Source organism: Helianthus annuus, chromosome 17, assembly GCF_002127325.2.
Source record: "Helianthus annuus cultivar XRQ/B chromosome 17, HanXRQr2.0-SUNRISE, whole genome shotgun sequence".
Lineage (NCBI taxonomy): Eukaryota > Viridiplantae > Streptophyta > Magnoliopsida > Asterales > Asteraceae > Helianthus > Helianthus annuus.
Window position 1 is genome coordinate 161802971 of NC_035449.2, and position 72089 is coordinate 161875059.

The following is a 72089-nucleotide window of genomic DNA, read 5'->3' on the forward strand; positions in this document are numbered from 1 at the left end:
GCCGCCACCCCAACAAGAGTCAAGCCCACTGGATAACTATAGGGATATGTTTGAGGCCCTTACTGGTTATCCGTACCAGCCAAACCCGCCAGTGAACCCTAATGAGAGATATCAGCGGTAGAGGCGAGGTACGTTTTTGTTGTTGTTGTTGTATATTATTAGTTTATTTTCGTTTTTTTCTCATTTTGATTATTTGAATTATTGCCTAGTTAAATGAACTTTGTGGGTGTGTTCCCTATATAACCCTCACGAGACCTCTCGTCCTCCCAAGCTATTGGGAGGTTTAAAAGGGCTTGTTGCATAAGCTAAATGCAACCGTGATTCCTACGAAAGTGAGTTAGGCTTGTTGTTGTTGTAAAATATTTTCCACATAAAATCGAAGTGAGATAATGCATGGTTTGGTAATGTGTTCATAAAAAAATGGTAGAACTAAGTAACTAACAAATTTTGATGGTTGTGAGAAGCATGCTTCTACACAAGGATTAGAATTTGTAGGTATAAAGGGTTCGCGGGACAACCATTTTTATGAAGAGACGAAGGATATGAGCATCAAGCGATAAAAATCAGGTGCATGCGTTTCTTTTTACTTTGATTGGTAGTTTAGAATAAGTGGATTGTAATGTGTATTTTAATTTCCGGGGTGAAAAGTTAGGAAGGTTAGTCGTGTTACATCCCTTGTGCATTTCTAAAACTCTAGTTCCTACACATTGAGGACAATATGTACTTCAAGTGTGGGGATGGGGGAGTAGTAAAAATTTTTTTTTGATTTTGACCCGTTCATTTAAACACTACACATTGAGGACAATGTTTACCTCAAGTGTGGGGATGGGGGAAAATTTCAAAAATTTTTCAAAAATGTCTTGTTTTCAAAGCAATCTCAAAAGCACAAGTAACCAAGTCAACGAGGGATGTCACAACCCATTTGGTCTTTTGTCATGGTCAAGTTCAAATTAATAAGCATAACGGGTATTTAGCGGGTGGTTATTTAGGAATAATTCGCCCTAGGAGCTAGCAATGTATGCATATCACATATCATACCCTTGTACGTGAGGTTTGAGCCACCTATATATCATAGATTCACATTTACATGTTTCTTTGTTTGAGTGGGCCATTAGTCGCGTATTGTAGAACTTGCAACTTTTGATACGTTTGAGACTATAGACCAAATACAAGCACGAGAATGATTAAGGCATTAGGTAAACCTTTTTCTCTTTTAACCATTTTTATATCCTTACCCGAACAAACTCCTTAGTTGCCCATTTTGAGCCTAAACCTTTCGTTTGACCACCCTATAGCCCATAAACCTTAAACCTTTTCGTTTTAAACCCGTGTGATGAAAATTCGATTGTAGGTCTATTTATTTGTATAGTTGTGCTTTACATTTTGCAAAAAAAAATAAAAAAAAAGAAGCGTTAGTAGTTATCGAATAAAAGGGCGAAAGATTATTGCCCATAGTGGATGTTTATAGTTTACTTTTGTTTAGGATAGTCTTTTGTAATAAAAAGTCGAATTTTCATCACTTTAGCCACTTTAATAAAATATCCTATTTCCTACCCTTCGCCTAGCCCCGTTACAACCCCTCAAAGACCTTTTGACTTGTGCTTAGTATTTGTGTTCGATAGTGGAGAATGATTGAGTTGCAAGCCTATGCGGGTACGTGTTCTAATCGGTTTTGAGCGATTAATTGTTGAAATGCTAATCCATTATACATGTTAGCAAATTTTAAGCCGAGTGGAGAGCACATTGTGAGGGATATGCATGAGTTGTTAGTTTTACGGGCGGGTTAATCTTGGGTAACCATTTGTGTATCTAAAAGCATTTTACCGTTAAATACATCGAATATTGTAAAGAGTTTGAACTTTAGCATGACATTAGACCTTAACCTTTGTCTCGGGAATGGGATGTATATTCGTTGTTCGACCCACGTGAAAGTGAAAAACAGATTTGCTTGAGGGCAAGCAAAAGGCAAGTGTGGGGATGTGATACGTGGTTGAAAACCGGTGCTTGTAATTGTTTAATTTGATGTTTTTACCCAAGTTTTAGTTTCGAATTGCCTACTCTTGATTAGATTTGTGTTTTGCAGGTCTGCTGGAGTTTAAGGAGCTTTTTGGGAGCTCTACAGGTCATCGGGTCGAAAACCGGAGCACCGGGATGCGTTACGGGTCAACCGGGCTCAAGAAACACGGAAAACAGGAAGATAGGATTCTAAGCACCATCGCCGACGCCCAAAGGGGCCGTCGCCGACGGTTGATGGAAAGTATCGTGGCCAGAAATTGTCCGTAGACAGCTACTTTAGCCGTCGGCCAAAAACAAGAAACTACATACCGTCGCCGACGGTGATGAAGTCCGTCGGCGACGGCCTTTGGATATTGCTGCGGGGCTGTTACATGAATTGGGTCAAATAAACGAATGAAAGGGGGTTGTTGATCATCAATTCGGGGGTTACACCTTCTTTTGAGTTTTGAACTTCATCTTGGAGCCTTATTCACCAACTATTCCATCTTGAACTCCATCCACCATTCCATCATCAATCCGAATCAAGAACAATCAATCATCCACACGCATCAATCCATACAAACCCTAACCATCACCACCAATCTTTCCACCATTATTCTTCACCAAACCTTCAACATCCATCAATTCTCCATTGTTCAAGGTTCGAGATGAATCCTTCCGTGTTCCAAACATCCGGTGATCAAGCTTCTTCAACCATGAGCGGCTAATCATCTCGGTATCACCCCGGTGTAGGTAGTTGTTAATTCTAGGGTTTTGAATTGTTCTTGTTTTAACTTAGTGACAATTTGTATTTGGTTTTTGAAACTCTTGACAATAGTATTACATTTGTTACGAATTCGTGAATTGTCGAGCGATGTTAAAAGTTATGACTTTGCGAAACGGTGATATGTAATTGTACATTGTCATTGTTAGGATTTACTTGTGTTGATTACAAAGTGTCTTTTTGTCCGTTCTTCGGGGCGTTGATAGTTAGTAGCACCTAAGTCATGGTACACTAAATCCGTTAATCAAATGCAATTGAGTTAAAACTAGAACTTGTAGAAATCCTAGGTTAATAATTACCGAAACCGGGTGTGATTCCTTTTTATTATTATTGTTCTAGTATCCAAAATTCTTGCAATCGTTAAGTAGTAGTTGTTAACTAAGTAATTCAATTTCAGCAATCCAATTTCACATCTTTCAATTAAACGAAAACCCAAAAATACTTTATCAAGCTTCATAAATTGTGACAATTGTTTATAATTCATTCGAATCCATTCCCAAACCACATACTCTTCGTGGATCGACCCCTTACTACCACTAACACATTGTTAAGGGTAATTTGGGCTTATAAATATTATCTTTGACCGGAGCGCGACACTCCGATCACCCAAGCGAAGGGGTATAAGGTACGAAGTGACAGCGATATTAGTCTAGCCGGTAAAACTATTCAAAGTTAAGAAAGCGTCATAACAAATACAAGCGCATGTTAATATAACACAAGCGCGGGATAGACCTGTTCAAAGTCTAACGAGACTAAGTGGTCAAGTGACAACTCAGTCAATAAAGATAACAGAGTTATAAACTGTAAGTAACGACCCCCGAGGCCTTACACATGAAAGACATACACGTCAGTATACATGAAAACTTTTGACCAAAAGAAACGGATGCCTTGAAAACGAAACTAGGTTCGTTTGATTAAACCAAGGAACTACGTAAATAAGGTTTCGGGGACGAAACCTCTTTAAGGGGGGGGTAGACTTGTAACACCCCGAAAACGGGTTTAGTAATCAAACTCCGTTAATACTAAAAGACGGGTAACGTACCATTAGTAGTAAAAATAACCCGGTAAATAATTGGATTTAAATAAGAAATCCTAATATTAAATAAAAACGAATCAAATTTTTAAGGAATCAAGTTTATAAGAGCCTGAGTTAACGGGATTTAAAATATAACGGGTTATAGCTTCCCGAACTCGTCAAGTTAACTAGGAGAAATTAACCTAGTTAACAACGTGTCAATAAGTAAATAAAATATGGAGTTCTAGTCCCTAATAATTAAAATCTAAACCTGAGGGACCAAAACCGTTGAAAAGGAAACAAGTTCTAATTAATAAAAAAACACACACCACACACAAGGTGTGTGTGTGGATCGATCTTCAGGAGCGACCAAGAAGGGTGAAACCCTAAAGTGCCAAAAATCATCAAATTGAAGGTAGATTTCAATCCTAAATCGATGCATGTTCACATATAAACGATCAACAAGTCATGGGGATCACAAGGTATGTAAAAATTTGATGATTCGTGAAGTTGCAAAATTTGAGTTAGCATCATAATTCGCGAATTATGTAAGGATTAGAGGAGCTATGGCTAAGCTAGTGATGTACACATGCTTAGGAACTAAACCCTAAGTGAAAATCATACATATGATGCTATGACTTGAATGATTTGGTGATCACCTATATGTGTGTTAAATGGGTGTTGTAGAATGATGAAGAACACTAGAAATTAGATTATAAATTGAGTGTTATTTATTTACATGAGGTGAATCTAGATGTTATTATGCATACTAGATATATTAAACTTGCAATAATTGTTTAATCTTGGCTAAATAGTTAGTCATGAAACTTGATTTTTGACTTAGTGAAATTATGCCCACTAGGTGTTTGTTAAAATGCCTAAACGAAGCTAAAATGTTGAAATTCCATGGGAAGTGTGCATTTGAATATGTTGATAGATCAATTGACTTTTAGGAAGTCCAACTAACCGATGATTTAATCGAGTGATAAAGTCGACATAGACCCGTTAGATGGAGTAGTCATAATTGATAATGACTAATCTAACCATCTTATGAATTATGATGATAGTTTGACGCCTAACGAGCTAGGTGGAAGCGTGATGAGTGAGCGGGTCGAACGAATCAAGAAGGAAAGGAAATGCGTAATTTGGATGCGAGGTAAGTTAAGCTTACGCCCTTTTTACTTTTATTTGCAAAATGCTTATTTGTGAGCATGGAATACGATTTATATTAAGTAAATGAAACATGATATTCCGGCGCGATATAATGCTAGTCGGAACAAGTGAAAATAGTGAAATGGTAATCCGGACATGGGTTAACGAATAGATAAAGGGATTTAAAACGACACCATTTGGCATAAGTCATAATGGGTCAAATAAAACAGGAAACGAATTTCAAGTTGGATGATTTCAAAAAAAAAAAGTAAACCGGGATAGGTTAAAGGGATGAAATGGTAATTAAGTGCCATCTTATAATGATAATTAGTCATTTTGACTAAACGGGTCAAATGGTGTTGCTAACACCATTTGCCAATAATATTTGATGATTGCTTGTTGAGTTTTGTGATCACAGGAATGAACACATGGTTAGCATTGCTATTATCTAGATATTAATAGCAAAAGGTATTAAAACGGGTCAATATGTTGATCCGAGCCAGGTACGCATAATTATGTTGTAGTTAAAAGTGTTCTTTTGGTCGAATAATTGGTGAGAGTCCTTCGTCGTAAAAGAAGGACCAAAATCGACCAAAACGCCCTTGTAGGCTAAATTGAACAAACAACCCTTAAAGGTTGTTTGGAAACGAGTTTTATGATTAGGTAAATACTTAGAATAAGTATAGAAGCTGAAAGAGGTATTATATTAGTCAAATGGCACTATTTGAGTTTTTGCCGTGAAATAATGATTCGAGAGGTAAAATTTGGTTTATATAGATCACTACATTAAAATCACCATAAATACAGTTGTGGTGGGAGATTATAGGATAAGAAATGTGGTGATGGAATGCTAGAAGCAATCGAAAGCGATTTTAGGCTCGAAAGTGCTTAAATACCCTTAACGGGTCAAAATAAGCATACTAGCAAAAACGGGTTTAAATTGTGTAATAAACCTATGATTAGAACCTAATATAGTAGGTAACATTAATTAGAAGAAGTGTATGAGGTATAGGAATCAAATAAATAGGTTTGTTTGATAAAATGCATAAACGGGTCAAAATTCGGTAAAAGGGGAACGAGTCGAAGGCTTAGAAGTCTCAAAATTTATTAAGTTGGATCTTGGATTTTAACTCCATATGATGGAGAATTTAATTACGGACGCGTAGGAAAAAGAATCGCGTAAAACGGATCAATAACGAAGAAGTTATGGCCGTTTCCGTGAAATCGGGTTGAGCTTGGAATGTACAGCAACAGCTGAAGCAACAGTCTGTGAAAAAGGGGGCCTAGCGTGACGCGACGCCCCTTGGCGTCACGCGACGCCCCTAACTCTGGAAAATTTTTAATTTTTTTCATTTTAACCCCTGTACTTATTTGAACTTAATATTTGACTATCAAAACTAACTTTTAAGTTGGTTTTGATCATAGGTGATCGCCAAGAGTGCCCGGATGAAGATCAAGCTCGATGAGGAACCGAACACGATAAGATACAAGCTTCCGCGCGACGTTTCGTCGTAACTTTTAAATGACGAACTTATTTATATTATGTTGAAAACTTTAAGTTGTAAAAGTTTTAAATTACTCGTATTTTCTAAGGATACTTAATCGTAATTACATGTTTATTTTCGTTACTTATACGAAAAACTTTAAAATAATAACAAGGGTGTTACAATAACAAACTCACTGGTGGATATCAGAGGTGCTATGGAAGGAATTGCCTTCAAGGGAGTCTGATTAATGAAACAATTGGCCAAATGTAGATCTGTTGATCCAACATTTGTAGTTGCTGCTCCACATGAACTACTGACTGGAATTTCAGGTAATTCCAGCAGTGTAGCCTCCTCAGTTGTTGTTGGTGGGTTAACAGTGATAGAAACACCAGACTCAGCCACTTGTTGATGTATATTCTCATTGACAGGTGATTGAGAAGAACTGATTTGTGTCTGGGCAATATCAACTGCTTCCAACAAAGGTTTTATTGATGGTGGAATTTGTGATGTGAGGATAGGGGTGGAAAGAGAATTTGCCCCGGGAAGTGGGCTGTGGATGATGGAATCAAGTGATTCCAGAGCATCATAATTTGGTGTCCCTGTGTTTACACCCTGGTCTTTTTGTGATGATGCAGGAGGAGTTTGAGGCAATGGTGGAGATCTTTCTACCATCTGCTGTGAGGAAGTAGCAGCAGTGGTTGTTGGTGACATTTGTGTTGTCATTGGCAGTGGCTCTGGGATCTCATCTTCCAGAGTTGCCTTTGATTTGGGTTTGGGTGGCTTTTTGGATGATCTCTTTTTAGGCTTTTTGGTAATGGCAGGTGTGGGTTTCATAGTAGTGGGTGTGCTACCATGATCACCTGGAGCAGTGGGCTCAGCAGCAGATGCCTGAGGAGCAGTGGTAGCTGCTAAAGTCTGCTCAGGCACCTCTGCTTGTGTTTTTGTAGGTGTTAACATTCTAGTGAATGTTTTAGGTGTTAAACCATTTATTTGAAAAGAAACACCTTGGATGAGCAAATTTTCATTTTCCTTTCCGAATTTTTGTTTAAAATAGTAGCTTAGAAACCTTGGAAAAAGTAAAAATGATTTGTTATCAACATTTTTTACCAAGTCATCAAAGATCTCCTGGGAATAGTTAAAATTTTCATTATGTAAAATAGCAAAACCCAGGTATTGGATCTTTAATGGTATTTCGTTAAAAGCAGTTGTTTTATTTGAAACATACATCAAAAGGGTATGGAATAAAAACCTAGGTGTAGAAGGGAAGAAGCCTTTTTGTAAGGTATCCCTCTTTGTTTGTTCCGCATACCCCCTTACAACGAAATCAGTTTTTAACTCGTTTCTGGGAAAAGAAATCTTACCTTGCTGATCATCGAGTTTAAAAACTTCCGAGATGGATTGTGGAGTGATTTGAATCTTTTTACCCTTTATGGAAGAATTAATGGCTATAACAGTGTCACCTTGAGACTCAAGTGTGGCATTTTTCCAAAACTCTCTCTGGGTTTGTTGGTAAATTGGAGCATCAGCAGTTAACAAAGTTTTGTACTTTGAAGCTGAAAGGATGTCAATGATGGAATCGAAGGTGTGGGTAGTGGTGGGTTTTGTGAGTAGACCCAAGTAATTGTGAGGAGATTTGTAAGGAATCTCAATGGGTTCAGTGGCCATTTTAGTAACCTTTTTGGAAGATGATGAAGATTTTGATTTTGATTTTGTCATTTTGATGAAGAAGAACGATGAATGATTTGAGAGAAGGAGATGGAAACTGCTTTGAGAAAGCAATTTTTGTGAATTCGATTCGACAGTAAAACCCTGTTTGGGGATTTTGAAGGGGGTTTTATAGAAGAAAGAGTGAATGCTGACGTGGCAGCGGTTACAAAAGGTCTGACCACTATGTATTGTCCACGTGCCAACCTCTGATGAAATGAAGGGCAAGTGTTTTATGAGAACCACTGATGGAACAAGATCAGTGGTTGTAACGGTAATAATGAAGGCAGTGGGTGATTTTCACTATCAGTGGATAGCATATCAGTAGATAAAACACTGATTTTGAACAACACTGCTTATCAAGGAAATGAGAGAACAGGGGTTGACTTTCAGCAGTGGACAGACTTTTAAGTATAACAGACTTTTGAACAAAGCAGTGGTTAGGGCAGACTTTTAGGATTTTAATGCAAAATTCATTTTAAATGAATCTTTATCAACAGTGGTTAGGGGTAAAGTGATGATACGGATTTGAAAGCTACTTTGTCAGCAACTGTTAGTGCATCCGTGGATAGGCTTTGACAACTGTTTTTGACAGCTGCTGTTCATTAACAATTTACTGTTATAGAGTTAACCTTGAGTTTATGAATGAGATGACACAAACATAAGCACCATTCTCCTTTTGATCCGTTTTCAAGGAAATATATCACCAAAAATAGAAAGGTTCTATATCCTGACAGGAGTTTGAACTTTTACTATCAAAAATGAGTAAAGATGCATAATATATCATCCTTTTAAAAAATGAAGAATAATATATCCTGTTTTATTTAAACAAACCTTTTCAAGAAAAATAAGTAAAGGTTTTCAGAAAACAGCATCACCTAGATCTGGTGCATTTTCTCAGTCAAAGAACTTTTAATTAATTCAGAATCACTTCATTCTCAATTTTTAGGCAAATGGTCAGTGATTTGATCCAAAATTTCATAACCACTGTTTCATACCATTTTCCTATCAGATAGTTGTAACTATAAGGACCATGGTCACAATGGTTTTAACAATCTTTTATAGATCTGATTACCATGTGATGATTTTTGAGAAATTTTATTTAGTCCTCTTGTATGGTCAATAACCAGAGATACTTTTGTTACCTGAACTCCCCTGAATCAATGACTGCACATAGTTGATTTGTAGCAATTAATCATGCAAGGATGTGAAGTTGTTTTGGTTTCCTTTTATAGTACTAACCAATGGACTCTCAAGTATTTTAGAATTTATACTCTTTTACTTTTGATTTCAAAAGTTTTGAGCTAAAACACACTCTTGAGTTTTAGTAAATTTTCTTCTTTCTATTTTTACCCTTCCCATAAATAAATCCTGAAATTCTCATTGGGAGGTTTTTATAAAAAGAATACTTAATCCAAGATCATTTTCCAGTAATGTTTTGAGGGATTTGGTCATTTTTGCACATGCTTATGCCAAATTTCATATTACATATGATCTGACTTGTGTGAGCAGAAAATGATAATGCCTTTGAATTTATTTATGAGTTTTAAACAAAATTGATTTTATCCTTTTTAGGGATTCTCAACCTGTTTTCGAGCATATCATCTCTAATAACTAAAGCTTTATGTTACCTCTTCTTATACTAACAAAGACACTAATGCTTTTATTTGCACATAGGCCTTTGTCAACATGAGGTAACACCTTAGCAGTTCCCATGATGAAGTCATCATAATTTTTTTTTTCAACATAATCACTGGATCTATAAAGATTTGATTCATGATATTGCAGTGTTATGTGATTTCAGTGTGATAGATAACATCTTGGTTGTTTTACAGAGTTTTTTGAATAATCAACTTAGGACGTGATTAACCGTTACTCTGTTTTTCAACAAATTTCGATCAACCTTAGTATCAATGAATTTTGAGCTGAACTGTTATGTCAAATTGATTGTTAGATCGTAAAGGATCGTGTTCTGACCCGAATGAGTAGTTCAGAGGCGTTCTTCTACGTTTCAGGTGCGGAATAACAAGAAATGTAGATAGAAATAGCTTGTTCTTCTCCTTAACTACTGATTTTATTGATTTAACAATGATTACAGCCCAATCTTCACACCGGCAGCACCTCGGTATGGAATTCGTCAAAGTTACAAATGATTTCGCTTTAAGGGTATATATAGGGGTTCAGGTTTCGCTTCAAGTGACACGTTCACATAAGCGAAACCTTATGTGAACACATAAGCGAAACCACTAAGGACCATTCAAGCGGAACCTCTAGCATATGTCCCTATAAGCGAAACCTCTTCCTAGAACACATACATTCTCCTATTTCCTCGTATATTGAGCCCTAATCTATACAATACAATGTATGACTTGATCCAAGACGAAATCAACAGATGTAGTGCACCAACATACTCCCCCTCAGATGTTGATGGAGTCGTTCATCACTATGCTGTGTCTTCACATCTTCTGTCTTGATCAGTCTCTGGGCTTTTCTTTCTCTCTCTTCACCAACAGACTCTTCTTTCAGCATATCTACTAGAAAATCTTCAGACTCCCCCTCTCGATTTGCTGGCATTCCTTTGTTCTTCAGCAACATCTACAGGATCGTTTTCTGGCTTCACAGATTTTCAGGAACGATCAGTCTAGCTCAAACAAAAGTCTTCAGGAGTCGAAACTTGACACTCTATCTTCAGATCCAAGACCAAAACCTGACTATATCTGCACATTCTTAACCCAGCAATAAAATTTCTAAATTTAACAATTTAATGCACCAACCGTCTGACATAATCAGATGACATCCTCTCATAACATGTGCACCAACAATCACTCTTCCTCAGTCTACTTTCTCTAAGATGAACCACTTGTTGATTAATCAAAACAAACTTATTTTGACAATATGGACACACTCCCTCTCACAACAATGTCATCATGTTTAGCACTTGGAATTTTGAAAATCAGCTTTTCTACATCAGTTGTCGAAAATCTTTTTGACTTTTTCAAAAATTTATGCTAAAAAACACATAAAATCTTTTTGGATTTTTGTAATAAAGAAATATGAAAAGCAGTAAAGAAATATTTACAGAAAATATTTTTGTGAGTTCGTGTAAGAGGATCATATCAGTTCATGAGACATGTCACTAACACCGTTAAGCTTGATTACATTTTCTGTTCTAAACAATTCACCTAGATTGTCAGTATATTGGTCCATTGAAATTTTCACACAAAGTTCAATTGATCCGAGATATGAGGTTAATGACTTAGATACTGACTTATTCGTGTGTCTCACTACTTGAATATACTCCCGTATCCAGATCCCAATATTCAGTCTTACAGGTGAGTATACCACAGTTGATATCTGTATAGGGGTTAGATGCGAGGGCCGTGAGAGCTCAGGTCGATACTTTCGTATACGCAGAGAGATGACGGCTTCGACTTTTCGGTGTGTCCTCTTTAGAGGATCTTTTGATTTCAACAGCAACGACTATCAATTTTATTGTTTCATCAGCATGCTGAGGGCGAAGCTATGTTTCAAGCTTTTGCAGAAAGCATTATCCGGGGAGTAGGTCAGTACTTCCATACAGCAGAAGTCCCAGGATAACACCCCAGATATCACTGAATATAAAGACCTAGTATCTCAGAATAAGGGACCTTTCAAACAAGATTTCAGGGGTTACCTATATATCCAAGTTTGTGTTAACCCACAGAACAAGCAAGTTTGAAATTTAGTTTATATCTCGTCACAATCTACTGAATGTGTAAAAACCTACTGGCACATCCTCAGTGAGATTGTTTATCACATTTTATCTTTACATTTCTTTAGCATGTTGTGACAGCCTACTGATGTACTATCATTTCCTCTTTTCACAACAAAACTCATTTTTGATTTTATCATGTTTTTGTCTTTTTCAAATTTTCAAATGTTTTTGGATTTTCTAAAATTTCCCTACTCCCCCTAAAATGCAAACACATTTTAAAGGAAATTTGAAAATAACTAGACTCTTGATCCACTAGAAACATGAAAAGTAAAACAAACTGTACAAAAATTTGACAACCGACATCGAATCACAATCAAATCACCATTCACTAGGCATAAACAATCAGAACTCCCCCTATCACAAACCATTTTCTCATTATGATTTCAAAACACTTAAGTTTGTTTTAATCAAAATGATTTTTCCGGAAAATGAGTTTGTTTTTACCACTCGTAAGTTAGCATCATATTCGGGGATATTGTTCATCATCTTGTCTATTTTAACCATATTTAGTAAATCAAGTACAACTTAATGTCCCTGATTTACCATTCACAATTCACAAACCTCTGTACTATTTGTAAAAATAACCACTCGTAGGTACAACCAAACAATACCAATTGTAGGTATGACAAAACAATACCACATGTAGGAATATTACGTCTACATGTATCATGTTACCAATCAAGATGCCGATTCCTGCTTCACACTTACCAATCTGGAAGCTCCGGCGTAGTCCTTCAACCTGCAAACATTTAAACACTTATCAAAATCTTTCAAACAAATTTTTCAAACACTAGAATGATGCCGATTCCTGATCCACGATATAAACTTGGGATCTCCGGCATAGTCCTAAGACTATCATGGAAAGCAGACTTCCATCCAAGTCTTTTCAGACTTGATGGACTTCAACTCTTGCGCAGTGGGGTTGTATGTTGCCTTTTTAGTCGCATAAAAATCTTTAACCCCCTTTGTTTTTCCACTCAACATTTTCCCAAAAATCTTTTTAACATTCCCGTTGAATGTTTTCTCGACATCAAAATCTTTTTTCTCATTGTAAAACTGATTTGAAATCTCTGTTTTACCAACTTTCTTTTTAATTTCCTCAAATCTCAGCGATGGAAATTCATCATCATTCACTGAAATTTTCTCCTCAACTTGTGGCTCTTCTGGCTTTGTGAAACCAGATTCATCGCCGACATTCACATCATCCTTTTTAGCAACCCACACTTGGTTGTCTTTTCCTTTCTTTTCATACATATTCTTCCTCGAACATTCACCAACCTCATAAGTTGAATTTTCAAAACCTTTAAGTTTTTCAGTTGGTGGTTCAATATCAACAACTTTTTCTTTTAATTTCTGAGAAACTCCCTGTTTTGTTTTTGCATTCTTTGAACAATTCCATGCAATGTGACCAGCTTCATTGCATTTGTAACAGGTTCTAGTCTCTCTTTGATACACCACTTCAGCTCCATTCTTTCTCTTCTCAGCAAGAAACTTTTGGTTTGACTGTCTCCAAAATGATTTCTTCTGTTCCTCATCTGAGCTTCCACCTGACACAAATTCTGTTTTTGTTTTAGAATTTTTATCATTTTTATCATTTTTATAATTTTCTGGTGGAATAAAACCAAGACCTTTCTTTTTATAGCTATGATTTTGGTTAGGTTTCTTTTGAAAACCGGAACCAGAATTGTAACCCTTTTTCTTGTTTAATCATTGTTGAACTCTTGAAGTATATTTTTTAAATTTTTCAAAATTTTTTAACACTTTCAATTCAGGAATATTAATCTCTATTAGTTTGAAAGTTTTGTTAATCAATTCCGTTTTAATACTCATTATTGGAAATTCTTTGTTGTAATATAATTTGTCAGAACCATTCAAAGTGTAAACAACTTCGAATGTTTCATCATTCAAATTTGCTTTTGATAACAAAAATTCTTTACTGTAAGACTGTTTAACCGACGAATTTTCCCTGTTGACTGACGATTTTGACTTTCCAGACTCAGACTTTAACTCGGACTCCTCATCAGTATCCAACACCTGATCGACCACCTTTTTGATTAACTCAGACTCATGATCAGTATCGGACGAGGTAAATGTGACATCAGTGTTATCTGGTAAAACGTCAGTTGTGTCGGTTTTAAGCTTTATATTGACTGCTTTTTCCAGTTGCTCCTCATTTGGTTTTCTAGGAGAATACCCTTCCCAAATTGGAGGCGGACACTTGTTATAGCTAACAGTCGGTTTCTTACCACAATCTTTCTTTTCCCTCGGCTTCTCGTCTTGAAAAGCTTCCATACCTGCAACAGTTGGGTAAATACGATCAATGAGATAATCAGAACTAGAATAGCTTAGCAGTAAACGTCTAATCCTCTCATTTTCGATCTTCTCGGTCTCCAACTCTTGCTTCCACTTGGCACTCTCTTCGATGTAGAAGTTGATGGCTTTCTGCTTTGACATCATGACTGCATTCATCATCGTCAGTGCTTGTTCTCTCTCTGAGTTTGTCTTTTGGAGGCCAGTTACTGTTTTGTTCAAGACATCATAGGATTCTTTCACATAGTTGAGGTTAAACAGTAACTGCTCCTTCTTCTTCTCATACTCAGCAATTATATCATCCTTTGCTGCACATTCCTTGCAAGCTTCCAAACACTTCTCGCAAGACTTTACAACTTCAACAATCTTCTCTACTTCGATTGTCTTTACAACTTCAATCACCTTTTCTTCTTCTTTCACCTTCTCAGCTTCAGACATCTTTTCTTCACTCACCAGCTCAGTCTTATCATTCTCCTCAGCATCACTTTCAGTCTTCATTTCCATGTGTTCTTTTGCAGCTCTTTTTGTTTTCAACTTTTCCATGCGATCTGCAAAATAAAAATGAAAACTTTCAGGGGAAAGATGAGATTTAGCAATATTGATATGTTTCTCTTCCTCATCATCACTACTACTATCAACTGGTGACCGATCAAACTGTACAGATTTTTCAGAATCAGCATCTGATAATCCAGAATCTGATGGTGTTTGATCAAATACAACTTCTTTTTCTGAACCAACGTCATTTTGTACACTTTCATCTGAACTCTGTAAACTCTCATCAGCACTTTCTGAATTTTCATCAGATGTAACGGACTTTTCATCCTCACTCTTCACAGTCTCACCAATAGACTTCATCCAAGTAGCAAACATATCTGGTTCTCTGACAATCTTTGCGATGAAAGCTTTGAAGTCTCCTTTTTCATCAACAAACATATCCCAGCTGAAACCTTCAGGTAGTTGTTCATCATCTTGATCAACTAAACAGGCTTTGCTATCAGGAGATATGTAGTTGCTCCAGTTGAAGTTCACCAAACATGCTCTCTTTGAATCTTCAATCTTTCTACCATGAGCCGTCTGTGAGTCTTGTGATTGACCAACCTGCTGATAAATGGCTTTCCGATAGTAGTCATCTTTTCCGAAAGGATTCTGAGCACCGCTAGCTTCTCTACCCTTGCACTCCCGTTTGAAATGGCCTTTCTCCCTGCATCGAAAACAAGTAACTTTAGATTTATCAAAACCTAAAGTAGATACATGAGCATCAAGAAAGTCATTTCTCCCGGTAATTGTTTTGAACTTTTCAGCACGTCGAAGAACACTAGCAAGACATCATTTGATATCCATAAGTTCCATTTCTTCGGCGTCAATTTGATCGTAATCCTCCTTTGTGAGCATGGGATTCCCGATCCGACCAGCTACTAGACCCTCGTAAGATAACAATACAGAACCAAGTAGAGCCATGTGGTCTTTAGCAGTGTCCTCTGAGAAACTTTGACCTTCTGGAAGATTTAGAGCTATGTTGCATTGAATCACGTATCCATTTCCAGTTTTAGTACTTTGAGACTGAAAGCTTGTGTTTGATTCTTTAGGATTTACACTCGGAAATGATGAGAATCCACTGCTGCTTTTGCCAGAACCTTGATCAGCTTTTTCTGATGAATCACCAGCACTGAATGCAGTCTGGATTTTCGGACTTCTCTCAGCTTCAGGAACCGGAACACTTCCTTTATAGTACATCTTTACATCCTGCTGACCACTTGGACTGTTCATCCTAGCGATCTTTTCCTATTCCAGATCCTGACTCTCGATCTTCTCGATGAACTGTGAGATTGTCAACCCATCATAAACACCCGTATTCTTCAGTATCATCAGATAAGTTCCCCACTCTTTCTGCGGTAGCGCCTCAACTAACTTGTCCACCCACTCTTCACGATCTTTAGTAATGCTCAACATAGACATGGATCGCACTAAGTGGCAATAACGTTCGATCAGCTTCTTTGTGTCTTCTCCCGGTAAGCTGCTGAACAGATCAAACTCCTTTTTAAGCAGCGCCTTCTTGCTCTTTATCATGTTCTCGCTACCCTCAAATTTAACACGCAAAGCATCCCAGATTGATTTTGCAGTCTTGTCGTGCTGTAGCAGAATGAATATATCTTCTTTGATCGCTTGCTGCAATAAACTGATCATCATCTTCTCGGCTTTGTACATTACCCGTTCCTGATCCGTGAATTCAGATAACTGTTTGATAACCTGCAATTCTGTTCGAGGCAACACATACTTCTTCAATATACACTCCCATGATCTAAGATGATTTGCCTGAACCCAGTTCTCGAATCTATCTTTCCACCCGTAATATTCTTCAATACTCATCAATTTCGGGGCTTTTGGGTGGTTCCCGTCTCGTTCTCTAAGTTCATGGCCTGAGCAATCGCAGCTAGAGTAGACGGTGTTGCAAATGCGTTATAGAATTCAACATCCATATTGACTTAGCACGTTTTCCAAGAACAGTGACGAATAAGCAAAATCAGGTGAGTATGCACAATAAGCGAAACTACAGAAGTTCACACAAGCGGAACTAGATTTGTCTGAATAAGCGAAACTGTGATGTATCAATAAGCGAAACCACAGATGTGCACTTAGAAGCGAAACCAATAAGCGAAACTCCAAAAACTGTCCCTTGAAACGAAAACTTTCAAGCGGAACCCTAATGATTTTGAAGCGGAACCTCTCTTGCTGATGACACAGAAGCGGAACCAAGTGACAATTTGGAGCGGAACCTCTCAATTGATGTGACACAGAAGCGGAACTAGTACGCAATTTGAATCGAAATCTCTGAATTGTCAGTTGAAGCGGAACCTTTCAAGCGAAACAGTCAAGTGTCCAAATAAGCGGAACCTATTCGTAGGTCAATTTGATCCACTTTTAGTCCATATTTTGGCATGAAACTTTCCAGGGTTTATCAATGTCCAATAACACGGAATCTGTGCAATTTTGACCCAATCCTGACCGTTACAACTTTCTGAACTGAAAATAGAAGGTGTAGAAGTAAGAAATAATGATGAAATCCAGCTAATTTCTGTAGAAAACCTCCTCCCAAGCTCTGATACCAATTGAAGGATCGTGTTCTGACCCGAATGAGTCGTTCAGAGGCGTTCTTCTACGTTTCAGGTGCGGAATAACAAGAAATGTAGATAGAAATAGCTTGTTCTTCTCCTTAACTACTGATTTTATTGATTTAACAATGATTACAGCCCAATCTTCACACCGGCAGCACCTCGGTATGGACTTCATCAAAGTTACAAATGATTTCGCTTTAAGGGTATATATAGGGGTTCAGGTTTCGCTTCAAGTTACACGTTCACATAAGCGAAACCTTATGTGAACACATAAGCGAAACCACTTAGGACCATTCAAGCGGAACCTCTAGCATATGTCCCTATAAGCGAAACCTCTTCCTAGAACACATACATTCTCCTATTTCCTCGTATATTGAGCCCTAATCTATACAATACAATGTATGACTTGATCCAAGACGAAATCAACAGATGTAGTGCACCAGCAGATCGAATTTGACTGTCCAAGCTCTGATACCAATTGTTAGGATCTGAGGTCTTCATGATTGTGTTTGTTTGTAATAATTGAACAATGAATGATTGTAAAACAGAGATCTAATGGAGCGGAAATAAAACAAACTTTGTAAACACAATCAAAGGAACAATAGTTTTCATAAACATGTGAATCTCATTAGAGTCGAAAGATTATAATCAAGAGATTACATGCATGCTTACATACTAAACCCCCCCCCCTCAGCTCGAGTTCCATGGTTGATCGTACAAGATGGTAGAATTGAAGGATAAAACTCCTTAAATAGAACATAGCAAACTGTTCTATTTATAGTGTACGTAAAACCACTGAAGCATCTAAGCTGACGTCACCATGAAAGTGACATCTAACAAACTAACAACCTCTAAGTACTGTTACATATAACTACTGATGACTAAACAACTGATTATAATTAAATTACAAAACATAGGTGAACTACTGCTTCACTTTCCAGTGTTGTAGTCTAAGCACTGATGTTGAACATCAGTGCTTTCTTCAAAGGTGATCAGTCCTTGAATGAGCAGCACTTTGGTCTTCAGCAGTACTTAGGAGACATCAGTAGATAGAGCTTCAGTACTTTAGCAGCATCAGTCTTTAAGAGCAGCAGTTGTTTGTAAGAGCAGTGCTTTAGTGCATCAGATGTTAGAGCCACTGTCAAGAGGAAAGTACTAGTGCAAACAACTGCTTATTCTGGATCCACTGATCTGATCCAGTTTTGGCTTTAATTATTTGTTCCTCTGATAGGGTTCAATCCCAACAATAATACATAACTATACATATACATACTTATGAAATTGTATAAGTATAAAAGGATATAAATAATGCATATATGTACCACAGGTGGACGTAAAAACTTACTATTACACATATATACATATTTGTTTACTTATCCACACTAACATATTATATAACCATTATCCATACATGTATAATAGAATTTCACTTATATGTATAAATATTTTATTAAGTAATAGTACATTATTAACTTAATGACATTCACATTTAACATAAAAGAATTTGATGTGCTAAGAGGATTATGTAGTGGGAAAAATAAAATAATATACGATAATGTAGTGTGCAAAGTAAAAATATAAGATGCAATTTATTGGGACCATGCTAAACAAATAGAGATGATTCTTACTACCTTCTTGAAAACAAATCAAAAGTACAATATTACCCCTAATTAAAAAAACTGTCCAAATCAGTTTTATATAACTACATCTTGCCATCCAATATCAACGGTTGATATTGGTTCATTTAGTTCTTAAATAAGGTTTGGTTCACTTAGGAACCCTACCCTATATATATATATATATATATATATATATATATATATATATATATATATATATATATATATATATATATGGTAGGGATCCTAAGAGAAGTCCACCCTATTTGAAAAACTTGAAAAGCAATCTGGACCACATATTTTCCGTAAGCAAAAAATGCAAAAAAAGGTGAAAAAAATGCAATTTTTTTTTTTTTTGGAAAAATTGCAGCTTTTTTTTTAAGGATTAAATTTTTTATTTTTTTTTTAATTTTGGGATTTATACACATGTGTATATTGTTAATCTTTTAACTATACATATATGTATATTGACAATTATACATATATGTATATACGTGTTTAAAATTGAAAAAATATGTGTTATAAATCGTAAACCTTATACCATAAACACTAAAGCTAAACATTAATGCTAAACCCTCAACCCTAAAGCTAAACCCTAATTCTAAACTCTAATGCTAAACCCTAATTCTAAACCCTAAAGCTAAAACCCTAATGCTAAACCCTAAAGTTAAAACTAAACCCTAAAGCTAAACCCTTAATGCTAAACCCTAAAGATAAAGTTAAACCCAAAAGTTAAAGCTAAACCCTAATGCTAAACCCAAAAGCTAAACCCTAATGCTAAACCCTAAATACTATTACTAAACCCTAATGCTAAACCCTAAACCATAAAGCTAAACCCTAAACCTTAATGCTAAACCCTAAACCCTAATGCTAAACCCTAAATACTAATGCTAAACCCTAAATAACACTTATTTTTTAATTTTAAACATGTATATACATATATGTATAATTGACAATATACATATATGTATAGTTAAAAAGATTAACAATATACACATGTGTATAAATTCCAAAAAAAAAAATTTAAAAATAAAAATAAAAAATTAAATTCTAAAAGAAAAACCTGCGATTTTTCCAAAAAAAAATTGCATTTTTTACATGTTTTTTGCATTTTTTTGCTTAAGGAAAATGTGTGGTTCAGAATGCTTCTCAAGTTTCTCAAATAGCCTACGACTTCTCATATGATCCTTATAGGACAAAGATCCGTTAGGAACCACCCTTTATTGCGAGAACCAATGTGAACGCAACCAAAAATACCTAAAAATAGCTAAAAAACACACAAAAATTTTTTTAATATTTTTTATTAAAAAATCGCTACTTTTAGTAGCAAAAAAAAATTAAAAATATTGTTTTTTTTTGCTACTAAAAGTAGCGATTTGAACTTAAAAAAATATTTAAAAAAAAAGTTTTAGATATTTTTTTTTTTTGATTTTTTTAGATTTTGTTTTGATTTTTTTAGTTTTTTGGGGTTTAGTTTTTAGCATTTTAGCTTGGGGTGGGGGGGTTTAGGTTTTTTTTTTTTTTTTTTTTGGGGGGGGGGGGGGTTAGGTTTTTTTTTGATGGGGGGAGGGTTAGGTTTTTTTTGGGGGGGGGGGTTAGGTTTTTTTAGCTATTTTAGGTTGTGTTCATATTGGTTCTCGCGGTTCTCGCAATAAAGGTGGTTCTCGTATGAACCTTACCCTATATATATATACTATATAATAAAAGAAACCATTTTTGGGACACTTGTCATCATATTAGACCATATCTTATAGATAATTATTAATTTAGTTTAATCTCTTCTAATTAATTATAGATAACTCTCCTACTAAATATTACTTAATTTAGTTATTACTTTTATTTATATCTATTTACTTATTTTTATATTTATCTATTTACTTCAAATTCAAACTTAGTTATCTAATTTGATATTAGAGTAAATTACGATTTTGGCCATGTGGTTATATGACTTTCACCCTTTTAGCCCAAAAATGAATTTTTTAACATCTGAACCCTCAACGTCTTTTTTTCTAACCCTTTTGGACCCCAACGTCTTTTTTCTAACCCTTTTGGCCCCTAACCCTAACCTCATTTTTGGGCTAAAAGGGTAAAAGTGATATAACCATATGGGTCAAAATCGTAATTTACTCTTGATATTAACTATGTATTTGAACGTTTTGTTTAGTTTGATATCAAATCGATTTTACGAAACTTAAAATAAAATTAACTAATAATCATTTCTACATTACAAGTTTTAAATAAAAGGGTTATGTTTATTGAGAATTCGTTACATTTACAAGGTTTAAATAAAGGGTTAAATTTATTGAGACTTCGTTAACAAATTATACTACAATTGAATAATCTATTTATATCAATTTAAATATATAATAAAACATTAATGTGTGACCCCTGTCATTAATTGTAAGCATTTGTTTTATTATTTTCTCGCCTCACTTCCAAAATTATCTTATTTTAATTAAATAAATAAATGAATAATGAGCTAATACTAAATTTCATCCTACTTTAAATTTCGAATATCATTCTTCTATTTCTCTAATAAAATATTATTCTAAAATTTGCATTGTATCAATTTTATTACATAATTTATAAATCAATTTTATTACAATATAAAAGGTTTATAAAGATATAAGTTTCTATTATTTGATATATAAAATTACATTTATTTAACCCGTACAATATACAAGGTTCATAAATATATAAGTTTTTATTATTTAATATATAAAATTACATTTATTCAACCCGTGTAATACACGGGATTGTAACCTAGTATATATATATATATATATATATATATATATATATATATATATATATATGGTGGGGTTCCGCTACAAAGTCTACTTTTCCTACAAAGTGTACAAAGTCATAAAACACCACAATTTCAGCCATAAGACACACTCAAAACCCACAAATAACAAAGTGAAGATCACTAAAACACGATATCCAAATCCTAACAGTCTATAAAAACTTCAAACACACCATCGTAGAACTATGAATATAAAACACAACATGATAATCAACATAAAACAAACTAATGTTAGTCATTTGATAATCAAAGCCTTATCATCCAAAAACAACACAAAACCCACAAATATGGTGTTTTAGTAATCTTCACTTTGTTATTTGTGGGTTTTGAGTGTGTTTTATGGTTGACATTATGGTGTTTTATGACTTTTTACACTTTGTAGGAAAAATGGACTTTGTAGCCAACTCCCACCCTATATATATATATAAAGAGAGAGAGAGAGTAAAACATCTTAAAAAATAAGCGTGTGAAAAGGAAGGGGAGAGGGGGTAAGTGGTGCTGATGTGACGGTGTGTGAATCGAGAGAGTACTAAAGATGTTTTGCATGATGCAACGTCATAAACCATATTTAAATTTGACTTCATATATTTTTAGAACGGTTAAATTATACACCCTCTAATTCTACTCTTAAATCTACATATAAGACTATAACTCTCAACAACTTACTAAGGAATATGATCGTCATGTTGATAGCTCTAGCCTTCAAACCCTCTAGTAGTCGGAAGTCATATGAGCCTAAGCTCTATATGAAAAAGAAGATCAATCATACGAGTAATTTACTATTTTTGATGTTCTTACCACTTTTGGCTGAATAAGCCCAAATCCAAGATTGATCAGAAGGCCCATTTAGAGAAATGTTCAGGCCCAAAATAATTTGAACCAAATCCATAGAAATTTGAGATGGGTGTTTCTATTTTGCTTAGCCCACTGATTATGCGTTCCTTGCGAAGCCCAATTCTGGGAGACCATAATTAGTTACACAATAATTACCGGGATTCGATTTTTTTAAGTCACTTTTGGCAAGAGTTGTTTAAGCAGATTGGAACAAAATTGAAGTTTTCAACGATGTACCACCCGCAATCGGATGGACAAACGGAAGTAGTCAACCTTGTCTTCAAAATTACCTCCGCTAGTGACAAGCCAAAGTTGTGGAGCCGTTATTTGTACATAGCAGAATACTACTGTCTACTGGTACAATACATCACATCACTCATCCATTCACATGAGCCCGTTTCAAGCTCTATATCACAGACTAGTACCAGACTTTAATCACTATACACCAGGACACTCCTTCCATTGATTCATCCTTGAAAGAATTGGATAGGTTGCATAAGCTACTTAAGGATAATTTGAAAGGGCACAGCAAAGAATGATAAGTCTAACAAACGCTCATTGGTTAGACAAGACGTTTTCAGTTATGCATTTAGTAGAGTAGTGGCATGTTTGTTTCCCTAGAATAAGGTTAGTGCAAGTACTGGCCATTGTTTTGCATATTTATTCTTCTACTTTGCATTCAGAAAGAAAATATGAAGAAAATTGCCCCAATCTCTCTGTTCTTTCTCTAAATTGTTTATGGAGTTTTTTGGCCTACTCTACAGGCTCCATCAACTTCCAAATATCTCTTACCGATGAGTAAATAAGGGTGTTCGTAATGAAAATCGATACTTTCTCAAGATTTTTTTTATTAGGATTTGTAGATTTAACTCGGTCTTCATCTAAACAATGACGATAGTCATTTCGATGCGAGATCTTTCTGTTTTGAACTAGAATCCATCGATCGGGAGGCTTACTCCCCGATCAATCCTGGTTGCAATCCCGCTTGTAATAAAATAGGGTAGGCTAATCTTGGCAATTGGGTCACATTTCATTTCTTCTTAAACACAAAATAAGTTATTTTATTCTTTACTAATAGTATCCATTTATCAAAAGTAGGGACGAAGTAATATTATCCTCAACTTTGACTTTATTTAGTTGTGTGTTATTAATGTTATGTGAGTAGCGAGTAATTAGTAGCATCGTTAGTTTCATTTATATCATTGTGATTTTTCATTCACACAATTTTAAAATTATACTGTTTTTCTCTCTAACATTCTTAAAACGTGTTATTTCAGTCCAAAAACATAACCCTAGTTAAAAAAAATTAGTGAGCTCAGGGACGAAAACAGACGTTTTACTCTAGATTTTTACTTTTTATTTTTTTATTATTATACACACATAGTGTCTTTCACTCCCGCTCTCTACATCACCACCACTGCAGCCGCCGTCGCTAGCCACCACCTATCACCACCGCCACCTCCATCTTCTCCTCTCCCATCTCTATCACTCCGGTTTTCTTCTTATCCCTCCCTAACAGTGCATCAACACCACAACACATACCTCCGAAAACCACCCCCACCTCCATCTCCTGTCGCTCTCACCATCATAACAACCACCGCCGAAGACCTACACAACCACAGAACCCTTGTATCGTCGCCTCATCCACTCACCAATCAAATCCCTACGCTGTTGTCCTCTGTTGAGTCTAACACCAACACCGCACACCGCCACCTGCCGCGTGAAAACCATTTATCAGATCTGTTGCAAACTATAAGTGTGTTGGAAAAACATAAATCTCTTCGATCTATTAGGATTTGAGCATGGATTCAGCTGTTTCTATGGCAATGGTGGTTGGTTAGATGGTTGTTAAGGGTTTTACACGGTGAATACACATGGTCGGCTCTAATGTTTTGATGTTACAAACATATTTAACAGGTAGCGGTTGTTGGTTGTTACATGTGGTGGTTATCGGTGGTGGGTGGTGGCGGTGGTGGGTGGCGGTAGCGGTGGTTGTGGCGATGGTGTGTGGCGGCAGTGGTGATGGTGGTGATGTAGAGAGGGGGAAGAAGAAAACTATGGTTAGTTTTTTGGATTGAAATTACATGTTTTGAGAATGCCACAAAGAAAAATGATATAATTTTAAAATTTGGCCTGATGTGACAAAAATAGACAAACCACAAAAACATAAATGGCACTTCACACTTTTTAGTTATTTGTAAATATTAGCGTTAATAATATATTTAGTTTTACAATTATTTTGACATTATAAATAACTTTCATTTTTTACATAGTAAATTTTTAAATTTAACATTTTTTAACTAAATGTTACACTTAAGATGTTAGTATTTTATAACCTGCTACTCTCAAAAGTTACAATAGAAATAAAAACATGATAAATATTTTTAAGTCCCAATCGACAATCAAACCGAATAGAAAAGGTGAATAAAAGAATTTAGATCGAATAACTCTCATTCTAATTAATCAGAAAATAACTCAAAATTGATTACAGACTCTTAAACCATAACTCAGTTTCTCTCTAGTCTTGTCTCTTTTATCTTTTTCTCTTAACTTAATAATGTCTAACCCTACCTTGGTTTATATAGGTTTACCCTAACTTGGTGACCAAGACATTACCAAATAACCCTAACTTGGTGACCAAGACATTACCAAATATAATAATAACATGATTAGGAAACTTAACCAACTATGACCAACTTTTCAACATTGATCCCTCAAGTTCACCGACTTGTGACTTGAACTCCTTTGTCACCCTTTCACATCACCGACTTGTGATGAGTCAAGAATTACCGCCAACAATCACCAATTAATTTCCGACTCGAAATACGTAGGCTCTAACATGTCTTCTTTGTCTTGATTCTCATAAAACTCGTCTTGATCTCTAGCTGTGTTTTTCGGCTCTTTCCTAGCTCGAACATTCTTGCGACCTTGTAGTCGACTAGTCCTTTCTCCACGACTCGTCCTTTGGTCATAAGAACTCGCACCACCATTGACTCGTCTGCGACCTTGAGCAAACACCCGCTTTCTTGGATCATAACACGCACTTCCTTGGGTTTGAATCCCTTGCTTAACCTTTTCTTTGAATTCTTGAACATTTTTCTTTGCACTTTGAATTTTGGGTTTCTTTATTAAACTTGGATCTTTGAGAAGATTCTGACCCGTACTTGGCGTATCATCTTTCAGTTCATCTCTTTGTAGATCCCTACCCGCAAAATTCTTTATTCTAATCATGGTATCTTGTGTACCAAGACTTGCTATCCTGAGGTTGATCTTGTATAAACAGTTCTCGGTCCTTGTCACCTTCATCATAAGCTTACTTGTATCATCATGAATGGTTAGCAAATCATGTTTCATGTGAATGTCGCATCCACCTTCCGTTGCTTGACCTTATGATATTGGTTTGCATACTCAGTATGTAGTAAACATCGGTCAACAGGCGCTTCTCCCCTGTTTTCCCTTCAAGTAATGTCGATCCCTTTCCCCGTATATCAATACAAGATCCATCTCCAAACTTCACATTTCCCGTGACACGCTCATTAAGTTCAAAGAAATAAACTCGATTACCCGTCATGTGATTCGATGCTCTGTTGTCGAGATACCCAGTGTCTTTCTCTATTGGCTCAGTCTCGAAACGATTTGGATTCACCCATTCTTCATTTAGAAAAATCGTCTCTTGATCACATCTCATCATGAATAATGATGGATTAAAATCATCGGATTTCGCTAAGTTAGCTTCATCTTGTTTCTTCATACGATCCGGATATCCTGACGTGAAGTGACCAAATTTATCACAACGGTAACACTGAACCTGTGATCTATCTTTCCTTCCCCTTTGGCGATCATTGGTTCTTCTTTGACCCGCCTGCTTTGACCCCTGATCTTGACCATCTCGGCTTTGACTTCCATCTTGGTTTTCATCATCCTGGTCTTGACGTTTGCCTCGGTAACTTAAACCGTCTCGCCCACGCCCACGCGTATTTTTATAGGATTTGGATTTCGATGACGACTCACCATTGGCAAACATTAGATTACCTTGATTTTCTGCTAAAGACTCGATAACCTTAATCTTGTCTTCGAACGTCTTCAGTCTACCGATTGCTTCTTGAAACGTCATGGCTTTCAAATCTGCGAATTGTTCAATTTAAGCTACAATTGGAACATACTTTGCTGTAACATGGCCTTAATAACTTTCTAGTAAGCTTTCTGTTTTCGTAGGTGGTTCCCAAACTGGCTGCTTTGGTCACCAACTGACTTATTCTTCCTGCAAAAGAATCAATCGACTTTGTTTCTTTCATCCTTAAAGATTCAAACTCTATCTCCAATTGTTCAATCTTTGCCTCTCGGATCCTTTTTGGCAACTGCCATGTCATCCTTTTTGGCTTCTACCTTTTTTTTACCTAGTTCAAAAGCTTGCCGTATTCCATGAACCTTGAATACTGCCTTGATACGAATCGCCCAGATGTTGTAATTTGTTTCAGTTAACATTGGACATTGTAAAATTATGGTAATCTGATCCTTAACCACAATTGTTGGTGGTCTATTCCCGTCCCCCATCGAAATCTGAACAACTTTTCAGACTCGAACCCACTTGCTCGCAAAAACCCAGTTATGACTAAACCAAATCGTTGTGCAATTGAAGCTTTAATTAATTAAAAACAAAAAAAAATTAATCTATCTTTTTTTCTTTTTTCGTAACACGGTGCAAGCCAAGAACTCTTGAAAACAAAAATTCAATTGTTGACTTTTGTGTTCCTTTGAGATTTCCTTTGTTTTCTTGGTATTTAATTGTAGCGAAGAAGTAAGAAAACGTTAGCCTTCAATTAAATCGTCGCCAAATAAACAAATAAATCCCTCTTGCAATTTGCCGGTTCAATTCTCAAACGATCCTCAACTTGAAACCTGGTAACAACCGAACAGTGTTGTGCAATCCTGATCTGAGTAGAAGCCGCTTGGTCCCGCTTATGTATGAACAACCTACTCGTTGCCCATAGTCGTAACGATACCATGTCGCTACTCCGACGAACCAGCACCGCTTATCTCGACCTTCCCGATCGTGGACCCGTTAGATTCCTTAGCTGCCGATTAAGAACCCGGGTACCCGTTTAATATCTATGATTGAACTTGGCTCTGGTACCAATTCAAGTCCCAATCGACAATCAAACCGAATAGAAAAGGTGAAGAAAAGAATTTAGATTGAATAACTCACATTCTTATTAATCAGAAAATAACTCAAAACTGATTACAGACTCTTAAACTATAACTCGGTTTCTCTCTAGTCTTGTCTCTTTTATCTTTTTCTTCTAACTTAATAATGTCTAAGAGCATTCACATTCTATCCATCAAAATATGTGAGGGGAAATTTTTATATTATAAAGGATATAAAAAGTGGTTGTGAGTAGAGTAGAGAGAAAATATTACTGTTCATCTGTATATTTGAGGGGACACTGTTCACCCACTATAATTTTTTTAATATATATTGAAAGTGGTTGTGAGTGAAGGAGAGAGAAAAATGTAATGATAATATTATTTAATTGATAGGAGAGAGAAAAAGTATTTGTTTTTAGTGGAAATATATTGATATGGGAATTGTTTTTTAGTGGAATGTATGTATAATTTTAGGGGGTTGGATGTGAATGCTCTAATCTTGGTTTCTCTCTAGTCTTGTCTCTTTTATCTTTTTCTCTTAACTTAATAATGTCTAACACTACCTTGGTTTATATAGGCTTACCCTAACTTAGTGACCAAGACATTGCCAAATATAATAATAACATGATTAGGAAACTTAACCAACTATGACCAACTTGTCAACATTGATCCCTCAAGTTCATCGACTTGTGACTTGAAATCCTTTGTCACCCTTTCACATCACCGACTTGTGATGGTCGGGAATTACCGCCAACATATTTTGGTTACAAACTACATTGGATCTAGGTATTCGGTAGAAAATTTATATATATGAAACGTGAACGAGTGTTATTTTGTTTAAATTTAAAGTAAACGAATTTTATTAAACATATAGGACCCACTCCTTTTGTTTTTTGTTTATTTTTTATAATGACCGCTTAAAACTTATTTCTGAATGCTCTAATAGCTTAGCGGAGATGGATATAATCAGGTGATTTCGTTGATGACACGATGACACTTCAGTAGTCCGTTAGTGATCCAAATTTGCAGTTAAAAAAGAGAGAAAGAACTTTTAGCTTTTTTACTAATGATGGAATCAATGGATTAATATTTAATACGGTAATCATGAAAAGACAGATAAGCACCACCCTCTTTGATGGTAAAACCTGGGCTAAATTCCGTAAAAAATATTGAAAAATACAATGGGGTCAAAAAAAAATTACGTGTGTGAAGTTTAGACTAAATTTATCGGATAGCAAATTTTAGCCTATTCTTTATAGTTTCCAACTTTCCATAACAAGCGCAAACCAAGTTTTAGCGTTAAGAAAAAGCGTCGGTCAAATTGCGCAGGTTAAACATAACTATTAAAAAGCACGGGCTAAATTTTAGAGTTATAAAAAAAGCCAAACTTAAATTTCAACCATAGCAAAGCTTTTTTTAAAGACAAATAAAAATAGACCACGTGTATAGCATGAATAAAATTCTAAACATCTTAGCCAATGCTTTAGTTATATTGATAAGAACTAAAGGTTGATACTCTTTTTTTCTTCATTAAGTTGTTGATTTAGGTGATTTTCCTTTTTTATTTTTGTATTAAGTGAAAAAGACACTATTACCCTAAAGGATAGTCTTAGGCCTTGGGTATAAGTTACTCTCTTCCCATGTTAAAGATGTTAAAACCTCCATTAGTTAACATGTTAAATTGGGCAAAAAAGAATAAGAAATTAGTGTTATTTATTATCGATGTTTATTTTAACTAAGAAGTTAATGAAACGGTATTATTATTATTATTATTATTATTATTATTATTATTATTATTTATTTTATATTTATTTAAATATTTAATATTAAAATAATTAAAAAATGGTGGGTGAGGTACAGTTAAAAAGGTTAAACGATTCCCTTAAAATGAGGTAGAGTAAAAAGGAAAAAACGGATAATGTAACGTTTATATAATGTTAAGATAGATTAAGATATACCTCATGCCCTTATGGACAAAAACTTTTGCTTTGAAAGAAGATAGTTGATTGAAAACCTTGATGTACAAGAATCACCCCTTAATACATTTACACAAAAGGTAAATAGATGAAGTGGTCCTCTTAGAACGAGTCAAGTACCCAATGTTGACCATCAGCCTTGACTCGAAGACCGTTAACTCGGGCAAACATATTTACAGCTCTTCTAACGCCTCTATTATCAGCTACCGTAAAATAATCATGCCCGAAAATAACCCCACCGGGCCGCAATAACTTATAGGCCCGATTGATATCCGACCAAGCCGAGTGAAAATCATGGCCCGCATCAACTTCAATCAAGTCCGCCAACACGCCCCACTCACATAACCTCTCAAGAGTTGACCCGGTCGAAAATGGTAAAAATATAATACTTTCCGTTGCATTGACATGAACCACATTTTGCATAAATTGGTACAACAACATTGTGTCACCATTTATCATCTTAATGTCTCGAAACTGGCCCGGTAACCCAGGCCAGCCTCGAAAATCGTCAAGGCACAGAATCTGCGTCTGTAGGCCGAGTTGACTAGTCAACTCGGCCATGTGGATGGCCGAGGCACCTAAAAAGGTGCCTATTTCTATTATCGTTTTGGGTTTAACTTTTTGTATAAGGTTCTTGAACACGAGCCCGGTTGACCCCCAACCTTTGATTCTTTTTTGTCGTAAGAACGGTTCGATATGCGGTTGAGGGAAACCGTTGTACGGGGATGACCCGTTGAAGATTCGGGTTAGGATTGTTTGGCGAACGAGTTCAGGTGGAATCGGTTCGGCACACTGAGTTTGGAATTGGTAGTGGTCAACATCGACGGCTTGTGGTGGTGGGTTGACTTTGGTGGTGGTGGGGTGGTCATATGATGGATTTTTGATAAGGGCTGATAAATAGCCGAGGTAATAAGACAAGAGGAGGATGAGAAAGTAAACCGCCGGTTTAGCGACTTTACGGGTGGCGGTGGTGGCGGTGGTGGCCGGTTCAGTGATCATGTTATGCTTCATTTGATTTTCTGGTGGTAGAGAAAAAGAAGGTTGTGGAATAAGAAGATGATATTAGAAAAAGATGATTGGGTGATGATGAAGCAACCGTCGCTTTTTGAAACGTATGATATATACGTTTATATCAATTAATGATATTTTATTTGTTTTTATTTCTTTAATTATTGTATTATATTGTATTTATACCATTAATATTAGTGAATATTAAATTACAAAGTTATATATGTTATTTTGTTTTTTTTTTCTATTTAATATTTGTTTTTCTTGCCGTGAATCATTTAATACTTGTTGCAACTCCTTTACTTTTTTGCCGTGAATCATTTAATATTTGTTACAACTCCTTTACTTTTTTTTTTCCGTAAATCATACACATCAAATTCTACTCTTGACTTGTGTCTACTATAAGCCCATTAACTTATGTGATCTTTTTGTACATCTTAGAACAGCTAAAACACATATCTTTTGGTACTTAGATACAATGAACCAAACATTCATGAATTGTTTGTGAACTTGTTTGGCAAAAAATTCATTTATGTTAGTTTATTTAATAAAAGAACGAGCATGAACAAATTTTTTTGTTCATTTAAGTAAGTGAACGAACATGAACACACATTTTGTTCGTTTATTTATATTCGTGAATGCCCGTTTATTTCGTCATTTACTTTCATTTATTTACATTTGTTTATGGTCGTTCATTTATGTTTGTTCGTTTAAATTTTGATATATACATAAGTAGTTATAAAAATGTAAACATAAAAGAGGATTTCTAACGACTTATCGATACTATATAATAAAAGAAATCATTTGAAGGACACATGGTGCGTGCTCTATGAGGTGATCTCAATTGTTTTTTCTCGCTTAAATGAAAAAGACATAAATCATATTTGTTAATAAAATTCAAATAAAAAATGTTAAAGATAATAAATATATATAAATTATTTTAATCCCATGAGCTTTATGTTTTTGTCTTTTACCCTTTTTCATATATATTTAGCATGTATTTACTTTATAAGATGGATTAATTAAATTAATGTTGGAGATAATAAATGTATATAAATTATTTTAATCTCATGAATTTTATTTTTTTGTCTTTTACCCTTTTATTTTTCATATATATTTATCTTGTATTTACTTTATAAGATGGATTAATTAAATTAAACTAAAATTGATATGCAAATCGCAACTGTTACGGTAATAATAAAATGAACATAAATAATATTTTTAATATAAAAATATAAGTGAAAATACAAGTAATATTAAATACATAAATAAAAACCTAAAACAAAAAAGTTTATCTTAATACACTAACAATCTATAATTTTTTATAATAAAGGGTTGAGTTCATTTCAAAATTTTAAATAATTGCAAAACTTTCAGAACTTCTAATAAATAATCATTATTATACATTAAAGATTATTTAACAGTACTTTTATCATTTGTAAAATGTATTTTTATGATTAAATATATGTAACCACAAGTTTACATATTTGTAATAACCAAATTATATGTATTTGTAAAGGGTTAGGATCAAATATAAAGTCTCCTAAAAATAAGACGTCGTAAGAAGGGTATCAAACGGACTCCGATTAACCTCATTCAAGCGGCATTGAGAGCGTCTAAATGAACACTCTATGATGTGAGATTTTAGGTTTTTGTGTTTAGATGTTTAGTCTGTAGATTTTAAATTTTTTACATCATTATATCTTTTTATTTACTATTGTGTCTTTTCTATATTTGCTTCATTGTGTCTTTTTGTGACTCATTGTATCTTTTTTCTTTGACATTGTGTTATATTTTTTGGCATTATGTTATATTTTGCTCGATATTGTGTAAAAAAACTAATTTACATATATGTATTATAAATTACATATAAAAAATGATAAAAGTGCTCTTAACATATATACAATAAAAAAATACATATAATAAATGATAAAGTACCTTTAAATAATGTTATATGTAAAAATATATAAATAAATAAAATGATTGTTTATTAGAAGTTTTAAAAGTCTTGCAATTATTTAGAGTTTTGAAACGAAAACAACCCAATAAAACTAGAGTTAGACGTTCTTAATTAACTGGCGTTTCATACGATGATTAGTAATATATTTAGCATTTATAAAATAGACGTATAAATGTTTGTCATTGTAATGATGTTGAATGAACAAAGAACAATTGTTTGGTTTGAAAAAATTATTTAACAATTTAACACAATAATAAATAAAAAAACTAAGTAAAATGTTATAATACGTAAATAGTACATTAAAGTTCATTTTTTTAAATACATATCTTGACTACCGTATGCGTTAACTGATTACATTATATTTAACACGTGCAATACACGTGTTTTTTAAAGATATAACTTTTTTTATTTACTTAGTATGTAAAATTTTACATATTCAAAATTATATCGTACGCATTCAGTTTTCACCATTTATGTACAAATAAATATTATCGTTATAACTAAATTTTCAAACAATTTAATTATCTGTTATAATTATTCGATTTAAAACATTTATATGTACAAATAATTATATGGAAGTTATAATTAAAATTTCAAGGGGGTAAGTTCGACATATGTTCATTTTATTATCACGTGTCAGCTATGTAAGCCATCTAAAATTTGGTTCTATCATCTCTTTCTCATATTAAATATTTTATGTCACGTGTCAAATTCTAATGAACTATAGGTTTTAAGAACTATATGACATGTTATTTAAAATTAATATTTTTTTTCAAACATGTGTAATATACAGTTCCCTAATCTAGTATAAATATAACCAATTGGTATTGAGCTTTTTAGAGATAAAATTTGGGGTTTTCAATGGAACTTATCGTAATTAATTAAAAAGTTACATATAAAAAAATTACTTTATGTTTGTTTTATTCGTTTATGTTTTGTCAATTATGTTCATTTGATTTTGTGTATGTTTGTTTAATTATGCTTATTAGTATTGTTTATTGTTTGTTAGATTACGTTTATTTAAATTTGTTTGTTTACGTTCGTGAATTGTTCATTTAGGTTTTAAATTAATGAACGAACACGAACATGCCTATTTTCGTAAGGAACCAACATGAACAAAAAAATATTTAACTATATGTTCGTGTTCGGTTAAAATTAAATAAACAAACACAAACATGTGTCTATTCATATTCGTTCGGTTCATTTACAAGCCTCTTATACTTAATTACATATATTGTTTACTATAATATTACACAATGTGTTATATGATAGAGTTTTATAACAAAAATAGAATATATAAAACAGGTTGGGTTCATATACATAGTCTCCTAAAACTAGGAAGTTGTATGAAGAGTATCAAACGGATTCCGATTGAATTCATTCAAGCGGCACTGGACCGTCTCGTCGAACTCTACAATCTTAGATTTTAGGTTTTCGCTTTTGAATTTTTAGCTTGTAGATTTTAGAATTTTTGTTTCAGGTCATTGTGTCTTTTTATTTGACATTGTGTTTTTTATGTTTTCGCAAGTGTGTCTTTTTTTGAGATTCATTGTGCATTTTTTTCTATGCATTATCTTATTTTGTTCAGCATTATATTATATTTTATACTAGTGCTAATTCCCGTGAATTTCACAGGACAGACAAAATAATATTTTTCTAAGGTATTGTCAAAAAACTTTATACGTTTATAATGAACATATCGAAATTATTTCTAAGAAATTATTATCCCATATAAGTGTATAAATAAAAGAATAGACTACATTGTTCAAAAGCATTAAATAGTAATATATTTTTTGTGATTGCTATAATAAAATTTTACTACTTCATAAACCAAATATAGTATCATAATAGATTCATCGGCTGACAGTACAAACTACATGGGATCCGTTTTGTCATCTTAGCAAACAACCAAACAGTCTCTCTTGCTCGTCTAATGCGCTTCTTCTTCCGCCACCTCAGCACCATTCAATAACGAGTACCTTGATTTCCACTCTAATGACTGGTATTACTTAAAATTGGACTGAAAGTTCCATAAAAAGGTGAAAATTGATTAAAATTCAGAGTGCAAAATATACTTTACATAGCTTAAGAACAAATAAAACAATAAAAATAATATGTATAATTGCTTGATTCCCATAATTACTTTAAAATAATCTTCAAGTGTCCTCTTAAAGTATTGTTGAAACTTGAAAGTTGAATCGACTATCAGGAGCTATATAAACTTGTATATGAATATTCAAGAAAGTCCGTGTATAAAGAGTTGACCCAATTTGTGAACCAACCCATCAATATTTCATCATATGGAACTCAAACTTTGAATTCTCCTAGTTTTCAATATTATTATGATTTTATTTATAATGCTAATATAGGATGCATACCTTACCTAGTTGATTTTAAATGCTTTAAATTTACTTACCTTATCTTTAATCACAAGCTCTAGACCAAAAACTTACCGATCAACAACAAATAAATGATTTAATTGAATTTAGACAAGGCCAACAAAATCATTAAACAAAACTGACAACCACAACCAAGACCAACACTCAACTTCATAAACGGAATCATAACAGGATTACCTAAATCATCACAATTTAGTCATAAATCAAACCAAAGAACCAAAACATAGTTCCAAGTTCATATAAACCCAGGTAGCTTAAAACATTAAGTTACTCATAATGATCACAAACATGTCAAAACAAATAATCATAGCAAACATCTAGATGCACGTTGTCAATAACAAATGAAACCCGCAGAAAAACGTAATGGGAAGTGAAACCAACTTAAACGCGTTTCAATCTTAAGCTTCTAAGTCTTTGAAAAACGTTCCAAAAGCTCCCAAATACGTCTCTCAGAGTTGTAGAATTCGTATTATGGCTTCCAGACACCTCAATGGGGCTTAATAACAACAAAACCCGATTTTCATGATTTTAAGGTCGGTTGAGGACCTCAAGCAACCTCCCTTGAGGTCCTCGACGCTTTTTAAAACTGAATTAATATTAACTTGCTTTAGGACCCCGGCCAAGCCCCATGAGGTCCTTAGAGTGTCCTTTTCTTTGTTTTATTGGGTTAGTTGCGGTCCTCAATAGGTGATTTTTGCAGATTAAATTACTCATTTCCAGCCTTCTTTCTTTCACCAACTCTTCGTTCCAAACTCCGTTTTCAAACCGGTTGGCTTGATTCTTCACCATTTCCTACAAATTCAATGTTTCAAAAAAGAAATAAATATTCCACATGAATTTGAAGTGAAAACCCATACAAAATGTAAAGAAAATTCATAACTAAAAACATGTGTAATTTCGTGTATATCAGGTTCCGATGAGGTTGAGTAGGGTTTCATTTAGGTGAATTCTTGAAGACTACATTGAAGCGTGAAAGAACAAATGCACCCCTCACGTAAAGGCACATGAGGGAAGTTAGCAGAGAAGTTAATGAGTGTTAGGTCTAGAGACAAAGCTCGTTAGAACTTGAAACGTCAGGGACTAAGAGCATTATAAATGGATAAAACCCAAAACTCCACTTACTCTTTATTATTTAATATTTTGTACAAAAGTATTTCGGATAATTCGGGATATTCAAAATATCTGAAATTTCTAAAAACCTTATATGAATCCAACAATTTCGGATATCTTACTTTTCAGATATTTCGGGTTCAGAATTTTCGATAACTCAGGTTTGGTTTCCGATTTAAAATTTTTACACACCCCTAACCTCGTGGTTATGGTTGGGATGACTTTAACTCCGACTTATGTGATGAATCCAACAATTTCGGATATCCTGGTTTTCAGATATTTCGGGTTCAGAATTTTCGATAACTCGGGTTTAGTTTCTGATTTAAATTTTTACACACCCCTAACCTCGTGATTATGGTTGGGATAACTTCAACTCCGACTTATGTGAGGGCTAGTGGATCTTATCTCAACTAGTTTTACAAGTATCTTGTGGGACATGTTCGCCCTATGTGGGGTATTGGGACTTTACGTGGTTATGGTTGGGACTTTAATTCTGACTTATGCGGGGGCTAGTGGATCTTAGCTCGGCTAATTGTAGAAGTAGTGGGATACGTTCGCTCTATGTGGTTTTTCCATTTTATGCTAAGTATATCGAGTCTCGGGGGCTTTCGCCCGATGTGGTCTTATCATTTCACGATAAAAACCCCGCATTACCTCACTACTAAACTATTTGCAAAAGTTATATATTTTGTAGAAAAAGGAGATTTAAAGACAAAGTGATATTTATTTTAATTAGTTTTTTTCATACCCTTTTATTTTTATGTTTTTAGTTACTTTATGTCATTTACATGTATTTGCACATAACACCTTACTTTTATGATCAACTAAACAACAAAGATTAAGTAGTCAGAGCCACCGAGTCCTTGGGTCGATACTTGATTTTTGCCACACTATACTATGCTACGAAATGAGGTACACTTGCCTAATTGTGTGTAGTTGTGTAAAAATTTAAATAATTTTTATAATTTAAACAACTATTTGTGTAAGAAAAACCCCAAAAATATATATCTACTCACACACATCACATATAAATTATATGCATTTATTTGGTACTTTCATGGCTTCATATTTAGTATAAACATTGTGATGTTTAGACATTTTACGGGTGGGCCACAAGCCGATTGAACAGGAGCGAGACCAACCCAATGAGATGCGCCTGTTTTTGGGCGGACTGGTATTTGATCGGGTAGACCATTATCTGGACCGAAATTGAAAGGTGGATTGCAGTAGTGCAATATGGGTCACTGTAAATTAAGAAAAGTAAGATATGGCCAACTACAAAATCGAAGAGAGCGTTTGTGGTTCACGTAATGTTTGTAAAGGAATTAAAATGTGTCAAATGAAGTGTTGAACCTTAACTTTATATATGGGAACTTCTTGCTCTCTTCTATAAAACACATTGAACCCTAAACTTTGTATTTTGGAAATTCTTGGTCTCTTCCATAAAACACATTGAACCCTTAACTTTATATTATGGAAATTCTCATGTCAAAACGAAAGCACCTCTCCACCATTCTCAATCCATCATCTTCCACCTCATCCTCTTCGACTTACTTCTTTTTCTAGTGAGATGCTCTTGTCAATAACTAGAGGCGTGCAAGTGGAGGTACTGTTGCTATCTTGTCTAAATCCATATGAGGTATATGCACTTTCATCGACAAGATTATCATGTTAATCTTTGATAAAAAATGATTTAATCAACCAAAAATACCGAGCATGAGGTATAGATACCAACTAGTTCGTGGAGCATGAGTAAAATTTCCCAAGTAAATAAGTCAAAATTATCTAACTATGCCTATGCGTAGCAATGTTACTTCTAAATCAAGGCCGACCCAGAGCAAGTGTCGGGTGGGTGACTGCTCTGGGCCCAAATCAAAATAGGGCCCAACTTTTTTTAATATATATATATATATATAGGGGAAGGTTCTATGCAGAACACTAAATATTGCGAAAACACGCAGAACAAAATGCATCACTTATTTTTTTCAATTCTAAAAACCTAAAAAGTAAATAAAAATGTTATAAATGTAACATTTATTGTTTCTCACACTAGAATTTAAAACAAAATGTGAAAAATCTTGAGTTTTTTAAAATCCTACACACATGTAGGTTATATGTAGGCTAAATTACATACATGTATGTAGACTACGTGTAGGGAAAAAATATATGATTTTTTTTTATGTATATATAATACACATATGAATGTAGGAAATACAAAATTTAAGAAATATGAACCTTACATCCCAAAATTTTGTGATTTAGAGTTGTTCTTTTTGTTCTCGCAATAATTAGTGTTCTGTAATGATCCTTATCCTGTATATATATATGTAGGCTAATTATAAGGAGAAAACCCACTCCAGTTGAGTAAACCCTGAAAACTCACACATATGGCTAGGATTGAGCCACATCACCTTATGTATAAAAATGAGACAAGGGTAATTTCGTCATTTTCCCCTAATGTTGACTAGATGTGTATGAGAGACGGCACAATGTTTGGTGTTTGCTTCTTTTCTCCTCTGGAGTATTAATTATGAATTGTACTTGCCCCTCATTCTTCTTTCCTCATAACCATTTTCCAGCTTTTTTGTGCAGACATTTCTTCTTAAATCATACACACCTCTCTCTCTCTTAAATCACACACACTTCTCTTTATCTCTCTTAAATCACACACACTTCCAGATCTAAATCAACCACCAAAATTCTTCTTCTTATCAAAATCATTCATAATCAACCACCAAAACTCTAGATCTACAAGCGTAACAACCCGGTGACGGTGTAGTTCAAGATCCGGTTTCTTGGCAAACCAAATATTCATCAATCCACCATAAATCATCACCAAAACCACTGTTTTTCTTTGCGGATTTAGTTCTTTGAGTGGTTCAATAGATTTGTAAGGTGGGCTCGGGTAGTTCCTCAATAAGGGTTTCAAGATCCGATGGTGGTTTCATGATCCGGCGGTGGTTCCAGATCTAAAAGATCCTCCAGATCCATAAGTATGTTTGTTTTCAGGGTTTTTTTTTTTTTCAGATTTGCATTTTTTTTGTGTTTTATAGATCTTCATTTTTTGTGATTTGTAGATCTGCAACTTTTTTTTTATTTTTTTGTTCAAGAAGCTGAATGTTTTTTAGTTCTTGTTTTCTGGATATGTTGTTTTTTATTACTGATTTTTTCATTTTTTTTGTGTAAAATTTGTTCTTATGTAAACAATTTGATTTTTTTTTTCAGATCGGAACAAATGGAAACAATTTGATTTTAAGTTCTTATGTATTGGATTAAAATCTAAGTTACTTTCTTGTTTATTGTTACGGTGATTGAATCTAAAAAATCTGTTGTTGTTTGATTCTTGTTAATAAAGTTATATTTTTATATGCATGTTATATTTTTGATGTAACAATTCTCATAACAATTTTATGCGTCTTAGTTATGAAACTCCAAGATCTAGGCTTTTTTTATGTAACACCATGTAACCGGGTGTTAGAAATGTAACAATCGAAGAAAAAAAGCATGTTATATTTTTTGTGTTACCTAAATAATGCCAATTACGTTTTTTTGTGTTACATAAATAATGCCCGTTACATTTTTTGTAACAATCAAATCAAAAATGTCTGTTACATTTTTGACAAAAATGTCTGGAAGACACCAAGAATTTCCAAAATACAAAGTTTAGGGTTCAACTGTATGAAGAAGTTGACACTTTTTTTTCGTTAATATATATGAATTAAAAAAAAACATCATTTCATGAATAAGATTTTAGTGTTTTTTAATAAGAAAAAGATGCAAGAGAAAGAGAACACATTGGAAAAAGAATTTGTCAGAGCCTTTTTTTTTTTTTTTTAATATGTAATTTTGAATTATATGTTAAAAAAGATGCACGAGAATTAGGACACTTTGGAAAAGGGGACACATTGAAAAATGGGACACATCAAAGGAAGTCAGATGGACAGATGATTATATCGCCATTTTACCCTTAGATGTACCATTTATTGATTAATATAATAAAAAGTAGGAGAGATAATACCCAAACACATCACAACCATCCATCTCTTTTAATCAATGGTAGATGTTGGGTTTCTTGGGTTTAGTCAACTGGAGTGGGTTTTCGATTTATCCTTGTCCTATATATGTATATATAAAATCAATATGATTTTTAGAAAAATCTTAAAGGGTCTGGATTTATGAACCAAAAACGTTTTTAGGCCTTTTCAAAATTTTTGATTTGTGATTTTGTGGTCCAATTTACCAATGTTTAGAAATTATTGTTTAGATTTATTGATTAATATAATAAAAAGTAGGAGAGATAATACCCAAACACATCACAACCATCCATCTCTTCTAATCAATGGTAGATGTTGGGTTTCTTGGGTTTAGTCAACTGGAGTGGGTTTTCGATTTATCCTTGTCCTATTTATGTATATATAAAATCAATATGATTTTTAGAAAAATCTTAAAGGGTCTGGATTTATGAACCAAAAACGTTTTTAGGCCTTTTCAAAATTTTTGATTTGTGATTTTGTGGTCCAATTTACCAATGTTTAGAAATTATTGTTTAGACTTTGATTATTTGAATGTGTGGAGATTTATGGATAGGGCCCAAATTTTTTTATCTCGTACAGGACCAACATATTTTTTGTGATTTTCGGAGATGACCCTGTTCTAAATTACTTATGGTGTTTAACTTGTGTCTACATGCTATATATGATAATATACTTTTGTTACTAACGAGTAAAGGTGCTTGTTTTAAAAACTATATATTATCTATATATTAAAAAATAAACTTAAGGAATAGTACTTTTCTTACCAATGATCTTTTGGACTAGTCGTTAAGAGAGAGGTGAGAAGCTTTGCTTCTCTTGGAGGTCCTGAGTTTAAGTCCAGACAAAGAGGTTTTAATATTATAATTATATATATAGTTTTTTAAAACTTTTATTAATCTATATATTAAAAAATAAACTTAAGGAATAGTACTTTTCTTACCAATGATCTTTTGGACTAGTCGTTAAGAGAGAGGTGAGAAGCTTTGCTTCTCTTGGAGGTCCTGAGTTTAAGTCCAGACAAAGAGGTTTTAATATTATAATTATATATATAGTTTTTTAAAACTTTTATTAATTTAAAAGAGAGTAGGTCTCATGTTTAAACTTATACTAAGGAAGTAGTTTAGAATTATTAGTGTAAAAGAAAATAAGAAAAATAATTTTTTTTGAACAACTAACAAAGGCCTTATCACCTAGGAAAAATTGCCTTAAAAAACAAGAGAAATGATTCTTTTTGAACAACCAAGAAAGGCGGTGATCACATAGGAAAATCTAATGGCAAAAAGCTACCCATACCCATGAGCATAGACGACGCTGATGGATTTTAATAATTCGAACCGGCTCTTTTTAGCAGATAATAATTCCAACTCAGTTAATTATCCACAGTAATCCGAACTCTTCCATTTTGTTTGTAAAATAGTCCGCCGTTAAAAAAACATAACCGAGTTAAGTTTTTTTTTCTTCCATATTACAAACCAATGTTTTCGGGCTTTTGATCAGAACGAGGATACGAGTCGATTGATGTAAAACTTACCTCGAAACAATGCTCTAAACGACTTGATTTTTGTTAATTAGAAGTTCAAACACCCGAATTGAAGCACCGTTTTCGTCGTCTAAAACACTGTTTCGAGGTAAGTTTTACATCAATAGCCTCGTATCCTCGTTCTGATCAAAACACCGAAAACATCGGTTTGTAATTTGGAAAAAAAAAACTTAACTCCATTATGTTTTATTAATGGCGGACTATTTTACAAACAAAATGGAAGAGTTCGGATTATTGTGGGTAATTAACTGAGTTGGGATTATTATCGGCCAAAAAGAGCTCATTCAAATTATTAAAATCCTATTTATCTAAAGAAAACTCACTGCACTAAGGCACCGCTGTCAGCGACTCGAACCCATACGGCTGGCAACTCTGACACGAACACGATAACACGACACGAACCTACACGAAGTTATCATGTTTCGTGTTTGACCTTAACAGGTTTCGTGTCTAAAAGAGGTCGACACGATAAGACCTTAACAGGTTTCGTACCCGTTAACCTGTCAAGACCCGTTAAGTACATGTTAATAACTAAAAAAATATAAAATATTATATGTGGGTGTGGACATGGGGTCATCAGTCGTGGGACCTGGGATTAATTATACACAAACACGCGGTTCTTTTTCAACAATCCAAACCCTAATTTTTAAATCTCTCTCACAAACACCACAATTCCCAATCCGGTTCATAGCTTCCCCGATTCAGTCGTGTTTGTGTCTTAAACAGGTCGTGTTCGTGTCTTAATAGGTCATGTTCGTGTCTTAAACAGGTCGTATGATACGTTGGTAATTTTTTCGTGTCTTAACATGTCGTTTCGTGTAACCTGTTTATTAACAGGTTTATGTTCGTGTTTTGAAAATCTGATATGATAAGATTTCGTGTTGTGTTCGTGTTTACGTGTTTCGGGTTCGTGTCTTATGGTATTCGTGTCTTAACCTATTGGGTTGACCTATTGCCAGCCCTACAACCCGTTAAAATGGCCTGTGCAAAACGAAAGTTAACTCGTATAACAAAGCTAAGTATAAACCCCAGCCAAAACCCTAGAAACAAACCTTTCGTCTCGCTCTAACAGAGTTTTGAAAAACCTAAAAGACGAAGATGGAAGCAAGAGAAGAATCAAAGGAGGTGAATATGAATAACAATGTCATGTGTCAGTTAGCAGACCCTGAAGGAAACCCACTGGGTGCTTCCATGTATCTTCCTCAAAGCGTTGGTCCTAAGGAGCTTCACCAGATGGTTAACCAGCTGCTTAACAATGTAAACTTCAATCATCTTTTCTATATCTCTATTCTCTATTGAAATTTATTCTTAATTGTTTGTTTCTGATGATATTCTAATCGAAGATGCATACAGGCTTATGAGTTGTTATGAGTTATGAAGAAAACGTTTTGTTAGATTAGTAATGACAGACAGCATATAGCAACTCCAAATTTATAAGCATTTTTCAATATTACTTACTGCCTCTGCAACACTTTATAATCAGATGTGTAATGTTTGAATAGATAGAGGAAGTATTGCCTATTGTGCTAAGCAGTGTAGATAAATACTGACACATAAATAAACTTAATTTGGTTCGGGATTCTTTGAGAACATTATGGGTATATTGTTGATAAAAAAAAAACCTGGCATGTTTTTTGTTAATGCGTTACCACGGGCAGTTTTATAGGATGCCCGTCATACGCATTTCTGATCTGTACTTGAGAAATAAAAACTTGTTTCTATCAAGGTAAGATTTTTAGTATCAAATTATTTCAAATGCAGTTTATACTTGCCATAGTTATTAAAGGCGTTAGGCGCACTCAAGGCGCATAGGTCTCGCCTGGGGCCTAGGCGCAAGTCGCAAAAAAAGCGCGGGCCTGAGAAAAAAAAGCGTACAGCAAAAAAAACTTAAAATACTTTTATATATTAGAAAATTAATACTATTCTTCAAATAAAATAAAGAGTTAAATGCCATTTTAGTCCCTGTGGTTTGGACCATTTTGCCAGTTTAGTCCAAAGGTTTCATTTTTAACATGTGGGTCCAAAAAGGTTTCATAGTTGCCATTTTAGTCCACTGGATAAACTTCATCCTTTTTTTCTGTTAACGAGAAGGCCAATTCGGTCATTTTATATGGCGGAATTGCTCTTTTAGTTAACAGAATTACATACAAAATGACCGAATTGGCCTTCTCGTTAACAGAAAAAATGGATGAAGTTAACCAAGTGGACTAAAATGGCAACTGTGAAACCTTTTTGGACCCACAGGTTAAAAATGAAACCTTTGGACTAAACTGGCAAAATGGCCCAAACCACAGGGACTAAAATGGCATTTAACTCTAAAATAAAACTAAAGCTATGATATATTTAATATCGTCTTTTAGTACCAAAAGTTATAAAATGCTAGTTTATAAGTGTAGAAAAATAGTTGCCGTTAGATAAAAGTAGAAATCTAGCTGGAATCTTGCCAGAATTTAGAGAATTTGGCCAGAAACTCTCCAGAATGTAGGAATCTTGTTGGAATATGCGCATGAACCGTCCCTCGGAGAATTAAAGGCCAATTGTCTTGACGTAAGACGCAATTGTCTTGACTTAAGGCGCAATTGCCTCGCCTTGCTAAGAAATTGGGCCTAGGCGCAAGAGGCGATGGCTTTTAACAACTATGACTTGCCAGTTTTTTTAAACTTATTTGTTATTATTTTTTTGATCAGATCATTGGGTAAAATAGCCCGTCTAACACCCTAGCAGCTGAGAGAACATTTTAGAGAGAGAAAAACAGCCAGAGGAATTTAGATAGCAAGTCATAGGATTGTAAATGATGAATGGACTGAGGGCATACAATGAATTAGGATTCTTTTTTTTTTGTTGAAGTCATGTACTCTATTTGAATTAGAATCTAAGGAAAGGATTAGGCTATAGCTAGTAGGATAATGAGAAGAAATTACAAATTCCTTTTGATGATTTTTGATGTTTAAATCATAGTCACAGAATTCGCTCAAAATAACACGAATTTCGAATTGGTACGTTTTGTACCATACGAAATTCGTATACGATCCAAATCGCTACCAATTCGCGAATTTAGGGTTTGGTTTGTCGTTTCAATTCGTTTATCCAGATTGTTCCAGTTTGTGTTTCCAGAGCGTTTCAACTGACGGAGATTTCCGGCGCCAGTGCTGCAATATCGGCCAGAAAATAGGAAGGAGGAGATTGGCGGCCGTAACTTGCGTTTCAGCTTTAGGTTTTTAATAAGTTTAGAAACTACATTCAAACCCTTTATCTTTTACCACTTTATATTTAATCCCTAAAACTTTAATTTTTACATATAAAGTGTAAAATTAGTTTACTAATTTGAACATTTAACCTCCTCTATCTTCACTAGTTCACATTTTGTCCTCAAACTTATAAATTTATACATAAAAAATATAAAATAAACTTTATAAATATATATAAATTATGAATAGCTATTTTTTTAATTTTCTACTACCTTATCACTAAACACGAAACAACGGTCTCAATGGTACATCGTACCGGAGCGAACCGCGAATTAGGTACACCGTACCGGATCGTACTGAAATGAACCTACCCCCTCCGTACCGAATTCGTGCCATCTAGCGAATCGCGAACCCGAACCGAAGCGAACTGCGAATTAGGTGACTATGGTTTAAATCATGTAACTATAATAGTTATGTCAAAGTGAAAGAGTTACCTAGTTCTGAAATTGTGTGAAATAAGGGTACTTAGGAAAGATGTAGTACAATTGGTTGTGTTTTATATGATTGATGGGAATGTATTTGTTCATTGCAATTGGTTACAAGCACTTCATTGCATAGTTGTCAATAGCGATCGCTACGACCGCTATAGCGAATAGCGTGGCGTATAGGTCCATGCTCGCTATATGGTCTGTAGCGATAGATAGCGGCCTTTTTTTCTTTTTTTTTTTCAACATAAATAGCAATTAAATATAGCTATAAATTAGCTGGTTTTTAGGTTTTTGTTAAATACATGTAAAAGTGCGTATATACCAGGGCATTTTGGGGTGAGGTTTGGCTACAAAGTCTATTTTTCCTACAAAGTGTACAAAGTTATAAAACACCACAATTTCAGCCATAAAACACACTCCAAACCCACAAATAACACAAGCAAGATCACTAAAACACAATATCCAAACTCTAACAATCCTTAAAAACTTCAAACACACCATCGTACAGCTATGAATATTAAACACAACATGATCATCTACATAAAACACAGTAATACTAGTCATTCGATAATCAAAGCCTTATCAACAAAACACAACACAAAACCCACAAATATGGTGTTTTAGTAATCCCCACTGTGTTATTTGTGGGTTTTGAGTGTGTTATATGGTCGACATTATGGTCTTTTATAACTTTTTACACTTTGTAGGAAAAATGGACTTTGTAGCCAACTCCCACTCATTTTGATATAATGTACATATTAATTTTTTTTTTAAATTCTAGTGTATCGCTATCTATAAAATAGCTCCTGCTACTTATTACTATTCGCTATGTAGCATATAGGTACCTTATCGCTATTTGTCGCTATTCGCCATTAACAACTATGCTTCATTGTAGTGAAAGATAGAATTTAACCGGGGTGTTAAGAAAACTGTTGAAATTGACGGAACCGCCCAAATATTTAACCTATATTGTTTTCGGAATATGTAGTTATGTTAATGCATTACAACCATGAACTACGTTATCATTTTAAAACTTTTAATACAAACTAATGATTTTGAAAAAAATAAAAAGTTGGTTCATACCATTAAAACAGAACCGCCAAACCAGCTGGTGTGGTTGACCCACCCAACCTGGTCGGTTCGGTCAAGAATATTTGTCAGATCCATCCATACCGGATTGTGAACACTTCTAGAGTTGAAGGGCAGTTATTGTACACTTTGTCCTTTCCAAAATATTACATTCTTTTCGTCTTCCAAAACGATCAATAAAACTTTAAGCGTTTGGTTCTTTCAGGAGGAGAAGCTGCCTTATGCCTTTTATATATCCGACAAAGAGCTTGTTGTACAACTGGGCGAGTATTTGCAGAAGCATAAAGGTAAACAAGTGTAATATAGTGTCAAAACTTTTTTTGTTGTATTATTTGGTTGCCAAATATTTAACACCATTGTGACTTTTTTTCAGTTTCTGTGGAGAAGGCAGTCACAATAGTGTATCAACCCCAGGCTGTCTTCCGCATTCGTCCAGTTAATCGTTGTTCTTCTACAATTGCTGGTATATTTATTGTATTTTGTGGATCTTTTTAGTTTTTTTGTTTGTAAGCAATAAAGCATGTGTGCGTGTGTGTATATATATATATAGAGAGAGAGAAAGTATATTGTACTTCAAGGCTTAACCTACATTAACATACATGACAAAAAATATAACGTGCGTTATTATCATAGAACGTGCGTGATTATAGTCCCATGCGTGATTATGTGATCCCATGCGTGATTATGTGGTCCCATGCGTGATTATACCCCTGATCCAACGGTTACCATTGTCTCCTACGTGATGTATGATAAGGCTTTTTGTATGTTAACCTTACTCTATATATATATATATATATATATATATATATATATATATATATATATATATATATATATATAGGGTAGGGCTAGATAGAAAACCCTATATATATAAAAAACCCGAGAAAACCCAAGCTTCCGACATTTTTTTTTTTGAAAAAAATAACACATGTAATATACATGTTTTTAAGACTTTTGGGCCAAAAAAATCAAAAAAGCGCCGAAGGGATATTTAAAAAAAAAAAAAACAAGTTTCAGCAATTTTCAGCGAAATTATGTCTTTTTTGCTTAACACGTGTTAGGAGCTGAAATTTGTTTATTTTTTTTTTAAAAATCCCTTCGGCGCTTTTTTGTTTTTTTTGGCCCAAAACACTCTAAAACATGTATATTACATGTGTAATTTTTTTCAAAAAAAAAAAAAATGTCGGGAGGTTGGGTAAAAATGGCTTCCCATTGGGGTTTCCAGAGTTTTCTAAGAATTTTAGAGTTTTTTATCTAGCATTATCCTATATATATATATATATATATATATATATATATATATATATATATATATATATATATATATATATATATATATATATATATATATATATATATAGGGTAAGGTTCATGCGAGAACCACCTTTATTGCGAGAACCGCGAGAACCAATGTGAACACAACCTTAAAATAGCTAAAAAAACCTACCCCCCCCCCCCCCCCCCCCCCAAGCTAAAATGCTAAAAACTAAACCCCCAAAAAACCTAAAAGAATAAAAAAAATCTAATTTTTTTTAATATTTTTGGCTACTAAAAGTAGCGATTTTTTTATAAAAAATATTAAAAAAAAAGTTTTTTGTGTGTTTTTTAGCTATTTTTAGGCATTTTTGGTTGTGTTCACATTGGTTCTCGCGGTTCTCGCAATAAAGGGTGGTTCCTAACGGATCTTTGTAATTTTGCTGTTGCAGGTCACACAGAGGCTGTACTTTCAGTTGCTTTTAGTCCTGATGGACAACACTTGGCTAGCGGTTCAGGTGACACAACGGTTCGCCTGTGGGACTTAAATACCCAAACACCCCTGTTCACTTGTACAGGTTAGATACTAGCATAAATTTTTTACTTTGCTTAAAGAGACGAAAAAACAAATATTTGACATTGATTTCTTTATTAAAACTTCGGTATAACAAGCGCATTATAGCTCATCTGGATTTCTTTACTATAACAGAACTTGTATGTAAAGCTGTACCGAATAGTCAAATACTAATAACGCGAGATCTTTAATTATCGTGTTGCACGTTTATTTAGGGCACAAGAATTGGGTTCTTTGTATCGCTTGGTCACCAGACGGTAAGCATCTTGTTAGTGGAAGCAAGTCTGGAGAACTACAATGCTGGGACCCACTGACCGGAAAACCGTCTGGCAATCTGCTCACCGTAAGATCTTTTTAACTATCTTCACCTAATCCAGAAAGAATTCATAATAAATTTTGAAATATGTTATTTATTGGTGAAAGCGAGTTTTCTTGGTTATGATTTATTTTATACTGAGATACACCTTATTGTGAACTAAAAAATCGATATTTATAACTTTTACTTGCATGATCTTTTAAAATTGAGTAAAGTACACGGATGGTCCCTGTGGTTTACCAAAATTTTGGATTTGGTCCCTATCCAAAAGTACACAGATAGTCCCTGTGGTTTGAACTTTGTAACACGTTTAGTCGCCAATTTTTTTCCAAAAGTACCTATGCAGTTAATATTGGTGATATATCGGTTATATCGGTTCCCTAGTAAAATATCGGTGTCAAATATCGGTCAGAATATCAGTACAGATAATATCGGCGATATTGACCGATATAACCGATATATCACCGATATTTGACCGATATGACTGATATATCACCGATATATCACTGAATTATTAGTGGTAAATTGCTATATATATAAATCCTTCATTATATTAATATTACCGATATCCCACCGATATCTCACCGAGATAACCTATATCTCAAATATCGGTCCTTGACCAATATCCGATATTTTATCGCATTAACTGCATGGATCTGTGGTTTGCACTTTGTAACGTGTTTAGTCCCTAACTTGGACCCTGCTAAAACCTTTAGATTTGTTGGCTGTGGACTTAATGCGTTACAAAGTGCAAACCACAGGGACCACTCTTGTACTTTACTCTGTTAAATTTGTTAAAATTTTGATATTAAGATGCATGAATATGTTTTTTTTTTCTCTGCGGACTGATTTATTAATTTTACAACGTTTCAGGGACACAAGAAATGGATTACCGGTATATCTTGGGAACCATTACACCTCAGCTCACCATGTCGTCGCTTTGTCAGCTCTAGCAAAGACGGTGATGCAAGAATATGGGATGTTACGTTAAGGAGAAGTGTTATATGTCTTAGTGGCCACACTCTTGCTGTAACTTGTGTAAAATGGGGTGGAGATGGATTCATATATACAGGGTATATAATATATGCTATACCAAACTATAATTATATTTTTCATTACTCTCAATGCGTTTTTCCCCATAGATAAATTAACTCGCATTATTATATAAACACCAATAAACGCAATTTACAAGTAACAACATTTATTAAAACTTTATTCTTGGTACAGATCTCAAGACTGTACAATCAAAGTGTGGGAAACTACTCAAGGGAAGTTGATTCGTGAATTAAAGGTACAACTGAAATTATTGTTATCTAAGGCGATATTTGTGTAAGCTTTAGTTATACTTATCTATGTAGACGCGCGCTTTAATATAGCAACATTTGGCCCCAATTAAGGCACCATCTACAATCATTTTCTTGACAATTTAGTATCCATGCAAATTTTGAGTCCATAATGTAGTCGGTTTGAACCTGAGCTATAAGTTCAACTATAGAAACTAAAGATGAAAAACATGTGTGGGTCTTGTGCTAGTGCTGCAAACGAGCCGAGCCTGAGTTCGAGGTTTAGTTCGTTTAATTTATGAAAGCTGGAGCGCGGCTCGATTTTGTTTCTAAAGCTCAAGCTCGGCCTGTAGGTAGCTTCTTGGGCTCGGCGTGTTTATTAATTATTAATTAATTTATATTAATTATAATTCTTATTTTCATATATAGTTTTTGTTATTTTTTCATAATTTTATAAATAGTAATTATTATTTACATATATATTTAATATATATGGGGAAGGTTCATCGGGGAACACTAAAAAAGTGGGGAACAGCGGGGAACCGACTCAAACGAACTCCGATTGGACTCATTCCAGCGGCGTTGGAACCGGCTCGTCGAACCCTAACTAAGATCTCTTAACCCTAAACCCTAAATCCTAACTCCTAAACTCTAAACCCTAAAGCTAAAAAATAAGGCTAAAACCTAAGCTAAACCGTAAAATCTAAACTATAAACCCTAAAAGCTAAACACTAAAGGCTAAACCTAAAGCTAAACCCTAAAGCTAAACCCTGAAGCTAAACCCTAAAGCTAAACCCTAAACCCTAAAGCTAAACCCTAAAACTAAACCCTAAAGCTAAACCCTAAAAGCCAAACCCTAATATATTTAGGGTTCATGGGTTATGATTTAGGGTTTAGGGTTAAGAGATCCTAGTTAGGGTTCGACGAGCCGGTTCCAACGCCGCTGGAATGAGTCCAATCGGAGTTCATTTGAGTCGGTTCCCCACTGTTCCTCACTTTTTTAGTGTTCCCCAATGAACCTCACACTAATATATTAATTATAATTATATATATACCGGGCTTGTTTACTAAACAAGTTTGTTTTTAGGCTCGGGCTTGTTTAAGCTCTGCTCGTTTTGAGCTTATTTTTGAACCGAGATCGAGTAGCTTATATATTATATCTCTGAAAACTTACGTAATACCATGTTTACCTGACCAAAGCAATTATTATCAAATATACCCATTCAAAATACTTAAAGTTGTATAATTACTCGTGTAATAAATACAGATTATAATATGATCATTATACACTTCTCTTTTGCGTTACACTCCAAACTCTCATATCGTAATGTAAGTTTTAAAAGGTATAAATTTAAAAATGGGTATATTTAATAGGGTAGGGTTCATGCGAGAACCACCTTTATTGCGAGAACCGCGAGAACCAATGTGAACACAACAAAATAAACCCACTACACCACCAAAAACCTAAAAAAACCTACCCCCCCCCCCCCCACCCCAACAAGCTAAATGCTAAAAACTAAACCCCCAAAAAACCTAAAAAAATCTAAAAAACACGCAAAATTTAATTTTTTATTTAAATCGCTACTTTTAGTAGACAAAAAATTTTTTTGTTGGCAAGTTTTTGAGAGGGGTATATGAATTATCCCTGTTGGTTTAAAAAATAAGTGACTTGTTAATAATAATATGATTATAATAATCAAGTTATTTTGGTAATAATATAATATTTTTGCGGGTTGAAACAACAGGGTCATGGACACTGGGTGAATTCTCTGGCATTAAGCACAGAGTATGTTCTTAGAACTGGTGCTTTTGATCATACACGCAAACAATATTCATCTCCGGAAGAAATGAAGAAGGTAACTTTTCGTTTTGTAAATAGCGGTTTTTCTTTTGAGAAGCATAAAAGGAATAAAGTTATATTCTGTTATTACAACAGGCAGCTTTAGAAAGATACAACAAAATGAAGGGTGATGCTCCTGAAAGATTGGTTTCAGGCAGCGATGATTTCACCATGTTTCTCTGGGAACCATCTGTCAGCAAGCACCCTAAAACCCGAATGACGGGTCATCAACAGGTACCACTTTCATGCAGGAGTCTAGCGGAGCCGAGTCCGAGCTCACTTAAGCTTGCGTTTGGCTCGTTCCGTGTTCTATGTTTGAAGCTCGAGCTCGGCTTGTTTGTTATTTATTTAATATATTTTTTTTACGCATGTAATCATACAAAATAATATATAGTTATTTTATCAAATACAAAAGACTCTTAACGTGCGGCGGTACGTGACCAGTATAACGTGCGTAAATATGCAAATAGCGTGCGTAATTAGGATTAACCCAACCCATGCGTAATTATGCAAATAACGTGCGTAATTAGGGTTTAACCCAACTCCATGCGTAATTATGCAAATAACGTGTGAAATATGTATTATATAACGTACGCAATTATGCAAAGTTAGCTACTATTGTGCCACCGCGTTCAATTGAAGGTCTAGATTAGATCGGATGTGTGGTTGAGATGCTCGCATTCGCATCGCACGATAAGGTGGTCTTGTACGTTAACCGGCCTCTTATTTGTAATTATAGATAATAAAAATTATTATTTTTGTATAAATAATAGGCTTGTTTATGCTCACGGGACTCGTCAAGATCGGTATATGAAGCTCGAGCTCGTTAAGCTCGACTCGTTTCGAGCTTTTAATGATCACATCTCGAGTAGCTCACGAGCGGCTCGACTCGTTTTCACTTCTACTTTTACGTGAAAATCGACAATAAAAACTAAATTGAACTTTACATAATCTGTTGAAAAATTCTTATTTCATACAGCTGGTAAATCATGTTTACTTTTCACCTGACGGGCAATGGATCGCGAGTGCTTCATTTGATAAATCTGTCAAGTTATGGAATGGAATTACTGGGAAGTTTGTTGCCGCCTTTCGGGGTCACGTGGGTCCGGTTTATCAGATAAGGTCAGATTCCCTTTTTTTCGCATTTATACATAGTTGTTATAAATATTGTTTAGCTTCTCACGAGCTGTGGTTTTGTGCAGCTGGTCTGCTGACAGTAGGCTTCTCCTGAGTGGTAGCAAAGACTCTACATTAAAGGTAACATCATTTTTCTTTGTAAGTTTTGAAAAAGGGTTTGTAAAACAAGCAAGGTTTAAAAAAACGGAAACGAGTTTCGAGGCGTTTTCACTTCGCCTCACGAGGCGTAAGCCTCGAGGCGAACCGAGGCGTAAGCCCGAGGCGGAATTAAAAATAAATATAAATATTATATATCATATAAAAGTAGTAATACTAACTAAATTCATCATCAGATTCATCAAAATAATCAAAAACACACATAAAAAAGACCGAAATTGCTTGAAATTGACACAAAAACACGAAAACATCAAAAACAAATATCTAAAACCCCTGAGGCGCACCTGAGGCGCAGCCTTTTAAGCGCCTCAACCCCTCTGAGGCGCACAAACAGTAGAAACCCCCTGAGGCGCGCCTCAGAATCTTTTTTTGGCCGTTTCGCCTTGAGGCACGCCTCAGCCTCAGCCGTTTTTAAAACCATGAAAACAAGTAGCTTATTTTATGTCTTGTTAAACTGTTGGGTTCACTTTGCAAATTTGTACGTCTTGAAGTTATTAAGAGGGCGTTTGGGATTACGTTTTGAAGTGATTATTTAATTATGCGTTTGTAAAACATAAATAATCTAAAAAAGTGTTTGGATGAAAAAGTGATTATCTGCCTCCAAAACGCAGTTTTGGAGAAGCATGTACCTACATGCTTTTTTCAAAACGCAGTTTTGAAAACGCAAAATCTATTTTGAAAATGCAACACCAAACAGCCCCTAAACTGATTGAATTAGTGGATTCGCTGATTCATAACTGGTGGGAGACTGCAAATTCAGTGATAAGTTTTATTTGTTTTTTCTTTTATTTTAAGTCTCATTAATATATAATTTAGTTTTTTTCTAATAATTTTTAATATTTAATAAAATTCTAAATATGTAGTGTTTTTCAGCTCTATTTTTTCTGCATTTCGATTTAAATTATTTTGAAAGCTACCAAAAATACTATATTTTGAATACAACTCAGTTCTTAGTAATATCTATATATAAGTAGACTAAAAATTAGAACTGAACAACATTGTACGTGTGTGTGTGTATTAAAATTTGAATGTTACAAAGATTAGAAAAAATCAAATTTATAAGTTTAATAGTAATTTGAAAGAAAAAAGAAAATAAAATATATATCACTGAATTTAGCCTTCAACAGGTTGAGTTCATGGTTTATGACTTTATGAATAACAAATCCACTAGATTTACAACACATTAAAAACCTACTAGTTTTACACACCCGTTTTCCAAAACATTCTATTTTACCGAAAATTCCCTTGATATAAACTCAATCGGGTTATTCTTTTTCTAGGTTTGGGACGTGCGGACACAGAAATTAAAACAAGACCTTCCTGGTCATGAAGATGAGGTTTGCTTGTTTGTTTGTTTTTTTTTTACTTGAAGATAAATGTAAATAGCAAGAACAAAGGCCATTTGGACAAGAAGGTAACTATCGATCTTTTGTTGTTAAGGTTTTTTCTGTAGATTGGAGCCCCGATGGTGAGAAGGTAGCATCGGGTGGTAGGGATAGAGTTTTGAAGCTATGGATGGGATAAATTGTGTCGTTAAGGGAAGAAAGCTTTTGGTATATGAAGTTGTACACGGACCATTTTCTGCTCTGATGTCATAGTTTGCTATGGATTCATGGTCCTTCACGACTGCGAATGAATTAATGGCTATGAACGATGACGGAAGCACCTGTGACAAGGTTTGCATCGAATCAATGGCTTAAAGGGTGACTAGAATTTGACTAGAACAAGGTTGTTGGAACGAGGGTTGTTTTTTTTTTTTTTAATATTCAAAAGATAGAAAAATGAAAAGATATGTTATTTATTTTTACTGTTTACATTTAATTCTTTTAAGAAATGTTGCATGCAATAGGAAGAAATATTTTGGAGTATTAGAGCTTCTCGGATTATTGAAGAAACGATTCTTACAAGTGTTAAAACTTGGTTTATAATATTAGCAACTTGTTAACACGAGGTTTGTCTTTTCATGCTCGTTTGTGGTGTGGATACAAATATACGAGTTTTTTGTTTTTTTTTTCAGTTTCTTGTCATCGACTCCCGGTTAAAGGTGCACATATTATGATATATACCCGTTTCTGGTTGAAACCGGGTCGTGATGGATCAACAAAAGGCAAAACCGGTTCGGGTCTATTTTTTCCAGGTTGAAATCGGTTTCTAAGTATAGGGTTGCGACCCGCTTTCAACCTTGCGAGTTACGGGTTGGTTGTTCCCTGATCGGTTTTTGTTGGGCTTAAAAAAACTAATGGGTTTAAACACAAAGCATAGAATTGAAACATGGGCTAACGTGGGAAGTAGCATCATGGGTAAAACTACCAACTAGTGGGAAATTACTCAACCAATATGACTAGATAAACATGTAATTTTAAATGTGGATTTTGACTGTTGGAGTGGGTCTTCACGGGTTGGATTGCGGGTTGGGTCATATTAACTCCCCCCTCCCCCCTCTCAAATCGCCCTTGTCCTCAAGGACGGAATGCTCGGTCCATGGCTGTCTCCATTCGACTCTATCAATGGCGTTCGGGGCGGTCTCAACGCAACGCCACAATGGCAGCCAATCACGTCTTCCGGTTGTCTTCGGTTATTTATGGCAAGAGTTGGGTGTTGCAAGTGCGATTTTTGGTGGGTGCACGTGCAGTTTTGGGCACTGGTTTGTGGTGTCCGTGGGTGTTCTTTTGGGCTTGTTTGGGAAATGGGTTGGGTGAAGTTTATGGTGTAGACGGGGTGGTATAAGAGGGTCGTTGTTTTAGGGTTGTCTTGTGGTGACGATGGGTGCGTTTTTGGATGCGGATGATTGTATATGGTGTAGGAAGGGTTTTGGAGTAACCAGCTTGGGTGGCAGTGGATCAGGTGACAGGCTGTGGTTTTAGTGGCAGACGAGCGGCGAGTGGAGGTGGTGAAGGTAGACCAAGGCTAGGTCATACTATGAAATTGTAAGAGATGGTGATTGAGACTAGAATTAGAAGTGAAACTCAGGTTACGGTAAACCAATTTGGTTTCATGAGAGGGCAATCAACTACAAAAGCAATACACATTCGATGATAGAAACATATAGGGAGAAAAAACATGATTCACATTTGGTCTTCATTGACCTTGAAAAGATATACGACAATGTACCACATAGATTGATTTGGGATAGTTTGAAAGGTAGAGGGATTCCTGGGAACTATCTAGACATAGGGATATGGATGATAGGACTAAAACTAGTGTCTGTGGGCCTGTAGGGGATACCGATTCCTTCCATATGGAGGTAGGATTCAACCAAGGCTCTACGTTGAGCCCTTTTTTGCGGTTATTATGCATGAGTTGTCCATAAGTTTTTCTATTAATAATTTTAAATAAAGTTACACCATAAAAACGAATATTTTATTCTCTTTAATTTAAGTATCGTATTGCTATAGTTTTTTCAGTTTAAAAAAGTTAACATGTTATGTGATTATCAGTGACTGTGTTTCAAGCTGCATCTAGTATATTACAAATTTTAATACATATAAGGATAGTAAAGGGCAATTTTACATAATCTTAAGAATGTAAGGAATACAACTTCTAAAACATATAGTACAATCCTTTAAAACATATTGTTAACTTTAAAACAAACTACTCCCACAATTTTTACACGCTCAATCGATTAGATGGTTTATACACCAGGATTTTTTAGCCACCTTGATAGATCACGGGGCGTAATACCACCCACTATGGTGCTTAATGAGCCCGTTTGGGCTCATAACATGTTAAATGTTCTATTGATCTTATCCATGGCGAATCCTCATCATATACTTACGTATCAAAACTTAGTTAAGCCTAATACCGCATTTCCTTGTTTATAATTGTTGATGCAACAAACACGGGACCAAGGATGGTAGCTAAGTTGGTTAGGCAAAAGGGCTGAAGGGTTCAGTTTTGCCTAACGCAGGTCGCGGGGTCCCTCCACGTTTGCAAAACGTGGAAGGAGGTTCACTAGTATGTTCTTGTTATTTGCTTTGAGGTTCTTTCTCCGAGGCCAGCTCGAATCCAGAAAAGAAAGCAAATAGAATGAAAGTGATGAAGAGTTGTTTGGAGGTGACAAAGAACTCTTTGAATGACTAGAGATTAAGGAATCTCTGCCTTTTCGGAATGTCTTAGAAGTGTACATGAGCTGTCTTCTTATAGTGGAAGACATCTCCTGAAATAGCATAAACTATACTAGCGAAACCTGTTTGCAAATGGAGGGTTTCCCCTTTTGGGGTTGAAGGCTTTGGACCCCTGGTTAATAGAGTGTGCTTGTGCAGACCTGCTCTGACTTTGTGAGTTGGTGAGCATGAGTTGGTGGGACGAGTCTCTAGACATGACTGATTACTGTTTCTCGATTTCCTCATTTTACAGCTTTTCATCCGATGAACCTTTCAACCTTTTAAGCTCTTTGCATATTAATCATTTTGTTTATCCTTGGGCTACCCCCGTCGTCAGCCCCCCAAGTCAGAGGTTTTTGGGGTAGTATGCTCAAAGACTTCTGACTTTTATGCATGTCTTTTAAAGGCTTCAAGGGTTCGTTGCTTGGAGGCTTGAAAGGTTTGAGGCAGTTACTTTTTTGAATTTTGAATTTGAAACGATTTGACAGTTGATTTGATTGACATGTGTCAGGCGGCGGTTTTGCAGGAATCATTTATTTACCTTTATTACCCCTACTTTACTCTCATATTTATTTTAAAGTTGTAAAATTTCTTCATTTTACTTACAATCATTCACAGTTTCCTTCCTCAGGTTAGTTTCTCTTCTCCATTTTCACTTTTACTTTGTTCAATCATGGGTGCCCTTAAGGATTTAGCGAGGTCATTCTCTCGAATAACACAAGAGGAGGTAGACCTGTTTTGTCTTGAATATGGTATTGATAAGAAATTTAATCCAACTGCCCCTGCTTGCGATGTTTCTGTTGACAAACCAAATCCTGGTTCGATTGCTTTGTATTGTCGTCACTTTCAGTGGTCTAATCTTCGTTACCCTTTTTCGTTTTTCGTTTTGAACTTGCTTGAATATTATCGTGTTTCTTTTGGGCAAGTTCATCCGAAGGGGATGGCTAGGGTTTTGCACTTTGAAATGTTGTGTCGTGCTCTTGGGTATGATCCCTCTTTGTTGCTTTTTCGGAGATTTTTTCGTTTAGCCAAAAATGGTGATTGGTTCACCTTTGAGACATCAAAGGTTGATACTTGTCTTATTTCATCCATGGTTACAACGCTTGGGTCCTGGAAGGATCGGTTTTTCTGGGTTTCTGATTCTATCATTCCTTTCAAAATGGTGTGGAGGCGTCCGGATGCTGTTCTCAATGATCCGGAGCCTTCTGAGTCAGAGTTGAACGATGCCTTTCTTTCAGCCATTCGGGGGTGCCCTTCGAGGGTTCGTCCCTTTCCCGAACATTTGTTAGTGCTTTTAGGGGTTAGTAATATTTGGGGAAAAGCCGATCGGGATCCGGTGTTAATGAGAAATGGCGTTGGTATGCATTTTTTCCCTTATGCCTTTTCTTATTTTACTTTGCTTATGCCTTATTTTCTTTTGTTTTGTTTTTACCAGTTATGTCTGCTTTGGACTTCATCAAGAGTGACGATACGTCCGACGTTGTGTTTGAAGATGCCCCGTCTGTTCCGGGTGAGAATGTTGTTGTTAGGACTTCCGAGCAAAGGTTTGAGGGCACGGGTTATGTTAGTGTTGCCAACGTTAAGGGTTTTACCAAGTCTACTGCCCCCAAGTCGTCAAGTCGCCGATCTTCTCGTCGTTTGCTGAAAGCTGGTCCTCAATCCACTTCCACTGAGCCAGTGGATTTGACTGATGATATTGAGGTTTCGGAGGATCAGGTTGAAGCGGGTGTTGAACAAGATAAGGAGTTGGTTGTTCATGGCAAGAAGGTTCGAGGCAAGAAGGTTGTTCCTGTTCAAGAATCTTCAAGCAGGGACGCTGAAGGGTTGGACCCTGAAGGTGTTTATGTGCCTGCTTGGCAAGTGAAGAATGATGATACCTTCAAGGATGCTGCCGTTTGTGAGGATGCTCTTAGTCATCTTGCTCCTCCCTCTGTTCGTGAAACCATTGCTGAGATGGACGATGACTTTATGTTATCTCGCATGGTTTTAACCACCTGTAACCTTGCTGCCATGCTTCCCCAAGGGATTACTCGGTTTCGCCAAAGGATGCGGGAGTATGAGGATTTCTCGAAGAAGAAGGATAAGATGAAATCCTCCCTAGCATCAATGAAGAAGGAAATAGCTGGGTTTGCAGAGAAGGAAACAGCGTGGAAGAAGGAGGTTGATGGTTTGAAGAAGATGCATGATATTGAGATGGGTGACCTGAGGAAGAGCTTTGAAGCTAACTTGTTGAAGTTGAAGGCTGATCGAGAGACCTTAGCTGTCCAGCAGCAGGCTTTTCGTGAAGAAAAGGAAGGGTTGAAAGCTTCATTTGGTCAAGTGACTGCGGACAATCAATGGTTGATCGAGCATGGTTTCCAGCAGGTTGTGACTTATCTTTTGCATTCCAAGGAATTTAACTCTGCCCTTGGTGATGTTTACACCAAGCTTTTGAACTTGGGGAAGCATCAAGGCCTTACTGCTGGCTACAAACTTCATGAGTCTGGACAACCCTTGGAGAAGTCACCCATGTTTCGCCCCGAGGCTTCTGATATCTTCAAGGCTTCTGTTGAGCAGATGGAAAGGCTAACTTACCCCTTTATTCATGAGGTATCATCTTGCTTTGGTAAGCCTTTGTCTGTTTTACAGGAATTGAAGCCTGAGGGGTTGAATGAGAAAGTTTGTGGTGAGGTTTTGGGTTCCTTGTCAAGGAAAAGGTCCTACTCTGGGGATAGTGATGATACCCTCTCGAGTTTGCCTGAGGCTTCAAAGGATGCTGGTTTAGAGACCTCTGCGGTTGGTGGTGAAGAAGGTGCTAAGATGAAGAAGACTAAGAAAGCCAAGAAGTCTAAAGCTGAAGGTTCCAAGCCTTCTGTTAACTGATATTTATTCGTAGCTTTCTTAGCAAACACTTTAATGTCTGTAATGTTTTAAACAATGTTAGGTTTTTGGGAACCCTTAAGGTTCCTGTGGTTGGTTAGGCCTGTATGGCCATTGAACACTAGTTTTATTTGCAAGTCAATAGGGCTTGCTTTGACTATCTTCTGAAGGTCTTTTATGGCCTTCTTAACTATGACATGATGGTTGTTGTTGGTGTTATTTTTGTTTGCTCCATTTGCTTGGTTTGCCTTGTGAGGTTTCAACCCTTCAGGCTTTTTGTGTAGTTGTTAATGGGTTGAAGCCTTTAACCTTTCAAGCTTGTTTTCTGTTGGCTTGAAATTTGGGTAGCTTTTGGTTTGGTTTGCATGTTTAGTTGATAAGTTCGTTTATCTTTTGTCCCTTGTTTTTATTTTCTTGTCTTGTCTTTGTTTACTTTGTCTTTATGTTTTTTACACTTTAAAGGGTTCAGTGCTGCAGTCACTTTGCCTTAGTGTTTATCATCAAGACGTAGTATCTATCCTTTTCTTTATTTCGTTGTAATTTGTTTGATTTCGTAAGTCTATTTATTGAGTACATTTTTTAGACTTAAGGAACGATTGGTGTAGGCTGTTCAAACCTGTCTATGAGACATTCTTGTTTTTTCTTAACAAATCTCATGGAGTTGTATTAATCTAGGAACTCACCCCTTATATAGGTCCATTCAACCCTTGAACCTATTGAGCGATATGGCCTGGGAGCTCATCCCCTTACATGGCCCTTGCCATGGAGTTTTTTGCTAGGTTCTCAACCTGATATTAGGATAGAAAGACAAGTTTGATAAAATGACTTCATTCATTCAAGCAATATCTGCTTTTACAAAAGGTTTTTGTTTCGATACAAACCAAACTTTCTAAACATAGAACTTTCTCAAGGTTTTTCCGTTCCAGTGCCTTGGGAGCCTTTTGCCTTCTAGATCTCCCAGCTTGTAAGACCCTCCTTTGTGTGCTTCGAGGATGGTGTATGGACCTTCCCATTTCGGGCCTAGTTTCCCTTGATTTTCTTTTTTGCTTGCTTCGTTGTTTCTGAGGACTAGATCCCCTGGCCTGAATCGTTCGTTCTTGACCTTCTTGTTGTAGTAGCTTTCCATCCTTTGCTTGTATTTGGCTTCTTGTATTGCTGCTTGATCCCGGGCCTCCTCTAGGAGTTGTAAGTTCAACATGGTCTCTTGTGTGTTTACCTCGGGATCCATGTTGACAATTCGTTGGGTTACAACTCCTATTTCAGCGGGGATTACGGCTTCGGATCCGAATACCAAGCTGTAAGGTGTCTTTCTGTGACTTGCTTTTTCTGTTGTTCTGATTGCCCATAGAACGCTAGGCAATTCTTCCAGCCAATTACTTTCATATCTCCCCAATCTTGTTTTGATGCCTTCCACTATGCTTCTGTTGGTCCTTTCAACCTGACCGTTTGACTGCGGGTAAGCCACTGAGCTGAAGATTTGGTTGATCCTGTACTCCTTGCACCAAAGGCTGAAGGGTTTCTCAGCGAATTGTTTCCCATTATCGGTGACAATTACCCCTGGCAGCCCATAGCGGCATATGATATTCTCCCAAACAAAGTCTATGATTTGCTTTCCTGTGATCTTGGCAAGGGGTTTAACCTCTGGCCATTTGCTGAAGTAGTCAATTGCTACCAACAGGAATTTTACTCCCCCTTTGCTTGGAGGGAATGGTCCAACAATGTCCATTCCCCATTTATGGAATGGCCATGCTGAGGTTATGGGGACCAAGTCATGTTTGGGACTTTTTGGTATTGGGGAGTGGATTTGACAGGCATCACATTTCTTCAATTGCTCGACGGTGTCACGATGCATTGAAGGCCAGAAATATCCCAGGTTCATGAGCTTTGCAACCACCGACCTAGCTCCAAAATGAGCTCCGCATATTCCTTCATGCACTTCCTTAACCAAATACTTGCTTTGTTCAGGGCCTACACACCTTAGCAATGGTGCAAGGTAACCTTTTTTATAGAGAGTTTCTCCTTGCAACACATATTGTCTTGCTTTGATCTTTACCCTTTCAGCTTCCGTTTGATCATTAGGCAGTTCATTGTTTTGAAGGAATTTTTTGATAGGAGTCATCCAATTTGGATCTTCCTCGGTGACCACATCTTGTACTTCCAATTCATCAATCGACCGGGCCTTCAACACTTCAACCAACACCTTTTTCGTGAGGTGGGCGAATGTGAGAGATGCCAATTTGCTCAAGGCATCGGCCTTTTTGTTTTGGGATCTCGGAATCTGTTTGATGTTGCATGCCTGGAAGGTGTTCATTAACTCCTTAGATTTTTCTTTGTATTTTCTCATGTTGGGCTCCTTGGCGACATAGCTGTCATTAACTTGGCTTGATACTAGTAATGAATCAGTGAACACTTCAAGCTTTTTGACTTTCATTTCTTTGGCCAGCCGTAGACCGGCGATCAATGCTTCGTATTCAGCCTCGTTGTTGGTGGTCTGAAAATTAAAACGGAGAGCATACGTGAATTCCAGCCCCTCAGGGTTGATTAGGACTAAACCAGCTCCTGACCCTTCAACGCTTGAAGCCCCGTCAGTGAATAATTTCCAGGCTTCAGGGTTGGAGGGTTCAGCGGTTGTGGTGTTCACTTCTTCAATTGTTTGGCTTGGGACTTCGACTAGGAAATCAGCCAGGACCTGAGCTTTGATGGCTTTTCGTGGGACGTAGGTGATGTTATGTTCACCTAGTTCCACTGCCCATTTTGCCAACCTTCCTGAGTTCTCAGGTTTTTCAAGCACATTCTTGACAGGTTGGTCAGTGACCACTTGTATAGGATGTGCTTGGAAGTATCTTCTAAGCCTTCTGGCTGTTTGGACCAGGGCTAGAGCGAGTTTTTCAAGGGGAGGATATTTTGTTTCAGCTAGTTTTAGAGTCTTGCTGAAAAAATAAACGGGTACCTGAGCCTTGTCTCTTTCAATAGTGAGAACTGCACTGATGGCTTCGTCGGCAACTGAAAGGTACACCGATATGAGCTCCCCGGTTTCTGGTACTGCGATATCAGGTAGGGAAGCTAAGTGCTGTTTCATTTGATTGAAAGCTTCTTCAGCTTCATCGGTCCATCTGAAATCTTTTTTATCTGAGCAGTTCTTGAGCGTTTTGTAGAATGGTAGAGATCTTTCGGCCAGTTTTGAGGTAAAACGCTTCAAGGCTGCAAGCTTCCCGTTCAAGCTTTCAACCTCCTTCTTGGTTCTTGGTGGTTTAGCTTCAAGGACAGCTTTTACCTTGTTAGGGTTGGCTTTGATACTTTGTTTTCCAACGATGTGGCCCAGGAATTTTCCTTCATCAAACCCAAACGAGCATTTTTCCGGGTTAAGCTTCATGTTGATCTTTCTAAGGTTTTTGAAGGTTTCTTGGATATCGTCAAGCATTTGGTATTCCGTTTTGCTTTTGATTACCAGGTCATCGACATATGCCTCCATGTTTCTACCAATTTGACTTTCAAAGGCCTTGTCGACGAGTCGTTGGTAGGTGGCACCCGCATTCTTGAGGCCAAAAGGCATCTTTTGGTAACAAAAAATGCCCTTGTCGGTGTGGAAGGCTGTCTTTTCTTCATTCTCCTTCTTCATGAGGATTTGGTGATAACCTTTGTATGCATCGAGAAAACATTTAAACGGATACCCTGTGAGAGAATCAACCTTGAGATCAATTTCCGGGAGCGGGTAGCAATCCTTGGGACAAGCCTTGTTAAGATCTTTAAAATCTATGCACATTCTCCAAGAGTTGTCGGGTTTTCTGACCATAACAGGATTTGAAATCCATGATTGGTACTTGACCTCTCGGAGGATGCCAGCTGATACAAGCTTTTCGACCTCCTGGCAAGCTGCCAGGCTTCTCTCGGGTGCCAAGCTTCTTTTCTTTTGAACCACCGGCTTTACATTGGGTGGTATCCTTAACTCGTGTTCAGCGATGCTTCGAGGGATCCCAGTCATATCTTCGGGAGACCAGGCGAATACATCGCTGTGATGTTTCAGCAGCTTTTCAAGGTATGAAAGGGTCTCTTGAGAAAGGTTGGGGTTGACCCTTATTCGTTGCTCGGGGTATTTAGGGTTGATGACTAACCCTTGCTTGTCCTTCTCACCATTCGAACTTTCCCCTTCGATTAGATAAGCTTCCTGAGAGGGTTGAAGGGTTGCAATTCCTCTTTCGGTGGGAAATTTGACAGTGCCATGGCCAACGGATACTGCCATGTAGAATGCACATTGTCCGGGCCTCCCTATGATTACGTCATAGTTAGAAGGGATGTTGATAACCACGAAGGTTAGCGATCGGGTTCTTTCCTTTGATCCCTCCTTAAGACAGACATCAAGGGTTATTTGCCCCAAAGGCTTCAGGGTTACATCGGCGATACCTTTTATGGAGGTCCCGGAGGGTTGAAGCCTTGAACGTTCCTCATTACTCAATTGGTTGAAAAATTTCTCAAACATAATTTCAGTGGCTGCTCCCGTGTCTATGTATGCTTTACACGTTTGTAAGGTGCCCACGGTGGCTTCAACCACAAGGGGACCAGGAAGTGGGTCCTTCCTTGTTGGGGGGAAGCAGACACACTGAAGCTCCCAATCTTCCAACCGTCGCTTCTTGTAAGGGACCTTTTCATCAGAATATACCATGTTTACTTCCTTCCCTTTGCCTTCAGCCATCTTGTCTCGAACCCCTTTTACCAGATGGGCGAGTTCTCCTGACTTAACAGCCTCTTCAATTCTCTTTTTCAGTTGGAAGCAGTCATTGGTGTGATGTCCCTTTTCTTCATGGAATTCACAGAACTGAGTGGAGTTCTCATTTTTTCGACTCTTGGGAAGAGGTCTGGGAGGTCTAAAGTTTTGCTTGACTTCTTCCGTCGCCAGGATTTCTTGAGGGGTTTTGGTGAGGGGAGTGAAACTCATGCCTTTATCTCTGCTTGAAGGGTTTCGCCCTTCAACCCTTCGAGGGTCTGAACCCTTTGAGCGTCTGTCGTAAGAGTTAAAGTTTCCTCTCTTTCTGGCTGGGCTACTGCTTCGCCAGCCAGGACCCCTTTTTCTTTGTTCTTTGATATCCACGGCTTCCTCTCCCCGAATGTGAGCCTCGGCTCTTTCAAGGGCTTCTTCCAAGGTTTTTGATGTAGTGAGTGATACGATAAACGAAGATCAACACGTTGATTCTACGAATACCCGTGTGTCTCTTCCCCAACCCCCAAATTGCAACCCAAAGGCCACAGAATTTGAAGTGAAAAATAAGTTTTCTCAAAATTCAAGTCTGATTGTTTCATTCACTAAAGGGACATATAAATAATGACAGAAATTCGAAATGGGCCTAAAAAAAATAACGGGCCAAACACAAGCCCAAAAACAAAATGCCCAAAATACTTGAAAAAACATAAAAATGGGAAAAACTAATAGAAATAAACGTTTTCTCGGCCCGGACGATGACCCAAACCGCCGTAGCCCGAGTTAGAGCCATTTCAGTGAAGCCCCTTTAGTGACCCGATCTTGGGCCTCCAAATACAGAATGGCCCGCTCTTCCACGCTTGGGCCCGCATCAGTTTTGGGCAGAGATTTGTTGAAATCTCGTGTGAGATACTTGGAGGTTATGGCGTTCATAAAACCGGCCACCCTCATTTTCTCATCAGCCCCCACATAGGTTAGCCCTTCTTTTTTGTATCGTTCAATGAATGCCCGTAGGCTTTCATCATCACGTTGTTTTATCTGAAAGATCACTGTTGCGTCTTTAACGTACCTCCTTTGTTGGGAGAAGTTTGCCAGAAAACCTCTGCTGAGATCGTCGAAGCTTCGAATGCTTTGAGCAGGTAGGTCGTTGAACCAGATTCTAGCGGACCCAACAAGAGTCTGCATGAACATTAGACAGCATTCAGCATTCGTCCATTTTTCTATTCGAGCAGCTCCAATGAAGATCTGAAGATGATCTTCGGGATCTTCAGTCCCATCATACGTTCTGATGTGAGCTGGCATTTTGATTTTAGACTGAAAATCATAATCAGCTATCTGTCTAGAAAAGCATGAAAGATTACTTGGCTTGTAAGGTTTAGCCAGGTCTTCTTCAGGTCTCGTACCTACGTTGCTGTTATTGCCATAGTTTCCCTGGGTGGCAAGCACTTGATTGATAAAGTGTTGCCAGGGGAAGTTGGCCATCATCTGAGACATCATGTTGGGTATGAAATTGAAACCTTGAAGGCTTCCCGGACCAACTGAGCAACTTACCCCAAGAGGGGTGCTGGCAACAGCACTTCGTGCTAAAGGGAGCACGGGCAGGGCTTGCTCCCATGTGGTAGTTAGAGAAGTGGGACAACTGGTCACCGGGGATTGTAGGAGTTGGTCGAGTGTTAACTCGTGTCCCAGAGGAGTACCACTAGCAGTTGGTTGGGAAGAGAGAATAGAATGAACAGTGGGGTTTGTCACAGTGGACAGATAAGGGTGAAGGTTTGAAGGGTTGCTGGGACCGGCCTCACCTCTTGTAACAAAGGGTGGTAGAGGTGGCCCAGGAGACAACGTTGGCTCAGGTTCGTCGTAATCTAGACGAATCCTTACCCCTTTTTCCCTTTCTCTGTTCACATGTTGGTTAAGAAGTGATCTTAGCTCAAGGAAGTTATTAGCGACCCCCTCGGGGGTAAGTTCAACACGTGCCGGAGTGTCTGACACACCAACGTTGGGAGATGGAGCTCCAGATCTGGATGGGGTTGGTGTGTTAAAGGTAAGGAACTCGGGTGTACTCCCCGGAGTTGAAAAAGGCGTTGTTATTGTTGTGTGAGCTTGACCACTTCCCGGGGTAGAGGTGTTAAGGATCTGGTTTACCTCTTCCGGAGATCCACTTTCTGACATGGTGGTTTTGAGTGAAAGGAGCTACACTTACCAGGTCTCTTTTGAGGAGAAACAACGGCGTAGCCCCACGGTGGGCGCCAACTTGTTGATGCAACAAACACGGGACCAAGGATGGTAGCTAAGTTGGTTAGGCAAAAGGGCTGAAGGGTTCAGTTTTGCCTAACGCAGGTCGCGGGGTCCCTCCACGTTTGCAAAACGTGGAAGGAGGTTCACTAGTATGTTCTTGTTATTTGCTTTGAGGTTCTTTCTCCGAGGCCAGCTCGAATCCAGAAAAGAAAGCAAATATAATGAAAGTGATGAAGAGTTGTTTGGAGGTGACAAAGAACTCTTTGAATGACTAGAGATTAAGGAATCTCTGCCTTTTCGGAATGTCTTAGAAGTGTACATGAGCTGTCTTCTTATAGTGGAAGACATCTCCTGAAATAGCATAAACTATACTAGCGAAACCTGTTTGCAAATGGAGGGTTTCCCCTTTTGGGGTTGAAGGCTTTGGACCCCTGGTTAATAGAGTGTGCTTGTGCAGACCTGCTCTGACTTTGTGAGTTGGTGAGCATGAGTTGGTGGGACGAGTCTCTAGACATGACTGATTACTGTTTCTCGATTTCCTCATTTTACAGCTTTTCATCCGATGAACCTTTCAACCTTTTAAGCTCTTTGCATATTAATCATTTTGTTTATCCTTGGGCTACCCCCGTCGTCAATAATCACATCGAATCGATCGAATTCAAAGTTCTTAACTCTCCTAAAGTTCTAGCCGAAAATTCGATCAACTTGAGGTGTTTCGAGACTAACCCAACCTTCTTGTGTTTTGAGGTAAGACGAAGTTTTATAAATTATCGATTTGATCTTTAATCGAATCAAAATGCATCGGAGGCTTGGGCTGTATAAATTGAAGAATACCAATACCGCCTTCCTTCGAAATGGGGATTGCGGTTTAAAATGGAAAGAATCAATTGTGGAAGAAGGGTGGAAGCGCTCCATACGAGTAGAGGTAATTGGGATTTTTTTTTTTCCAGCGAGAAAGAATTTAAACGGGGTATGGAATAATGTTGTCAAAGTTATTGCGAGAACTATGATATATGGCATTCCGCTTCGAAGATTTTCCAAAGGTGATGTGGGAGATGGGCGGCGGATCTCCATTTGACTGGACCATGGCTGTCAAACGAGCTGCTAAAAGATGTGTATCCTAATATTTTCATTATGGAAGTTGAAAAAAGATTTAATATTGCTAGCCGAATGAAGAACAACAATGACTCGCCTGTGAGTTCTTGGATGGGTGGTCTTGGATAGTGAGGAGCTTATTTGGTGGGGGCGGTTAAAAGATTACTTACCAAATGGGGTCGACTATAGTAATAATTAGGTGATGCAATGGTGCAAGTGGATTCCGTTGAAGTGTAATGTGTTCGCTTGGAGGACTGAGATGGGAAGAATTCCTATGTCGATGGCTCTTTGAAGTCGCAACATCAATATTAAAGATGTAAGTTGTCCTTTGTACGAGTCCGGCGAAGAAACTGTTGAACATTTATTCAACTTATGCATTGTCGCGACTATTGTTTGGCAATACATTAGTGTTTGGTGTAGGGTGGGTCCTTTCCTCATGTTCTCGTTTAGAGACCTTATGGAACTTTTTAATCATGTCAGGCTTAATGGGCTGGAAAAAGAAGTCTTTAAGGGTATCGTGATTATTGGGTGTTGGACTATTTAGAAAGCTAGAAACGGGCTGAAGTTTGCTAATAAACAAGCCCGAGTGAAAGACATTATAGGTGAAATTAAATCCATGGTTTATCTTTGGTGTAAGAGTAGATTTAAAGCTAGATCTATTTCTTGGATCAGTTGGTGTAATTTTGTAATTATGTAGGTTGTTCTGGTTTGGTCATCCCGTTTTGTGGGTTGGTTCGTTTTTAATGTTCACATTTCAAAAAAAAGAAGTTTTTTTTTATGTGCAAAAAGTTGTTGAATGACTTTTGTGAGAAAAAAACATAAAGTATAATTTTTTTTTTTTTATATATTTGCTCAGATATTTAATAGGCTAGGTTGTTGTTTTGTATTTATCTACATTCACTTGACTCAAAAACTCAATTAAGGCATGTGTAGTCATAAAGCCCTTTTTGGGGCGTTATGCGACACGTGGCGAAACGCATAAGAGATAGTTTTATGGGGCTTTATATAACTTGAGTGTGTAGTGGGGATATATATGTATGGGGCTTTATATATACGTATGTACGTATGTATATGTGTGTGAGTGGGGAATAAATGGTAACGCCGTGATACACATCACGGGAGGGAAAAATTACCCCATAGCGCCGCCCGTAGCGGTGTTCCGCGGCGCTATGGGGCGCTATGCTGGAATCTCCCGTGATATGCCGCCCCATTACACAAGAACTTATATACTTGTTGGCCATGAAGTTTTCTCACCTTAATTTAAGGAAATACCAATTGAGAATTGAATCTAAATAACCTACTATTTGATATTCCAAACATATAGGAAAAATGTACATTCCAAATCGTGATACAATCCCTTAAATTTTAACACCAAACAAAGTATCATAAACCAAAACACATTTAGACAGTCGGGTCAATGAGTTCACCGTTCAAGAACTCACGGTAAGCAGCAACGGGCCAACTGAAGCCACGGAACACCAACCGAGAAGCCAAAGGAACATCGATGATGATCTCTTTCTGTGTAGGCTTCTTTTCATCGCGAATAGCGATCAAGTAACTCCTTCCGACCCACCCGATCCATCCAGCTATGTACAGAAACAGAATCCCGGGAGTAATGAATTCGCCCCAATGTCTTTGGTCTCCACTCACAATCAAGTGTGGCAACCCATCTGATCCACACAACAATCCTTGCTTTCCATAGTTGTCAAATCTGCATGTAATTTAACAGTTTAATACAATTTAAGTGAACCAACTCAATTTAACAAGCAAATATGAGCAATATGATATGAATGTGTATGTGTGTGTGATCCAACTTCTGATTTCAATATGATTACAGCTGATTCATCATCATCATTTACTCCCACCAATAGCAAAGCTAAGGTAGGGTCTGAGGAGGATAAGATGTAGACAACCTTACCTCTACCTAGTAGGAATAGAGAGACTGTTTCCGGTGAGACCCCCGGCTCGATAGGAGTTTTGCATCAAGCCTTGGACATAAGGCATATAACACTCAGCAATCGGGACAAAGACCGATTAGTGCATGTACCCTTTTGTCTTTCAGCTATCAACGCCACTACATGATGCATGATTAACCATCCTCCGCTTTTAACGTTATTTTCACGAAATTAGTAAAATTTTGTAACCTAAACTGAAATAGATGCAGTTTTGGACTATCAACGACTTCCAAATCGATCAATTACATTAGATCTATTCAGATGAAAGCGAATTACAGATCTGAATGTAGAAAAGGATGTATTTGAACTATTCATAACGCAAACAGAAATTGATCAAGTTATGAATATCAACAATTTTAAAATCGATCATTTACATAAGGTCAGATTTGGATGCGAAAACGGATACTATCAACGATTTTGAAATCGATCAATTAAGTTAGATCTATTCAGAATTCCAGATGAAACCTAATTTTAAATGTCAAATGCAGAAACGGATAGTATCAACGATTTTGAAATCGATCATGAAATCGATCAATTAAGTTAGATCTATTCAGATCAAACCGAATTTCAGATTCAAATATACTTCTAATCGTATTTAAACTAGTCGTAACACAAACTCAAATCGATGCAGTTCGGATCATCAACAACTTCAAAATCGATCAGTTACGTTAAATCATTACAAAACCTAACTAGAAAACCTAGATTACTGTATAAAATTTGTAAAAAAGTTATTCAGATCAAACCGAGTTTCAGATTCAAATAACTTCTAATCGTATTTAAATTAGTCGTAACACAAACTCAAATCGATGCAGTTCGGATCATCAACGACTTCAAAATCGATCAGTTACGTTAAATCATTAGAAAACCTAACCAGAAAACCTAGATTACTGTACAAAATTTGTAAAAAAGTTACCTGCGTTTCGTCTTCTCCATTGTAGCTTTGATAGCAAGAGCAGGAGCACTGTCCGGAGCATAAAGTTTCAGAGAACTCTCCAACTTCTTCAGCGACTGCTTCTCTCTCTTGGCGAACTGCTTCGACTCTTTACACGGAGTAAGTCCAGAAATATCAGCAGACGCCGGTAACACGGCCACCGTAGACGAAACAAGGATCGAAGATAGCGCAAGTGCTGCCGATAAGGCTTTCAACGATGAGTTGTTGCTTTTCTCATCGGTAGATGCAGAACAGACGATAGCACTGGTGCTGGTGGTGACCTTTGATCTGGATGATGATTTGAGGTTGGAGACCTCGAGTGGCTGGAGGAAGTTTGTGGAGATTGTGAACGACATCTTGGAGTGATGTCTGAATTTTGAGATTTTTGGGAAGAAGATGAAGAAAGTAGGAGGAAGAAATAGAAATGAATGGATGCATGAAATCTGTTGGATAAGATGGGATGCTGACGTGGGTGATTCTTATTGGTTGGGAATGGTGTTTAGTGGCTGTGCGTGTGTTGTTGAAAATCCTTTCTGTGTATCTATCGTTTCCACGTAATATATTTATATTATTATTATTATTGATTTTTTAAGTAGACAAATTCTTTTATTATTGATTTTTAAAGCAGACAAAATTCTTTTTTCAATAAAAGACTTAAAGCATTTCATACGTATAAAATGGTAAATTCTCACCAAATTTTCACCAAATTTTAGAGTAAATTACAAGTTTTGTCCTTTATGTTTACACCAAATTGCAGGCGCTGTCCTTTAGCGCAAAAGTTAACAAGTTTTGTCCTTAATGTTTCAAAATCCTGCACGTTATGTCCTTTAGGCCAAACCCAATTAGGTTTTTTTGTTAAATCTGGTCATGTGCCTTGCACATGAGGGTATTCTTGTCATTTCATCTCTTCAGGGGCTATTCTGTAAAATAACTTATGTTTGATAGATTAGGTTATAAAAAATAAAAAGATTTATAAATATAAAAAATATGCCCCCTCTCTCTCTAACACATGCATTCTCTTCTCTCTCTTGTTGCAGGTTGTTTGGGACACATCCGGTATAGCACCGGTGAAAGCATTAACTTGTAACCAAACTTGCGACAACTCTATCATAGAAGCCAACACACTAACATCACCTGAAAGCCCAGAA

General features: G+C 36.2%; 4 protein-coding genes across 4 annotated transcripts; 1 reads left to right on the top strand and 3 right to left on the bottom strand.

Annotated features, from left to right (window-relative positions):
• Nucleotides 1-25916: 25916 nt before the first annotated feature.
• On the bottom strand, nucleotides 25917-26943 carry LOC110925057. The gene is made up of 2 exons (XM_022169028.1): nucleotides 26802-26943; nucleotides 25917-26698 (listed from the first exon to the last, which is right to left on the bottom strand). Exons 1-2 carry the CDS (start codon nucleotides 26941-26943, stop codon nucleotides 25917-25919), a joined length of 924 nt encoding a protein of 307 aa, XP_022024720.1.
• Nucleotides 26944-29699: 2756 nt separating this feature from the next.
• LOC110923333 lies at nucleotides 29700-30792 on the bottom strand. The gene has a single exon (XM_022167458.2). It carries the CDS (start codon nucleotides 30703-30705, stop codon nucleotides 29797-29799), a length of 909 nt encoding a protein of 302 aa, XP_022023150.1. The 5' UTR covers nucleotides 30706-30792; the 3' UTR covers nucleotides 29700-29796.
• An 11964-nt stretch (nucleotides 30793-42756) lies between these two features.
• LOC110922011 (notchless protein homolog) lies at nucleotides 42757-54977 on the top strand. The gene is made up of 13 exons (XM_022166340.2): nucleotides 42757-43002; nucleotides 46716-46797; nucleotides 46884-46973; nucleotides 48217-48342; nucleotides 48554-48681; nucleotides 49528-49727; nucleotides 49882-49945; nucleotides 51683-51793; nucleotides 51874-52011; nucleotides 52757-52899; nucleotides 52980-53034; nucleotides 54351-54407; nucleotides 54511-54977. Exons 1-13 carry the CDS (start codon nucleotides 42844-42846, stop codon nucleotides 54592-54594), a joined length of 1437 nt encoding a protein of 478 aa, XP_022022032.1. The 5' UTR covers nucleotides 42757-42843; the 3' UTR covers nucleotides 54595-54977.
• Nucleotides 54978-69337: 14360 nt separating this feature from the next.
• On the bottom strand, nucleotides 69338-71365 carry LOC110926335 (photosystem I reaction center subunit III, chloroplastic). The gene is made up of 2 exons (XM_022170080.2): nucleotides 70924-71365; nucleotides 69338-69766 (listed from the first exon to the last, which is right to left on the bottom strand). The coding sequence occupies exons 1-2, from the start codon at nucleotides 71295-71297 to the stop codon at nucleotides 69457-69459; spliced, it is 684 nt and encodes a 227-aa protein (XP_022025772.1). The 5' UTR covers nucleotides 71298-71365; the 3' UTR covers nucleotides 69338-69456.
• Nucleotides 71366-72089: the final 724 nt, after the last annotated feature.

Coding starts and splice junctions, on each gene's coding strand:
- LOC110925057 (XM_022169028.1), bottom strand. CDS start 26,943: ATGACATGGCAGTTGCCAAAAAGGATCCGAGAGGCAAAGATTGAACAA. Junction 26,699..26,801: donor GTTGGTGACCAAAGCAGCCA/GTTTGGGAACCA, acceptor AACAATTCGCAG/ATTTGAAAGCCATGACGTTT.
- LOC110923333 (XM_022167458.2), bottom strand. CDS start 30,705: ATGAAGCATAACATGATCACTGAACCGGCCACCACCGCCACCACCGCC.
- LOC110922011 (XM_022166340.2), top strand. CDS start 42,844: ATGGAAGCAAGAGAAGAATCAAAGGAGGTGAATATGAATAACAATGTC. Junction 43,003..46,715: donor TTAACCAGCTGCTTAACAAT/GTAAACTTCAAT, acceptor TGGTTCTTTCAG/GAGGAGAAGCTGCCTTATGC. Junction 52,900..52,979: donor GGTCCGGTTTATCAGATAAG/GTCAGATTCCCT, acceptor GGTTTTGTGCAG/CTGGTCTGCTGACAGTAGGC.
- LOC110926335 (XM_022170080.2), bottom strand. CDS start 71,297: ATGTCGTTCACAATCTCCACAAACTTCCTCCAGCCACTCGAGGTCTCC. Junction 69,767..70,923: donor ATGGAGAAGACGAAACGCAG/GTAACTTTTTTA, acceptor AATTACATGCAG/ATTTGACAACTATGGAAAGC.